This window comes from Triticum urartu, chromosome 2A (genome assembly GCF_056163025.1).
Source record: "Triticum urartu cultivar PI428250 chromosome 2A, HENAU_Tu73, whole genome shotgun sequence".
Lineage (NCBI taxonomy): Eukaryota > Viridiplantae > Streptophyta > Magnoliopsida > Poales > Poaceae > Triticum > Triticum urartu.
This window is the reverse complement of record NC_141874.1, coordinates 631,192,816-631,264,549: the sequence shown is the minus strand read 5'-3', so window position 1 is coordinate 631,264,549 and position 71,734 is coordinate 631,192,816. Positions and strand designations below refer to the sequence as shown.

Genomic DNA, 71,734 nt, shown 5'->3' with positions numbered 1-71,734 from the left:
GGCCTCTTTTTTTATTATTTATTTTATTTTTCGTCATCCCGACTTATGGGGGAATCATAGTCTCCATCATTCTTTCCTCACTGGGACAATGCTCTAATAATGATGATCATCACACTTTTATTTTTCTTACAACTCAACAATTACAACTCAATACTTAGAACAAAATATGACTCTATATGAATGCCTCCGACGGTGTACCGGGATATGCAATATGACAATGATGGAGTGTGTCGTAATAAACGGAACGGTGGAAAGTTGCATGGCAATATATCTTGGAATGGCTATGGAAATGCCATAATAGGTAGGTATGGTGGCTTTTTTTAGGAAGGTATATGGTGGGTGTATGATACCGGCGAAAAGTGCGTGGTATTAGAGAGGCTAGCAAAGGTGGAATGGTAAGAGTGCGTATAATCCATGGACTCAACATTAGTCATAAAGAACTCATATACTTATTGCAAAAATCTAGAAGTTATCAAAGCAAAGTATTACGCACATGCTCCTAGGGGGATAGATTGGTAGGAAAAGACCATCGCTCATCCCCGACCGCTACTCATAAGGAAGACAATCAAAAAATAAATCATGCTCTGACTTCATCACATAACGGTTCACCATACGTGCATGCTACGGGAATCACAAACTTTAACACAAGTATTCTTTAAATTCACAACTACTCAACTAGCATGACTTTAATATTATCACCTCCATATCTCAAAACAATTATCATGCTTCAATCTTTTCTTAGTATTCAACACACTCAAAAGAAAGTTTCACAAATCTTGAATACCAAGCATATTATTATTAAGAAAATTACCATGCTATTAAGAGACTCTCAAAATAATTTAAGTGAAGCATGAGAGATCAATAGTTTCTTTAAAACAAATCCACCACTGTGCTCTAAAAGATCTAAGTGAAGCACATAGAGTATTCTATCAAATTTTAATTCATGTATGGCTCTCTCAAAAGGTGTGTACAGCAAGGATGATTGTGGCATACTAAGACACAAAGACACAAATAATACAAGACGCTCCAAGCAAAACACATATCATGTTGGTGAATAAAAATATAGATCCAAGTAAATTACCGATGGAAGTGGACGAAAGAGGGGATGCCTTCCGGGGCATCCCCAAGCTTTGACTTTTTGGTGTCCTTGGATTATCTTGGGGGTGCCATGGGCATCCCCAAGCTTAGTCTCTTTCCACTCCTTGTTCCATAATCCATCAAAAGAATTCACCCAAAACTTGAAAACTTCACAACATAAAACTTAAAGTAGAAAATTCGCGAGCTCCGTTAGCGAAAGAAAACAAAAGACCACTTCAAGGTACTGTAATGAACTCATTCTTTATTTATATTGGTGTTAAACCTACTGTATTCCAACTTCTCTATGGATTATAAACTATTTTACTAACCATAGATTCATCAAAATAAGCAAACAATACATGAAAAACAGAATCTGTCAAAAACAGAACAGTCTGTAGTAATCTGTAGCTAGCGCAAGATCTGGAACCCCAAAAATTCTAAAATAAATTTCTGGACGTGAGGAATTTATCTATTAATCATATAAAAAAATAATTAACTAAATATCACTCTTCAAATAAAAATTACAGCAGTTCTCGTGAGCGCTAAAGTTTCTGTTTTTTACAGCAAGTTCAACAAGACTTTCCCCAAGTCATCCCGACGGTACTACTTGGCACAAACACTAATTAAACACAAAAAACACAACCAAAACAGAGGCTAAATAATTTATTTATTACTAAGCAGGAGCAAAAAGCAAGGAACAAAAATAAAATTGGGTTGCCTCCCAACAAGCGCTATCGTTTAACGCCCCTAGCTAGGCATAAAAGAGAGGATAGATCTAGGTATTGCCATTTTTGGTTTTAGAGAGAAAGAGAGCAAACTTGTTATCTATGGAATTAATCTTTCTATTTTGACAAAGTACATGTCCATTAATGGTAGAAGAAAGATTAAGAATGTTGCGGAAATTGGCATCTAGGCTAGCTTTTATCTCTTTAATAGATTCGTTTTGGTAAGAAAGCAAGAGAGATGTGATTTCAACTTTCTCATTAATGGGGTGCCCAAATATAGTTTTCATCCTCTCATATGTATCTATGGGGTCCCCTTCAAGGAAACCCCCTTCAAAAATAAAATCTAAAACTTGTTTGAACGAAGCGGGTAGCCCAACATAAAAGTTTTTTAAGTAAACCTCAATTTGATATTGGGGTACATGGCTAGCCCGGATCCTCAACAGCCTATCCCAAGCATCTTTCAAAGATTCATCAAGTAAATAACGAAAAATTCCAGAATCATCTTCATCAAAATTACTAAGGTTCTCATTGATAACTCCGGCAAGTTGTTCTATAGCATTCCGATTTATGAGTTTAGATAAGATAGCAGGATTGTCTAAAGCACTAGAACTTGGGAGAGAACCCCCAACTCTTTTTGGTTCTGACATGGCGAGGGAAAAGGGGCAAATAGAGAGGGAGAATATAGAGAGAGGGCGAATAAAACGGCAAGGGTGAAGTGGGGGAGAGGAAAACGAGAGGCAAATGGCAAATAATGTAATGCGAGAGATAGGGATTGTGATGGGTACTTGGTATGTTGACTTTTTGCGTAGACTCCCCGGCAACGGCGCCAGAAATCCTTCTTGCTACGTCTTGAGCTTGCCTTGGTTTTCCCCGAAGAGGAAGAGATGATGCAGTAAAGTAGCGTAAGTATTTCCCTCAGTTTTTGAGAACCAAGGTATCAATCCAGTAGGAGGCCACGCTCAAGTCCCTCGTACCTGCACAAAACGATAGCTACTCGCAACCAATGCGATTAGGGGTTGTCAATCCCTTCACGGTCACTTACGAGAGTGAGATCTGATAGATATAATATTTTTGGTATTTTTGGTATAAAGATGCAAAGTAAAAAAGTAAAGGCAAAGTAAAAAATCAAAGCAAGATTAAAGTGATGGAGATTGATATGATGAGAATAGACCCGGGGGCCATAGGTTTCACTAGTGGCTTCTCTCAAGAGCATAAGTATTCTACGGTGGGTGAACAAATTACTGTTGAGCAATTGACAGAATTGAGCATAGTTATGAGAATATCTAGGCATGATCATGTATATAGGCATCATGTCCGTGACAACTAGACCGAAACGATTCTGCATCTACTACTATTACTCCACTCATCGACCGCTATCCAGCATGCATCTAGAGTATTAAGTTAAAAACAGAGTAACACCTTAAGCAAGATGACATGATGTAGAGAGATAAATTCATGCAATATGAAATAAACCCCATATTGTTATCCTCGATGGCAACGATGCAATACGTGCCTTGCTGCCCCTTCTGTCACTGGGAAAGGACACCGCAAGATCGAACCCAAAGCTAAGCACTTCTCCCATGGCAAGAACTACCAATCTAGTTGGCCAAACCAAACGGATAATTCGAAGAGACTTGCAAAGATAACCAATCATACATAAAAGAATTCAGAGAATATTCAAATATTATTCATAGATAGACTTGATCATAAACCCACAATTCATCGGTCTCAACAAACACACCGCAAAAAGAAGATTACATCGAATAGATCTCCACAAGAGAGGGGGAGAACTTTGTATTGAGATCCAAAAAGAGAGCAGAAGCCATATAGCTACTAACTATGGACCCGAAGGTCTGAGGTAAACTACTCACACTTCATCGGAGAGGCTATGATGATGTAGAAGCCCTCCGTGATGACGACCCTTCTCCGGCGGAGCTCCGGAACATGCCCCAAGATGGGATCTCGTGGATACAGAAAGTTGCGGCGGTGGAATTAGGTTTTTGGCTCCTGTTTTGTTCGTTAGGGGGTACGTATGTATATTTAGGAGGAAGAAGTACGTCGGTGGAGCATCGAGGGGCCCACGAGGCAGGGGGCGCACCCTAGGGGGGGCCCACCCTCGTGACCACCTCTCTGATGCCTTGGCGTAGGGTCCAAGTCTCCTGGATCACGTTCGGTGAGAAAATCACGTTCTCGAAGGTTTCATTCCGTTTGGACTCCGTTTGATATTCTGTTTCTTCGAAACACTGAAATAGGCAAAAAACAGAAATTCTGGGCTGGGCCTCCGGTTAATAGGTTAGTCCCAAAAATAATATAAAAGTGGAAAATGAAGCCCAATATAGTCGAAAACAGTAGATAATATAGCATGGAGCAATCAAAAATTATAGATACGTTGGAGACGTATCAATATGCACATCCCCAATAATAAGAATATCATATTTCTTCTTCACAGTAGGAAGAGGAAATTCAAAACCTCCAAATATAATCGATGGAATTTTTCCAATAGAGTTGATACTATGAACTTGAGGTTATTTCCTCGGAAAGTGTACCGTATGCTCGTTACCATTAACATGAAAAGTGACATTGCCTTTAGTGCAATCAATAACATCCCCTACAATATTCAAAAAGGGTCTTCCAAGAATAATAGACATACTATCGTCCTCGGGAATATCAAGAATAACAAAGTCCGTTAAAATAGTAACGTTTGCAACTACAACAGGCACATCCTCACAAATATCGACATGGGTTTCTTGGATGGTTTGGGAGGAAAAGGCATCGGTTTCTGAACCCATGGTTCTCTTTCTTTACCATGTTTCCTAGCAACAAAGTCTTTCTTATCATAACGTTGATTCTTTGATTGTGGGTTATCAAGATCAACAGCAGGTTCAATTTGTATGTCATTATCATTACTAGGTTGAGCATCATCATGAACATTATCATTAACATTACCACTAGTTTCAGGTTCATTACCAGATTGTGTTACAGCATCAGAAATAGAAATATCATTTGGATTCTCAGGTGTTTCAACAATACGATCACTAAAAGCATGCAAAGTCCTATCATTTTTCTTTTTCTTCTTTTTAGACGAACTAGGTGCATCTATATTTTTTCTCTAAGAACCTTGCTCAATTCTCTTAGGATGGCCTTCAGGATACAAAGGTTCCTGAGTCATTTTACCAGTTCTAGTAGCCACTCTAACAGCATTATCATTATCTTTACTATTCAATTCATTGAGCAAATCATTTTGAGCTTTAAGTACTTGTTCTACTTGAGTGGTAACCATAGAAGCATGTTTACTAATAAGTTTAAGTTCACCTTTAACATTAGCCATATAATCACCCAAGTGTTCAAGCATATTTGAATTGTATTTCAATTGTCTACTAAAATAAACATTAAAATCTTCTTGCTTAGCCATAAATTTATCAAACTCATTTAAGCATGGGCTAGCAAATTTAGTAAATGGCATTTCAGCTTTATCATATCTGTAGAGAGAATTTACCTTTACTACCTGTGTCGGGTTATCAAGACCATGAGTTTCTTCAATAGGTAAATGATTAAGATTAAATGCTTCTTCAACAGGTGGTAAATTAAGACCATGTACTTCTTCAATAGGAGGTAAATTCTTAACATCTTCAACTTTAATACCTTTTTCTTTCATAGATTTCTTTGCCTCTTGCATATCTTCAGGACTGAGAAATAGAATAACCCGCTTCTTCGGAGTTGGTTTAGGAATAGGCTCAGGAATTGGCTCCGGAGGTGTCCAATTATTTTCATTTGTCAACATATTATTTAATAGAATTTCAGCTTCATCCGGTGTTCTTTCCCTGAAAACAGAGCCAGCACAACTATCCAGGTAATCTCTGGAAGCATCGGTTAGTCCATTATAAAAGATATCAAGTATTTCATTTTTCTTAAGAGGATGATCAGGAAAAGCATTAAGTAATTGGAGAAGCCTCCACCAAGCTTATGGGAGACTCTCTTCTTCAATTTGCACAAAATTATATATATCCCTTAAAGCAGCTTGTTTCTTATGAGCAGGGAAATATCTAGCAGAGAAGTAATAAATCATATCCTGGGGACTACGCACACAACCAGGATCAAGAGAATTAAACCATATCTTAGCATCACCCTTTAATGAGAACGGAAATATTTTAAGGATGTAAAAGTAACGAGTTCTCTCAACTTTAGTGAACAGGGTGCCTATATCATTCAATATAGTAAGATGTGCCACAATAGTTTCAGATTCATAACCATGAAAAGGATCAGATTCAAACAAACAGTAATTATATCAGGATCAACAGAGAATTCATAATCCTTATCAGAAACAAACATAGGTGAAGTAGCAAAAGCGGGGTCAGGTTTCATTCTAGCATTTAGAGATTGCTTAATACATTTAGCTAATAACCTTTTGAGTTCATTTCTATTTTTGCAAGCTAAAATAGCTAAAGAAGCTTCTTGATCAAAAACATAACCAATAGGAATAACAAGCGATTCTTCATCATCACTTTCATCAGTATCATCAGATTCAATATTTTCAGTTTCTCTAGCCCTAGCAAGTTGTTCATCAAGAAAATCACCAAGTGGCACAGTAGTATCAAGCATAGAAGTAGTTTCATCACAAGTATCATGCATAGCAGAAGCGGCATCATCAATAACATGCGAAATATCAGAACGAATAGCAGAAGCAGGTGTAGGTGTCACAAGCTTACTCAAAACAGAAGATGAATCAAGTGCAGAGCTAGATGGCAGTTCCTTACCTCCCCTCGTAGTTGAGGGATAAATCTTGGTTCTTGGATCTTTCAAGTTCTTCATAATGATAAGAAGATATATATATATATCCCAAGTGACTCAAAGAATAGAGCTATGCTCCCCAGCAACGGCGCCAGAAAATAGTCTTGATAACCCACAAGTATAGGGGATCACAACAGTTTTCGAGGGTAAAGTATTCAACCCAAATTTATTGATTCGACACAAGGGGAGCCAAAGAATACTCTCAAGTATTAGCAGCCGAGTTATCAATTCAACCACACCTGGAAACTTAGTATCTGCAGCAAAGTATTTAGTAGCAAAGTAATATGATAATAGTGGTAATGGTAACAAAAGGTAACGGTAGTAAAAGCAATGTTTTTGGTATTTTGTAGTGATGATAGCAATAACAACGGGAAAGTAAATAAGAGAAGAACAATATATGGAAAGCTCGTAGGCAATGGATCGGTGATGCAGAATTATGCCGGATGCGGTTCATCATGTAACAGTCATAACCTAGGGTGACACAGAACTAGCTCCAATTCGTCAATGTAATGTAGGCATGTATTCTGAATATAGTCATACGTGCTTACAGAAAAGAACTTGCATGACATCTTTTGTCCTACCCTCCCATGGCAGCATGGTCCTTACGGAAACTAAGGGATATTAAGGCCTTCTTTTAATAGAGTACCGGAACAAAGCATTAACACATAGTGAATACATGAACTCCTCAAACTACGGTCATCACCGGTAAGTATCCCGATTATTGTCACTTCGGGGTTAACGGATCATAACACATAATAGGTAACTATAGACTTGCAAGATAGGATCAAGAACACTCATATATTGATGAAAACATAATAGGTTCAGATATGAAATCATGGCACTCGGGCCCTAGTGACAAGCATTAAGCATAGCAAAGTCATAGCAACATCAATCTCAGAACATAGTGGACACTAGGGATCAAACCCTAACAAAACTAACTCGATTACATGATAGATCTCATCCAACCCATCACCGTCCAGCAAGCCTACGATTGAATTACTCACACACGGCGGTGAGCATCATGAAATTGGTGATGGAGGATGGTTGATGATGACGATGGCGACGGATTCCCCTCTCCGGAGCCCCGAACGGACTCCGGATCAGCCCTCCCGAAAGGTTTTAGGGCTTGGCGGTGGCTCCGTATCGTAAAACGTGATGATTTCTTCTCTCTGATTTTTTCTCCCCGAAACACAATATATGGAGTTGGAGTTGGAGTCGGAGAGGCAACATGGGGCCCATGAGGTAGGGGGCAGGCGCGTCCCCCACCCTCGTGGACAGGTGTTGGGCCCCCTGGCCTTCATCTTTTGCAGGTATTCTTCATATTTTCTGAAAAGTCACTCCGTGAAGTTTCAGGTCATTCCGAGAACGTTTGTTTCTGCACATAAATAACACCATGGTAATTCTGCAGAAAACAGCGTCAGTCCGGGTTAGTTCCATTCAAATCATGCAAGTTAGAGTCCAAAACAAGGGCAAAAGTGTTTGGAAAAGTAGATACGACGGAGACGTATCAGTATCTTCTTCGAATGGGTCTTTGGGCCAATCGGCGATGAACAACGATTCACTCCCGACAGCTACCTCCCCCCAGCCCACGGACGACATTGAGGTGTTGTCTTAGAGGGCACCAGACCAAGGGGAGATAATTCTGGAGGCTCCCCAAGGCGACATCCCAGATGTCGGGCGCATGGGGGGTAAGACTCCCATGGGTTCTAATGACGGGGGCCGCAGCAAGTTTGGCCCCCAGCCGGATATTGCGCCGGAGCCTCTAGTGGTTTCGGATTCTGTCAGGCGACCCCTCACTAAGGGGGGCGAGCCGTCTATGCCGATGGCTTTTGTCCATCCAGAGGCATCGGACAACTTGCTGGAAGCGCTTCGCGGCACTTCCATTAACGAAGAGCACCGCACCATCATGAGTGCGGTGGTCGAGAAGGTTCGGTCCGCCAAAAGTGGATTGACCAAAGCCTGTTCCAGGAGGCAAGTAATCAAATTATGAGAAAATATCACAGCATAAACAGTAGCCCCTGATGCTCTGTTTGGTGTTCACAAAGAAAGGCCGGACAGAGGATCAAATAACAATCACAGGAGTCTAATCAGAATATGTCTATGTGAATAAGCAGGCTTTGCTGCTGGCCGCTGCCGCTCATACTGCGGAGGTCTCCGGACTGAAGCGGGACCTTGAGCAGTCCGAGGAAGATCTCGGCCTTACCAAGAGGCAGCTCGAAGAGAACAAAGGTAAGTGATACCCCGTCTGTATATTGATAAAGAAGAAAGTGGTTATTGGATCATAGGATCATCCTGAATTTTGCTAGTGGCCACGACCGAAGTGGCGGCCCTGAAGAAGGTGTTGTCCAAGGCCGAAGACAGAGCGGCCAAGGAGCGCATCGAGCGCGAGAAGCAAGAGGTCCGAGTTGGTGAGGTTCAGCAAGAGCTCCCGGATTTTGTCAAGAAATACGAGTCCTTGGAGCGTGACTCTAAGACGCAGGGGTCCGAGCTTGCGAAGGCCCTTGAGAATGCACAAAATGCCAAGGACGAGGCCCAAAAGGCCCTCCAGGAGATTCAGGCGGTCAAGGAGATAGCGGCGAGTAAGGCATTCATTATGCAAAGCAAGCATGTGAAGGAGACTTTCCTTTTACTTACCCGAATTCGGAGCTCTCCAGGAGCGTTCGCAGATCTACCACGCAGCGTATGGGATGCCGTGGAGTTCTACCGGGCCAAGGAAGGGAGCTCGACGGAAAAGTTGTTCTGGTCTCAATATGCTGGGACCGAACATTCGATGCCCTTGAGCGACCAGCTGAAGCAACTGGTCGAGCTTCACAAGGCGGCCGAACTGGCCGTGAAGTGTCTCATAGTCTGGATGTGGCCTGGCGAGCCCCTGCCTAACAGCTACTTCGGCCTAGTAAAGCGGCTTGTGAATGTCTGCCCGCGGTTTAAAGTCATAAAGCGGTACGTCTACGTTGAAGGTGCACAGGGCCTTTGCCCGTGCGAAAGTGCACTCGGGGAAGATGGATGCCGAAAAGCTGGTGAAGGAGGGGCCACTGGAGGGCAAGGAGCATCACCACCCCGAAAAGTATTATGACAGTGTCCTGAAGGGTGTCCGCCTTGTGGCGGAGGAATGTGCTAAGGATGTAATATTTGAATGAATGTACTCATGTGATCCTGTAATATGAAAACGAGTTCATGTGCGCTATATACCGCTTGTCGATTTAAAATATTGCCTTCTACGCGGCCGTTTATAAAATCTGAGAGTTGGCCAGTCGTCGGCTTCTGCCCCCATGTAACTAGTACTGAGGTGTTCGGGATAAATCTTAAACACTCTTTATAAAAAAATTGGTCCTTTAAGGGGGTGTTTAGCGCAGCGAACAAGGCAATCGGACTATACATCTTTAACACTCACTTAGCCATAGAAGTCTACAATTTTAAATTTTGGCGAAGCCCCTAGTATTCGGAAGGCCAAACTTGGGGCGCTATATACGCCTAAATCGGACAAGGCCGATTCCTCGCCCAAAGCGGAAAACCCTTTAAGGATTTGAGACCTCTCGAACAGCGACCAGCTCTCGCCGCATCATGACAGTCAGTTTTCGGCTTTCTCTACTGAGGTGCTCCTCCGGAAGAACTGGGACACAATCGCAGTAGTTCTCCCAGTGCTACCTTAGCCGATATAGCGGAACGTAAGGTACCAAAACATGGGAGCCGGGCAAACCCAACTATTGACCCAAGACATGATTCGGAGCTGATGAATATAATGCTATAAGTTTGGGGTGCCGCACTGTCAAAAGTGTTCGGACTTTTCTTGTCGTGTTATGGGGTACACTGAAGCCCCTGGCGCACTGGACGTACCAGAATGTACGGGTGCAACTTGTCGTAAATAAGCAGACAGGGAAAAAAGATGAAGAAATTCAATAACAAGCTAACGCTGTACATTGTTATTTAAATGATACGTTAAAGCGTATGTATACAAGTAGTGCAATAAGAAAAAATAGGACTATTTGACATGTCCTATCCAAGGGCAAGCTGCATGTGGGTATGTAAAACAGGTATAGCGGTCGTTATCAGAGACCACCTGGGGATTCCTTTATACGTCGAAGCTTCTTGCTTCCTTGGTGTTTCCTTCCCGTGATGGGTCCGATAATTAGGCTATCGGAGAGGGCCTTCAGAGAATAGGGTCCTGAAAGGAAGAAAATAGTAAAGATATACGGGTCCTGAGGCAGTTGAGCCGCATTGTGGGTCGTGCCATAGCCATGCCTCTGCCTATGCCCATGGTATCTTGAGTGCGTAATTATGTATGCGCGGCACAAATTTCGCCACTTGACTGGGACTAGGACGGATATCGAATTAATAGGCGAGCTCTGAACGTGCCGGGCGATCCTGTTGTAGGGTACTCCGGACTCGTTTGAAGGTGTCTGTGGGCTTTATCGCCGAATTGGCGGTTTGCCTCAGAACGCTGCTTTGTACTTCTGCTGCAAGGGCCGCAGTGTGCTCCTCTGTACGGAGCGAGCGTTCTGTGTTTCCATTAACTGTTATAACCCCGCGAGGTCCTGGCATTTTGAGCTTGAGGTATGCATAATGCGGTACCGCATTGAATTTGGCGAATGCGGTTCGTTCGAACAGTGCGTGATAGCCACTGCGGAAGGGGACGATATCGAAGATCAACTCCTCGCTTCGGAAGTTGTCCGGAGATTCGAAGACCACTTCCAGTGTGATTGAGCCCGTGCAACAGGCCTCTACACCTGGTATGACACCTTTAAAGGTGGTTTTTGTGGGTTTGATCCTCGAGGGGTCGATACCCATTTTGCGCACTGTATCCTGATAGAGCAGGTTCAGGCTGCTGCCGCCATCCATAAGGACTCAAGTGAGGTGAAATCCGTCAATGATGGGGTCAAGGACCAATGCGGCAGAACCGCCAGGACGGATACTGGTAGGGTGGTCCCTGCGATCGAAAGTGATCGGACAAGAAGACCATGGGTTGAACTTCGGGGCGACTGGCTCCATCGCATAGACGTCCCTTAGTGCATGCTTCCATTCCCGCTTGGGAATATGGGTTGCGTATATCGTGTTCACCGTTTTCACTTGGGGAGGAAATTTCTTCTGTCCTCCTGTGTTCGGCATCCGGGGCTCCTCCTCTTCGTCGCTATGCAGCCCCTTTTCCTTGTTTTCGGCATTCAACTTGCCGGCCTGTTTGAACACCCAGCATTCTTTGTTGGTGTGGTTGGCTAGTTTATCGGGGGTGCCGTGAATTTGACACGAGCGATTGATACGTCTCCGTCGCATCTACTTTTCCAAACACTTTTTCCCTTGTTTTGGACTCTAACTTGTATGATTTGAATGGAACTAACCTGGACTGATGCTGTTTTCAGCAGAATTGCCATGGTGTTGTTTTATGTGCAGAATACAAATATTCTCGGAATGACCTGAAACTCCACGAAACATCTTAGAAAAAACAATAAAAAATCCTTGCCAAAGATGAAAACCAGGGGGCCCACACCCTTCTCACGAGGGTGGGGGGCGCCCCCCCCCTAGGGCGCCCCCCCTACCTCGTGGGCCCCCTGGAAACCCTCCGACGCCAACTCCAACTCTATATATTTGCTTTCGGAGAGAAAAAAATAGGAGAGAAGAAATCATCGCGTTTTATGATGCGGAGCCGCCGCCAAGCCCTAAAACCACTCGGGAGGGCTGATCTGGAGTTCGTTCGCGGCTCCGGAGAGGGGGATTCATCGCTGTTGTCATCATCAACCATCCTCCATCACCAATTTCATGATGCTCACCGCCGTGCGTGAGTAATTGCATCGTAGGCTTGCTGGACGGTGATGGGTTGGATGAGATTTATCATGTAATCGAGTTAGTTTTGTTAGGGTTTGATCCCTAGTATCCATTATGTTCTGAGATTGATGTTGCTATGACTTTGCTATGCTTAATGCTTGTCACTAGGGCCCGAGTGCCATGATTTCAGATCTGAACCTATTATGTTTTCATGAATATATGTGAGTTCTTTATCCTATCTTGCAAGTCTATAGTCACCTACTATGTGTTATGATCCGGCAACCCCGAAGTGACAATAATCGGGACCACTCCCGGTGATGACCATAGTTTGAGGAGTTCATGTATTCACTATGTGCTAATGCTTTGTTCCGGTTCTCTATTAAAAGGAGGCCTTAATATCCCTTAGTTTCCAATAGGACCCCGCTGCCACGGGAGGGTAGGACAAAAGATGTCATGCAAGTTCTTTTCCATAAGCACGTATGACTATATACGGAATACATGCCTACATTACATTGATGAATTGGAGCTAGTTCTGTGTCACCCTATGTTATGACTGTTACATGATGAACCGCATCCGGCATAATTATCCATCACTGATCCGGTGCCTACGAGTTTTCCATATACTGGTTCTCGCTTATTTACTTTCCCGCTGCTACTGTTACAATCACTACAAAATACCAAAAACACTACTTTTGTTGTCTTTACTTTTGTTGCCGCTACCACCACTATCATATTACTTTGCTACTAAACACTTTGTTGCAGATACTAAGTTTCCAGGTGTGGTTGAATTGACAACTCAGCTGCTAATACTTGAGAATATTCTTTGGCTCCCCTTGTGTCGAATCAATAAATTTGGGTTGAATACTCTACCCTAGAAAGCTGTTGCGATCCCCTATACTTATGGGTTATCAAGACTAATTTCTGGCGCCGTTGCCGGGGAGCATAGCTCTATTCTTTGAGTCACTTGGGATTTATATCTGCTGGACACTATGAAGAACTTGAGAGATCCAAAAACCAAGATCTATCCCTCAACTACGAGGGGAGGTAAGGAACTGCCATCTAGCTCTGCACTTGATTCACCTTCTGTTATGAGTAAGTTTGCGACACCTACACCTGCTTCTGCTATTCGTTCTGATATGTCGCATGTTATTGATGATGCCACTTCTGCTATGCATGATACTTATGATGAAACTGCTTCTATGCCTGATACTACTGTGCCCCTTAGTGAATTTCTTGATGAACAAATTGCTAGGGCTAGAGAAAAAGAAATTATTGAATCTGATTATGAAGATGAAAGTGATGATGAAGAATCACTTGTTATTCCTGAGGGTTATTTATTTGATCAAGATGCTTCTTTAGCTATTTTAGCTTGCAAATATAGATATGAGCTTAAGAGGTTATTGATTAAATGGAACAAAGAATCACTTAGAGATAAAATGAAACCCGACCCTGATTTTGCTACTTCACCTATATGTGTTCCTGATAAGGATTATGAATTCTCTGTTGATCCAGATATAACTAATTTGGTTGAATCTGATCCATTTTATGGCTATGAATCTGAAACTGTTGTGGCACGTCTTACTAAGTTAAATGATATAGCTGCCATGTTCACTAATGATGAGAGACCGCGTTACTTTTATATACTCAAAATATTTCCGTTCTCATTAAAGGGTGATGCTAAGATATGGTTTAATTCTCTTGATCCTGGTTGTGTGTGTAGTCCCCAGGATATGATTTATTACTTCTCTGCTAAATATTTCCCTGCTCATAAGAAACAAGCTGCTTTGAGGGAAATATACAACTTTGTGCAAATTAAAGAAGAGAGTCTCCCACAAGCTTGGGGGAGGCTTCTCAAGTTACTTAATGCTTTGCCTGATCATCCTCTTAAGAAACCTGAAATACTTGATATCTTTTATAATGGACTAACCGATGCTTCCAGAGATTACCTGGATAGTTGTGTTGGTTCTCTTTTCAGGGAAAGAACATCGGATGAAGTTGAAATTCTATTGAATAATATGTTGACAAATGAAAATAATTGGGCACCTCCTAAGCCAGCTCCTGAGCCATTTCTGCTCCAATTACTGAGCCCATTCTTAAACCAATTCCGAAGAAGAGAGGTGTTCTATTCCTCAGTCCCGAAGATATGCAAGAGGCAAAGAAATCTATGAAAGAAAAAGGTATTAAAGCTGAAGACGTTAAGAATTTGCCTCCTATTGAAGAAATACATGGTCTTAATATACCGCCTGTTGAAGAAACATATGATCTTAATTATTTATTTACTGAAGAACCTCCTGATCCCAATATCCCGACACAGGTAGTAAAGGTAAATTCTCTCTATAGATATGATAAAACTGAAGTTCCTCCTACTAAAATTGCTAGTCAGTGCTTGGATGAGTTTGATAACTTTATGTTTAAGCAAGACGACTTCAATGCTTATTTTGGTAGACAATTAAAATAAAATGCTTATATGATTAGACGCTTGGGTGATCATATGGCTAATATTAAAGGTGAACTTAAACTTGTTAGCAAACATGCTTCTATGGTTACCACTCAAGTAGAACAAGTACTTAAGGCTCAAAAAGAAGTGCTTGATGAAATGAATAGTAAGAAAAATGATTATGTTGTTAGAGTGGCTACTAGAACTGGTAGAATGACTCAGGAACCTTTGTATCCTGAAGGCCACCCTAAGAGAATCGAGCAAGATTCTCAAAGAAATAATATTGATGTTCCTAGTTCTTCTAAAAAGAAGAAGAAGAAAAATGATAGAACTGTGCAAACTTCTAGTGAACCTATTGTTGAACCACCTGATAATCCAAATGATATATCTATGCCTGATGTTGAAACACAATCTGGTAATGAACATGAACCTAATGAAAATATTAATGATGATGTTCATGATGATGCTCAACCTAGTAATAATAATGATGTAGAAATTGAACCTGTTGTTCATCTTGATAACCCACAATCAAAGAATCAACGTTATGATAAAAGAGACTTTATTGCTAGGAAACATGGTAAAGAAAGAGAACCTTGGGTTCAGAAACCCATGCCTTTTCCTCCAAAACCATCCAAGAAAAAGGATGACGAGGATTTTGAGCGCTTTGCTGAAATGATTAGGCCTATCTTTTTGCGTATGAGATTGACTGATGTGCTTAAAACAAATCCTTATGCTAAATATATGAAGGATATCATTACTAATAAAAGAAAGATACCGGAAGCTGAAATTTCCACCATGCTTGCTAATTATACTTTTAAGGGTGGAATACCAAAGAAACTTGGAGATCCTGGAGTACCTACTATACCTTGCTCCATTAAAAGAAATTATATTAAAACTGCTTTATGTGATCTTGGAGCCGGAGTTAGTGTTATGCCTCTCTCTTTATATCGTAGACTTGACTTGAATAAGCTGACACCTACTGAAATATCTTTGCAAATGGCTGATAGATCAACTGCTATACCTGTCGGTATCTGTGAGGATGTGCCTGTCGTGGTTGCAAATGTTACTATTTTAACGGACTTTGTTATACTTGATATTCCCGAGGATGATAGTATGTCTATTCGTAACACCCTCGATGCGACTATAGCTCCCACGTGTCGAGGCACGACTTGGAGACATAATCGCATTGAAGGCATATGTCGCAAGTAAGGTAATCTTTACACATCCCATGTAATATAATAATAAAGGGAAGGTAACATAGTTGGCTTACACTCGCCACGTCAATCAAGGTACATAAATAACATTACATCAACCAAACACTCATCGCCTGACTACGGCGCCAAAATAAAAGATAACCCAACATGCGACACGGTCCCGATCACCCCCAAATGGGCACCACTACTGATCATCAGGAAAGGAAACATAATAACGCTGAAAGTCCTCGTCGAACTCCCACTTGAGCTCGAGCGCGTCTCCTGGAGCGGAATCATCAGGCCCTGCATCTGGTGTAATAGTAATCTGTGAGCCACAGGGACTCAGCAATCTCGCACCCTCGCAATCAAGACTATTTAAGCTTATAGGTAAGGCAAGGTAAAATATAAGTGGAGTTGCAGCAAGCGACTAGCAAATATGGTGGCTAACCTATTCGCAAAAGAGAGCGAGAAGAGGAGGCAAAGCGCGAGCGAGTAAAACTAGAGGACAACCTGCGCAAGCATTACTCCAACACCGTGTCCACTTCCCGGACTCCGCTGAGAAGAGGCCATCACGGTAACACACTCAGTTGATTCATTTTAATTAAGTTAAGGTTCAAGTTATCTACAACCGGACATTAACAAATTCCCATCTGCCCATAACCACGGGCACGGCTTTCGAAAGTTCAAATCCCTGCAGGGGAGTCCCAACTTAGCCCATGACAAGCTCTCACGGTCAACGAAGGAATAGACCTCCTCCCGAGACGTTCCGATCAGACTCGGTATCTCGGTTCTTCAAGACACTTCGACAGGTTAAAACAAGACCAGCAACACCGCCCGAATGTGCCGACAAATCCCGATAGGAGCTGCACATATCTCTTTCTCAGGGCACACTCAGATGAACACTACGTACAACTAAAACCAACCATCGAGTTGCCCCGAGGTGGCGCTGCAAGTGGCTCTATTTGGACCAACACTCAGAGGAGCACTGGCCCGGGGGGGCTAAAATAAGATGACCCTCGGGTTTCGGAAACCCAAGGGAAAAGAGGCTAGGTGGCAAATGTTAAAACCAATGTTGGGCATGGCTGGAAAAGCTTTAATCAAGGCGAACTATCAAGGGGTTCCCATTATAACCCAACCGCGTAAGGAACGCAAAATTCGGGAACATAACACCGATATGACGGAAACTAGGGTGGCAAGAGTGGAACAAAACACTAGGCGAGAGGCCGAGCCTTCCACCCTTTACCAAGTATATAGATGCATTAAGATAACAAGTTAATATAATGATATCCCAACAAGTAAATAAATGTTCCAACAAGGAACGGCCTCTAATCTTCACCTGCAACTAGCAACGCTATAAGAGGGGCTGAGCAAAGCGGTAACATAGCCAATCAGCGGTTTGCTAGGACAAGGTGGGTTAGAGGTTTGACATGGCAATTTGCGAGGCTTGAAAGCAAGTGGTAGGCATCGTAGCATTGGCATAGCAAAAGAGCGAGAAATCTAGCATAGCAAAGATAGTAGTGATTTCGAGGGTATGATCATCTTGCCTGCACAGTTGTCAGAGTTGACTAGATCCTCGAAAGCAAACTCAACGGGCTCCTTGTTAGCGAACTCGTCTCCCGACTCTACCCAAACAAGACAAACAAGCAACAAGGACACAATCAACCACGTGCGATTCAAACAAGACACCGGTCTGCGATTTGGAAACGATATAAAGAACGTCGGAATCGGAGTTACGGTTTGGAAATGGAAAGCGATTCAAACATGACACCGGTCTGCGATTTACAGCAAGTATCCATCTAAATGCAATGAGATGAACATGCTACAGCACCCAAACATGACAACACAATACATGGCAGGGATGCACTCAAGATGATTAACAAAAGTCTAGCACTGACTACGGCCAATTCATCCATTAACAGATTCAAACAAGCATGGCAAAAATGCATATGGCAAACAGATCTCAGACTTAGTGAAATTAACACTTGTTTGGAATTTCAGATCAGGTAGCCCTCTTCGGAGCAACAAAACTACATGCTACATGACCTGAACATGGCAAAATAAAGCATGTCATGGAGCTACTCAAATAGCTTAACAAAAGTCCCTTAGTGACCTTGAGCCAAAAGGGATCATAAAATACAATTGCAAGCATGTGAACATGGCAAAAACATAATCAGATCAGACTTAGTGAAAACTAGAGCATGCTGAAAACAGATATCAAGTAGGCATGTTTACGAGCTCGATGCACTCACTACGGAGCAAGTCATGATAAACTAAGCATACGCCCATCAAAAATACACAAAATGCAAGTTAGACATGGCAAGAAAAATAGCATAGCATGCACGGATCAACTACAACATCATCGGCAAAATTGCAAACAAGTTGACAATCTGCCCAGATTCACAAAGTAGCAAAAGTAGAGCTCGATTGACTCAAGCTAGGGTGCTCCATAATTGCAAACAAGGACATGGATGGATAGAGCACTACAAGATTAACAAAACATCCTTACTGATCATCCTCAAAAGAGGCACGGAACACTCGGAAACAACAAGAACATATGACCATATGAGATAAACAGATCAAGGACTTGGTGAAATTACTAAGTCCCTGAAATCAGCACTACCAAGTGCCCCACTTCGTAAGCTTGTGCTAGTCACCACACACATCACAAAAATACATGGGTTGCACCTATGGAAAGATGGCAAAACCCTTAACAAAACATATGTAGAGCTCATGGGTATAACATGCACACAATAATCATGGCAAAAATGACAAATATGCAAATGGAGTAGCAGAACTGACAATTAACTCAAGTAGCCCTCTTCTAACAGCATTTCGGGCCTCAAGATGAACTCAAATGAAAATGATGCAATGGAATGAAATGATGTACTCTCTGAGATGAACATTTTGATATGCTATATGCATGAATCGGAGCTACGGATGCAAAGTTATAGCAAGATGAAGATGAGCACATGAGCTAGGGTTTGGGCAAAAAGTCAACCCTCAGATCCAGATCCAGATCGGGCGCGATTTACGATGTTCGCCGGAAGTTACTGTAGCAGGAGACACGTCTCCCGAGGATGACCGGCCGTAGCTCGCCGGAGTTGAGGGAGAGGCCGGAGGGGTCGCCAGGGTGGCCCACGGGGCTCGCCGGAGCGGGGAGGAGGCCGGACGGTGGGGGCGGCGGACCCTGGCGGCGGGGCGGCGCAGCCCAAGCGGCGGGAGGTCGCCGGCCGGCGGCGATGGCGGGCGGCGGTGCCGATGGCCTCGGGTGGCCAGAAGCGAGGAGGGTGGCGGCGGCTCCTCGGGCGCTCGGGCGGCAAGGCGATGGGCTCACGGGGGCCGGCTACGGGCCTCCCGGGCCGGAGCGGTGGGCGGCAGCGCGCGATTGGGCGGCGGTGGCAGCGCGGACGCGTCCGGTCCGGACAGACAAGGTCCGGCGCGGCGCGAGGGGTGGATCTAGGGTTTTCGGGAGGAAGGAGAAGGAGATTTTCGGGGGTTCTTTAAATTGGCATAGAGGGAGCTAGGAGAGTCCAAATGAGGTGCGGTTTTCGGCCACGCGATCGTGATCGAATGATCTAGATGATGGAGAAGGCTTAGGTGGGTTTTGGGCCAAATTGGAGGGGTGTTGGGCTGCAACACACACGAGGCCTTTTCGGTCCCTCGGTTAACCGTTGGAGTATCAAACGAAGTCCAAATGATACGAAACTTGACAGGCGGTCTACCGGTAGTAAACCAAGGCCGCTTGGCAAGTCTCGGTTCAATCTGGAAATGTTTAATCCCCACACACGAAAGAAAGGTAGAAATGCCCACCGGAGGAGAACGAAGCGCCGGAATGCAAAACGGACAACGGGGAAAATGCTCGAATGCATGAGATGAACACGTATGCAAATGCAATGCACATGATGACATGATATGAGATGCATGACAACGACAACAACACACGGAGACAAAAACGCGAACCCGAGAAAATAAAATAACTTAACGCCGGAAACGGCAAGAGTTGGAGTACAAATTGGGTAAGTTACATCCGGGGTGTTACAACACTCCACCACTACGAAATGATCTCGTCCCGAGATCTAGGACTGAAAGAACGCCGGGTACTCAGAACGGAGGTGATCCTCGTGTTCCCAGGTAGCTTCACGGTCGGAATGATGTGACCACTTGACTTTGAGGAATTTGATTGACTTATTGCGAGTCTTGCGTCCAGTCTCTTCAAGAATAGCAACGGGGTGCTCACGATAGGAAAGATCTTCTTGGAGCTCAATGTCCTCGAAGTTGATGGTGCGGTCAGGAGTCTTGAAGCACTTCCGGAGCTGAGAGACATGGAACACATCATGAACATTTGCAAAGTTTGAAGGAAGCTCGAGTTGATAGGCGAGATCGCCTCTCTTGCTGACAATCTTGAAAGGTCCCACGTATCTGGGGGCAAGCTTCCCTTTGATACCGAAGCGACGAGTACCTTTCATAGGAGAGACACGGAGGTAAACATGATCTCCGATCTCGAAAGCCAAATCACGGTGCTTACTATCATAGTAGCTCTTCTGACGGGATTGGGCTGCTTTAAGGTTATCACGAATGACTTTGCACATTCCTCTGCCTCTGTGATTAAGTCATTACCCAAAAGTTGACGTTCACCGGTTTCAGACCAGTTGAGAGGGGTACGGCACTTCCTGCCATACAGAATTTCAAATGGGGCCTTGCCCGAACTTGCTTGAAAACTGTTGTTGTAGGAGAATTCAGCATAAGGAAGACAATCCTCCCATTTCATGCCGAAGGAGATCACACAAGCCCTGAGCATATCTTCAAGAATCTGGTTGACACGCTCGACTTGACCGATAGTTTGAGGATGGAAAGCTGTGCTGAAACGGATGTTGGTGCCCATGGCCTTCTGAAAAGAATCCCAAAACTTGGAGGTAAAGATGCTGCCACGGTCTGAAGAGATCACTTGTGGAATACCGTGCAGAGAGACAATCCGAGAGGTATAGAGTTCTGCCAAATGAGCTGCAGTGATTGACTCTTTGATAGGCAGAAAGTGAGCCACTTTGGTGAGTTTGTCGATGACAACGAATATAGCATCATTGCCACGCTTGGGCTTTGGAAACCCAGTCACGAAGTCCATCTCAATGTGGTCAAACTTCCATTCTGGAATGGCAAGAGGTTGGAGGAGACCAGCTGGCCTTTGGTGTTCTGCCTTCACTCTTCTGCAGACATCACATTCATTCACGAATTGAGCAATCTCGCGCTTCATTCGAGTCCACCAATAAGCCTGCTTAAGGTCCTGATACATCTTTGTGCTCCCAGGGTGGATGGAGAGGAGAGAATTGTGAGCCTCGTTCATGATCACTTTACGGAGTTCACCTTTGGGCACAACAATACGGTCCTCGAAGAAGAGAGTGTCCTTGTCATCAAGACGGTAGCACTTGTACTTGGGTTGACTCTTGGCAATCCCAATCTTCACCTTTTTCACCATAGCATCAAGAAGCTGGGCTTGGCGAATCTGGTCTTCTAAGGTAGGAGAGACTTGAAGGTTGGCGAGGAAACCTTGAGGAACAACTTGCAGATTAAGTTTGCGGAAAGCTTCACAAAGCTCGGGTTGATAAGGCTTGAGAATCAGACTGTTGCAGTAAGCCTTTCTGCTCAATGCGTCAGCAATCACATTGGCCTTGCCTGGAGTATACTCGATACTCGGATTATACTCTTGAATCATTTCGACCCATCGAGTTTGCCTGAGGTTGAGATTAGGCTGAGTGAAGATGTACTTGAGACTCTTGTGGTCAGTGAAGATGTCCACTTTTCTTCCCAATAGAAGATGTCTCCAAGTCAAAAGAGCATGCACAACTGCCGCCAACTCGAGATCATGAGTGGGGTAGTTCTTCTCATTGGGCTTCAACTGGCGAGAGGTATAAGCAACAACTTTCTTCTCTTGCATCAACACTGCGCCAAGACCTTGGAGAGAGGCATCACAAAAGACCTCGTACGGCTTGGATTCATCAGGCGGAGTCAGAACTGGAGCAGTGATCAATTTCTCTTTCAAAGTGTTGAAAGCAATGTCACACTCCGGAGACCAAACGTACTTGACGTGCTTCTGGAGAATATTAGAGAGAGGCTTCGCGATCTTAGAAAAGTTTTCAACGAATCTTCGGCAATAGCTTGCGAGACCGAGGAAGCTACGGAGTTGCTTCACGTTCTGAGGAGGTTCCCAATTCACAATTGCAGACACCTTCTCAGGATTCACGGCAATGCCCTTGGCAGAGATGATATGACCAAGATAAAGAACCTCATCGAGCCAAAATTCGCACTTGGAGAACTTGGCGTAGAACTGATGTTCTCTGAGCTTATCGAGTACCAAACGCAAGTGCTTGGCATGATCTTCCTTGTTCTTCGAGAAAACCAGAATGTCGTCGAGGTAGACCAAAACGAAGTCATTGGTGTAGGCGTTGAAGATGAAGTTCATCATGTGAGAGAAATTCGGAGGAGCGTTGACGAGGCCAAAAGACATGACAGTGTATTCATATGAACCATAGCTTGTCCTGAAAGCCGTCTTGGGAATATTTTGCTCACGGATTCGAATCTGATGATAACCCATACAGAGATCAAGCTTGGAGAATACTTGGGCACCTTTGAGTTGTTCGAACAGCTCGTTGATGTTGGGAAGTGGGTATTTGTTCTTAATGGTCTTCTTGTTCAATGGACGGTAATCAACACAAAGTCGGTCCGTTCCATCCTTCTTCTTCACGAAAAGAACACCACAACCCCACGGAGAAGAACTAGGCCGGATGAGACCCATTTTCTCTTGAATATCGAGTTGCTTCTTCAGCTCCTTCAACTCTTCAAGTCCGAGCTTGTAAGGACGCTTGCACACAGGTTCCGTACCGGGCTCAAGATCAATGACGAATTCAACTGGCCGGTGCGGAGGCATTTCTGGAAGCTCTTCTGGAAAGACATCTTGATATTCGCAAACGACTGGAATTTGCGAGATAGCATCCAGTTAACCCTTCTCATTGAGAGAAAACAAACGGATGGTATCATCACGAGCGGCAAAGACAATTACATCCTCAAACGAATGAGTCAATTGAATCTGCCTTACAGCACAATCAAGATGTGCCTTGTGCTTAGAAAGCCAATCCATTCCCACAATAAGATCAATATCCGAGTTGCCAAGAACCACCGGAGAAGAGAGAAACTTGTAATCGCCCAACGTGACAGAGACATCCGGAACGCAATTGTTAGAAGTCATTTGCTTGCCTGGAGACACAATCTTCAACGGAACAGGAATCCTTTCGGTCACAAAATCATGCTTGGCCACAAATGGAGTTGAAATAAAAGAAAGCGATGCACCAGTGTCAAAAAGAACTTTTGCAGGAACATCGTTAACAGGAAGGTTACCCATATTCACATCTGGCGGGTCCTCTGCCTGAGCTGCGTTCAGCAAATTGACCTTGGCGTGCTTGGGGTTATGCTTGACCACAGCTGTACTTGCCGATCTGACAGGAGGACGAGGAGGGAGACTTCTCTGGTTGAAACACTTGTTGGCATAGTGACCCTTCTATTGGCACTTGTTGCACGTGACCTCTGAAAGCGGGCGATGGTACGGAGCACTTGATCTTGGAGGTTGGGACGAACTCTTGTTCTGAAAGCCAGGGTTGGGTGGGTGGGAAGATCCACTGCCACCTTTGCTCTTCTGCTGATACGGCTGACGGAACGGAGGAGGAGAAAACCAATACTTCTTCTGCTTGGCCACTTGAGTAGAGGAAGAAGGAGTAGCATCTCTGACTCACTTCTTGGAAGCATCACACCTCAACTGAGCAGCCTCTTGCTTCAGTGCCATGTTGTAGAACTCATCGTACCTCAAGGGCTCAAAGAGAACAAGAGCGAGCTGGATTTCTTCTCTGAGACCACCTCTGAACTGGTATATCATGCTTTTCTCATCAGGGACGTCCTGCTTGGCAAAGCGGGTGAGCTTCTGGAACAACTTGTTGTAGTCATAGACAGACAAAGAGCCTTGCTTCAGATTGCGGTATTCCTCACGCTTGCTTTCAACCACGCTCTGAGGGATATGGTGAGCTCTGAAATCTCGACGAAATTCATCCCAAGTGATAACACGTCCACCTCTGGAGTCCTTGTACTGCTGGAACCATTCTGCAGCTTGATCTTTGAGTTGGAAGGAAGCGAACTTGACAAAGTCCTCAGGCCTGACGTTACTGCACTCGAAATGCTTGCACAGATCCACAAGCCAATCGTCAGCATCGGTTGCCTCAACACAATTGCTGAAAGTCTTTGGCACGTTAGCAAGGAACTGGTTGAGTGTAGCAGAGTGATTCTGATAGTTGCCTTGGTTCCCTTGGTTGCCTTGATTGCGCTCTTGGAGAATTTGCATGATCAACCGTGTGTTTGCATTGGTTGCGTCCATCACAGCTTGCCATGCCTCCGGAGGAGGTGGAGGTGGTGGCGGATCAGGATTCGGAGTCGTGCGCGTTGGAGGAGCCATCCTGAAGAGGTTGACATCCATTAGCACATTGATAGACAAACATTGAAGCTGAATCCAACGGAATGAAAATTGCAACATATAGTCTTCACATCCGAACAAAATGAACGAATGCATTCCTCTTGAAATGGTCACATATCCATAAATTGAGAAGCCACTTAGAATTTAGTTAGAGAAATAAATCAACAAGGTACGGATCAAGAACGAATAATCGGTTAGAAATCCCAATCTCAAACCAATATCCGTGGAAGAAGAACTAGAGCTACGAGAATTCCCACCTATGAAACTCCCGAACCTTTCCGGTTATGCAATCAGGTGTTGGGGATACAGGGGAAGCATAATATCTCACCCAATTGTAGCAAATCCTACATCCAGCTGTATCCATCCTTCAACACATAACCAAGAAAAACTTCGGAAACCATCTACCTCAACCTTTGAAAAGCATCCGTTATACAAGTTATGGCGATACTCCCGAACTCCCGCCCCAGTACTGGGTGGCGTCGAGGTTATCTCACCAACGAACTGCATAAAAGAGATTTTCAATGTCGGCGTACTAAACTCAGGTATTCCAGAACTGCAACGATAAAATTATGACGACAACACCTCAGAGCTCAACTCCCCGGGACACTTCCACAAAACCCCTGACAGGAGGCACCAAGACAATGCTCTCATCATAAAACCATCGGAACGATTCCAACATACCCGCGTGATCCTAAAAAAAATTAGTGAAATTTGAGAAGAGAAGAGTCAAAACTGTACGTCAGGATGCCTTAGCAGAGCGATGAGGAGACTGGGAAGTAAAAAAGAATTCCTAAACTCTCCGATATATAATTCCTAAATGACTCAAAACATTTTTCTAGACACAACTCGGCCGCTAAAAACGATCAAGCAATGGGGCTCCTAAGGTCGGGGAAGGCTCTGATTACCAACTTGTAACACCCTCGATGCGACTATAGCTCCCACGTGTCGAGGCACGACATAGAGACATAATCGCATTGAAGGCATATGTCGCAAGTAAGGTAACCTTTACACATCCCATGTAATATAATAATAAAGGGAAGATAACATAGTTGGCTTACACTCGCCACGTCAATCAAGGTACATAAATAACATTACATCAACCAAACACTCATCGCCCGACTACGGCGCCAAAATAAAAGATAACCCAACATGCGACACGGTCCCGATCACCCCCAACTGGGCGCCACTACTGATCATCAGGAAAGGAAACATAATAACGCTGAGAGTCCTCGTCGAACTCCCACTTGAGCTCGAGCACGTCTCCTGGAGCGGAATCATCAGGCCCTGCATCTGGTGTAATAGTAATCTGTGAGCCACAGGGACTCAACAATCTCGCACCCTCGCGATCAAGACTATTTAAGCTTATAGGTAAGGCAAGGTAAAATATAAGTGGAGCTGCAGCAAGCGACTAGCAACTATGGTGGCTAACCTGTTCGCAAAAGAGAGCGAGAAGAGGAGGCAAAGCGCGAGCAAGTAAAACTAGAGTACAACCTGCGCAAGCATTACTCCAACACCGTGTCCACTTCCCGGACTCTGCCGAGAAGAGGCCATCACGGTAACACACGCAGTTGATTCATTTTAATTAAGTTAAGGTCCAAGTTATCTACAACCGGACATTAACAAATTCCCATCTGCCCATAACCGCGGGCACGGCTTTCGAAAGTTCAAATCCCTGCAGGGGAGTCCCAACTTAGCCCATGACAAGCTCTCACGGTCAACGAAGGAATAGACCTCCTCCCAAGACGTTCCGATCAGACTCGGTATCTCGGTTCTTCAAGACACTTCGACAGGTTAAAACAAGACCAGCAACACCGCCCGAATGTGCCGACAAATCCCGATAGGAGCTGCACATATCTCTTTCTCAGGGCACACTCAGATGAACACTATGTACAACTAAAACCAACCCTCGAGTTGCCCCGAGGTGGCGCTGCAAGTGGCTCTATTTGGACCAACACTCAGAGGAGCACTGGCCCGGGGGGGCTAAAATAAGATGACCCTCGGGCTCCGGAAACCCAAGGGAAAAGAGGCTAGGTGGCAAATGGTAAAAGCAATGTTGGGCATTGCTGGAAAAGCTTTAATCAAGGCGAACTATCAAGGGGTTCCCATTATAACCCAACCGCGTAAGAAATGCAAAATCCGGGAACATCACACCGATATGACGGAAACTAGGGCGGCAAGAGTGGAACAAAACACTAGGCAAGAGGCCGAGCCTTCCACCCTTTACCAAGTATATAGATGCATTAAGATAACAAGTTAATATAATGATATCCCAACAAGTAAATAAATGTTCCAACAAGGAACGGCCTCCAATCTTCACCTACAACTAGCAACGCTATAAGAGGGGCTGAACAAAGCGGTAACATAGCCAATCAACGGTTTGCTAGGACAAGGTGGGTTAGAGGTTTGACATGGCAATTTGGGAGGCTTGAAAGCAAGTGGTAGGCATCGTAGCATTGGCATAGCAAAAGAGCGAGCAATCTAGCATAGCAAAGATAGTAGTGATTTCGAGGATATGATCATCTTGCCTGCACAATTGTCAGAGTTGACTAGATCCTCGAAAGCAAACTCAACGGGCTCCTCATTAGCGAACTCTTCTCCCGGCTCTACCCAAACAAGACAAACAAGCAACAAGGACACAATCAACCACGTGCAAGGATCAAACAATATGATGAAAGGATGGTATGCTATGCGGGATGCGATGCGGGATGCATATGCAAGAAGTGACAAGGAATGCATGAACCTGGCCTCAACTTAGAAATCCAAGTGTGCCACTGGAAAGATGAGATGAAATCACTTGCAAACGATATAAAGAACGTCAGAATCGGAGTTACGGTTTGGAAATGGCAAGCGATTCAAATATGACACCGGTCTGCGATTTACAGCAAGTAGCCATCTAAATGCAATAAGATGAACATGCTACAGCACACAAACATGACAATAAAATACATGGCAGGGATGCACTCAAGATGCTTAACAAAAGTCTAGCACTGAGCTATGGCCAATTCATCCATTAACAGGTTCAAACAAGCATGGCAAAAATGCATATGGCAAACAGATCTCAGACTTAGTGAAATTAACACTTGTCTGATTAACACTTGTCTGGAATTTCAGATCAGGTAGCCCTCTTCGGAGCAACAAAACTACATGCTACAGGACCTGAACATGGCAAAATAAAGCATGGCATGGAGCTACTCAAAGAGCTTAACAAAAGTCCCTTAGTGACCTTGAGCCAAAAGGGATCAGAAAATACAATTGCAAGCATGTGAACATGGCAAAAACATAATCAGATCACAGACTTAGTGAAAACTGGAGCATGCTGAAAACAGATATCAAGTAGGCATGTTTACGAGCTCGATGCACTCACTACGGAGCAAGTCATGATAAACTAAGCATACGCCCATCAAGAATACACAAAATGCAAGCTAGACATGGCAAGAACAATAGCATAGCATGCACGGATCAACTACAACATCATCAGCAAAATTGCAAACAAGTTGACAATCTGCCCAGATTCACAAAGTAGCAAAAGTAGAGCTCGATTGACTCAAGCTAGGGTGCTCCATAATTGCAAACAAGGAAATGGATGGATAGAGCACTACAATATTAACAAAACATCCTTACTGATCATCCTCAAAAGAGGCACGGAACACTCGGAAACAACAAGAACATATGGCCATATGAGATAAACAGATCAAGGACTTAGTGAAATTACTAAGTCCCTGAAATCAGCACTACCAAATGCCCCACTTCGCAAGCTTGTGCTAGTCACCACATACATCCCAAAAATACATGGGTTGCACCTCTGGAAAGATGGCAAAACCCTTAACAAAACATATGTAGAGCTCATGGGTATAACATGCACACAATTATCATGGCAAAAATGACAAATATGCAAATGGAGTAGCAGAACTGACAATTAACTCAAGTAGCCCTCTTCTAACAGCATTTCGGGCCTCAAGATGAACTCAAATGAAAATGATGCAATGGAATGAAATGATGTACTCTCTGAGATGAACATTTTGATATGCTATATGCATGAATCGGAGCTACGGATGCAAAGTTATAGCAAGATGAAGATGAGCACATGAGCTAGGGTTTGGGCAAAAAGTCAACCCTCAGATCCAGATCCAGATCGGGCGCGATTTACGATGTTCGTCGGAAGTTACTGTAGCAGGAGGCACGTCTCCCGAGGATGACCGGCCGTAGCTCGCCGGAGTTGAGGGAGAGGCCGGAGGGGTCGCCAGGGTGGCCCACGGGGCTCGCCGGAGCGGGGAGGAGACCGGACGGTGGGGGCGGCGGACCTGGGCGGCGGGGCGGCGCAGCCCAAGCGGCGGGAGGTCGCCGGCCGGCGGCGATGGCGGGCGGCGGTGCCGATGGCCTCGGGTGGCCAGAAGCGAGGAGGGTGGCGGCGGCTCCTCGGGCGCTCGGGCGGCAAGGCGATGGGCTCGCAGGGGCCGGCTACGGGCCTCCCGGGCTGGAGCGGTGGGCGGCAGCGCGCGGTTGGGCGGCGGTGGCAGCGCGGATGCGTCCGGTCCGGACGGACAAGGTCTGGCGCGGCGCGAGGGGTGGATCTAGGGTTTTCGGGAGGAAGGAGAAGGAGATTTTCGGGGGTTCTTTAAATAGGCATAGAGGGAGCTAGGAGAGTCCAAATGAGGTGCGGTTTTCGGCCACGCGATCGTGATCGAATGATCTAGATGATGGAGAAGGCTTAGGTGGGTTTTGGGCCAAATTGGAGGGGTGTTGGGCTGCAACACACACGAGGCCTTTTCGGTCCCTCGGTTAACCGTTGGAGTATCAAACGAAGTCCAAATGATACGAAACTTGACAGGCGGTCTACCGGTAGTAAACCAAGGCCGCTTGGCAAGTCTCGGTTCAATCTGGAAATGTTTAATCCCCACACACGAAAGAAAGGTAGAAATGCCCACCGGAGGAGAACGAAGCGCCGGAATGCAAAACGGACAACGGGGAAAATGCTCGAATGCATGAGATGAACATGTATGCAAATGCAATGCACATGATGACATGATATGAGATGCATGACAACGACAACAACACGCGGAGACAAAAACGCGAACCCGAGGAAATAAAATAACTTAACGCCGGAAACGGCAAGAGTTGGAGTACAAATTGGGTAAGTTACATCCGGGGTGTTACAACACTCCACCACTACGAAATGATCTCGTCCCGAGATCTAGGACTGAAAGAACACTGGGTACTCAGAACGGAGGTGATCCTCGTGTTCCCAGGTAGCTTCACGGTTGGAATGATGTGACCACTTGACTTTGAGGAATTTGATTGACTTATTGCGAGTCTTGCGTCCAGTCTCTTCAAGAATAGCAACGGGGTGCTCACGATAGGAAAGATCTTCTTGGAGCTCAATGTCCTCAAAGTTGACGGTGTGGTCAGGAGTCTTGAAGCACTTCCGGAGCTGAGAGACATGGAACACATCATGAACATTTGCAAAGTTTGAAGGAAGCTCGAGTTGATAGGCGAGATCGCCTCTCTTGCTGACAATCTTGAAAGGTCCCACGTATCTGGGGGCAAGCTTCCCTTTGATACCGAAGCGACGAGTACCTTTCATAGGAGAGACACGGAGGTAAACATGATCTCCGATCTCGAAAGCCAAATCACGGTGCTTACTATCATAGTAGCTCTTCTGACGGGATTGTCCTGCTTTAAGGTTATCACGAATGACTTTGCACATTCCTCTGCCTCTGTGATTAAGTCATTACCCAAAAGTTGACGTTCACCGGTTTCAGACCAGTTGAGAGGGGTACGGCACTTCCTGCCATACAGAATTTCAAATGGGGCCTTGCCGAACTTGCTTGAAAACTGTTGTTGTAGGAGAATTCAGCATAAGGAAGACAATCCTCCCATTTCATGCCGAAGGAGATCACACAAGCCCTGAGCATATCTTCAAGAATCTGGTTGACACGCTCGACTTGACCGCTAGTTTGAGGATGGAAAGCTGTGCTGAAACGGATGTTGGTGCCCATGGCCTTCTGAAAAGAATCCCAAAACTTGGAGGTAAAGATGCTGCCACGGTCTGAAGAGATCACTTGTGGAATACCGTGCAGAGAGACAATCTGAGAGGTATAGAGTTCCGCCAAATGAGCTGCAGTGATTGACTCTTTGATAGGCAGAAAGTGAGCCACTTTGGTGAGTTTGTCGATGACAACGAATATAGCATCATTGCCACGCTTGGGCTTTGGAAACCCAGTCACGAAGTCCATCTCAATGTGGTCAAACTTCCATTCTGGAATGGGAAGAGGTTGGAGGAGACCAGCTGGCCTTTGGTGTTCTGCCTTCACTCTTCTGCAGACATCACATTCTTTCACGAATTGAGCAATCTCGCGCTTCATTCGAGTCCACCAATAAGCCTGCTTAAGGTCCTGATACATCTTTGTGCTCCCAGGGTGGATGGAGAGGAGAGAATTGTGAGCCTCGTTCATGATCACTTTACAGAGTTCACCTTTGGGCACAACAATACGGTCCTCGAAGAAGAGAGTGTCCTTGTCATCAAGACGGTAGCACTTGTACTTGGGTTGACTCTTGGCAATCCCAATCTTCACCTTTTTCACCATAGCATCAAGAAGCTGGGCTTGGCGAATCTGGTCTTCTAAGGTAGGAGAGACTTGAAGGTTGGCGAGGAAACCTTGAGGAACAACTTGCAGATTAAGTTTGCGGAAAGCTTCACAAAGCTCGGGTTGATAAGGCTTGAGAATCAGACTGTTGCAGTAAGCCTTTCTGCTCAATGCGTCAGCAATCACATTGGCCTTGCCTGGAGTATACTCGATACTCGGATTATACTCTTGAATCATTTCGACCCATCGAGTTTGCCTGAGGTTGAGATTAGGCTGAGTGAAGATGTACTTGAGACTCTTGTGGTCAGTGAAGATGTCCACTTTTCTTCCCAATAGAAGATGTCTCCAAGTCAAAAGAGCATGCACAACTGCCGCCAACTCGAGATCATGAGTGGGGTAGTTCTTCTCATTGGGCTTCAACTGGCGAGAGGTATAAGCAACAACTTTCTTCTCTTGCATCAACACTGCGCCAAGACCTTGGAGAGAGGCATCACAAAAGACCTCGTACGGCTTGGATTCATCAGGCGGAGTCAGAACTGGAGCAGTGATCAATTTCTCTTTCAAAGTGTTGAAAGCAATGTCACACTCCGGAGACCAAACGTACTTGACGTGCTTCTGGAGAAGATTAGAGAGAGGCTTCGCGATCTTAGAAAAGTTTTCAACGAATCTTCGGCAATAGCTTGCGAGACCGAGGAAGCTACGGAGTTGCTTCACGTTCTGAGGAGGTTCCCAATTCACAATTGCAGACACCTCAGGATTCACGGCAATGCCCTTGGCAGAGATGATATGACCAAGATAAAGAACCTCATCGAGCCAAAATTCGCACTTGGAGAACTTGGCGTAGAACTGATGTTCTCTGAGCTTATCGAGTACCAAACGCAAGTGCTTGGCATGATCTTCCTTGTTCTTCGAGAAAACCAGAATGTCGTCGAGGTAGACCAAAACGAAGTCATTGGTGTAGGCATTGAAGATGAAGTTCATCATGCAAGAGAAAGTCGGAGGAGCGTTGACGAGGCCAAAAGACATGACAGTGTATTCATATGAACCATAGCTTGTCCTGAAAGCCGTCTTGGGAATATTTTGCTCACGGATTCGAATCTGATGATAACCCATACGGAGATCAAGCTTGGAGAATACTTGGGCACCTTTGAGTTGTTCGAACAGCTCGTTGATGTTGGGAAGTGGGTATTTGTTCTTGATGGTCTTCTTGTTCAATGGACGGTAATCAACACAAAGTCGGTCCGTTCCATCCTTCTTCTTCACGAAAAGAACACCACAACCCCACGGAGAAGAACTAGGCCGGATGAGACCCATTTTCTCTTGAATATCGAGTTGCTTCTTCAGCTCCTTCAACTCTTCAAGTCCGAGATTGTAAGGACGCTTGCACACAGGTTCCGTACCGGGCTCAAGATCAATGACGAATTCAACTGGCCGGTGCGGAGGCATTTCTGGAAGCTCTTCTGGAAAGACGTCTTGATATTCGCAAACGACTGGAATTTGCGAGATAGCATCCAGTTCACCCTTCTCATTGAGAGAAAACAAACGGATGGTATCATCACGAGCGGCAAAGACAATTACATCCTCAAACGAATGAGTCAATTGAATCTGCCTTACAACACAATCAAGATGTGCCTTGTGCTTAGAAAGCCAATCCATTCCGACAATAAGATCAATATCCGAGTTGCCAAGAACCACCGGAGAAGAGAGAAACTTGTAATCGCCCAACGTGATAGAGACATCCGGAACGCAATTGTTAGAAGTCATTTGCTTGCCTGGAGACACAATCTTCAATGGAACAGGAATCCTTTCGGTCACAAAATCATGCTTGGCCACAAATGGAGTTGAAATAAAAGAAAGCGATGCACCAGTGTCAAAAAGAACTTTTGCAGGAACATCGTTAACAGGAAGGTTACCCATAATCACATCTGGCGATTCCTCTGCCTGAGCTGCGTTCAGCAAATTGACCTTGGCGTGCTTGGGGTTATGCTTGACCACAGCTGTACTTGCCAATCTGATAGGAGGAGGAGGAGGGAGCCGTCTCTGTTTGAAACACTTGTTGGCATAGTGACCCTTCTGTTGGCACTTGTTGCACGTGACCTCTGAAAGCGGACGGTGGTACGGAGCACTTGATCTTGGAGGTTGAGACGAAGTCTTGTTCTGAAAGCCAGGGTTGGGTGGGTGGGAAGATCCACTGCCACCTTTGCTCTTCTGCTGATACGGCTGACGGAACGGAGGAGGAGGAAGCCAATACTTCTTCTGCTTGGCCACTTGAGTAGAGGAAGAAGGAGTAGCATCTCTGACTCGCTTCTTGGAAGCATCACACCTCAACTGAGCAGCCTCTTGCTTCAGTGCCATGTTGTAGAACTCATCGTACCTCAAGGGCTCAAAGAGAACAAGAGCGAGCTGGATTTCTTCTCTGAGACCACCTCTGAACCGGTATATCATGCTCTTCTCATCAGGGACGTCCTGCTTGGCAAAGCGGGCGAGCTTCTGGAACAACTTGTTGTAGTCATAGACAGACAAAGAGCCTTGCTTCAGATTGCGGAATTCCTCACGCTTGCTTTCAACCACGCTCTGAGGGATATGGTGAGCTCTGAAATCTCGACGAAATTCATCCCAAGTGATAACACGTCCACCTCTGGAGTCCTTGTACTGCTGGAACCATTCTGCAGCTTGATCTTTGAGTTGGAAGGAAGCGAACTTGACAAAGTCCTCAGGCCTGACGTTACTGCACTCGAAATGCTTGCACAGATCCACAAGCCAATCGTCAGCATCGGTTGCCTCAACACAATTGCTGAAAGTCTTTGGCACGTTAGCAAGGAACTGGTTGAGTGTAGCAGAGTGATTCTGATAGTTGCCTTGGTTCCCTTGGTTGCCTTGATTGCGCTCTTGGAGAATTTGCATGATCAACTGTGTGTTTGCATTGGTTGCGGCCATCACAGCTTGCCATGCCTCCGGAGGAGGTGGAGGTGGTGGCGGATCAGGATTCGGAGTCGTGCGCGTTGGAGGAGCCATCCTGAAGAGGTTGACATCCATTAGCACATTGATAGACAAACATTGAAGCTGAATCCAACGGAATGAAAATTGCAACATATAGTCTTCACATCCGAACAAAATGAACGAATGCATTCCTCTTGAAATGGTCACATATCCATAAATTGAGAAGCCACTTAGAATTTAGTTAGAGAAATAAATCAACAAGGTACGGGTCAAGAACGAATAATCGGTTAGAAATCCCATTCTCAAACCAATATCCGTGGAAGAAGAACTAGAGCTACGAGAATTCCCACCTATGAAACTCCCGAACCTTTCCGGTTATGCAATCAGGTGTTGGGGATACAGGGGAAGCATAATATCTCACCCAATTGTAGCAAATCCTACATCCAGCTGTATCCATCCTTCAACACATAACCAAGAAAAACTTCAGAAACCATCTACCTCAACCTTTGAAAAGCATCCGTTATACAAGTTATGGCGATTATCCGCAGCGTTATTGTCTCTTGTGCCGGTATCACTACTTTTGCTATGGCGGGTCTTAGAGCGGCGTCGATGACGCCGGTGCTTAGATTGCTTCTCGAGGGGATTATCCTCCGTTGCCTTATTGCCATCGCTTTCTTTGTGGGTGTCCACCATATATATATCATATGATGAGGTGGCTGTCCAGTGCCCTGTGGGCGGTGGTTCCTGTTCTTCTCCTGCATCGTCGTCCATACCATTGATGTCTTCGAAGCCAAAATCAAGCATGTCGGTTAAGTCGTCGAAAGTGGCTATTAAGTGGGTGGTGGGTGGGAAATGAATTTCTTCGTCGTCCGCTTCCCACTCAAGCCGGACATAGTTCGGCCAAGGGTCTCCTGACAAGGAGAGAGACCTCAATGAATTTAGCACGTCGCCCAAGGGCGAGTGCTGAAAGATATCCGCAGAGGTAAACTCCATGATCGGTGCCCAATCAGATTCGATAGGCACGAACGCAAGCGGTTCGGAGCCTGTGGCCGGGGACGAATCCAAGGGTCCGATGACACAGGTCTCATAGGAGGTGAAGTCAGTATTCGGCTCTATCGCCGCTGAGTGTGCTGCCTCCGTGGCGGGGTCCATCCACCCGTCCTCGGACGGCACGATCTGCTCCGGATTGAGGGCCGGAGTAGCCGCAGGTGTGATCTCCCGAACACCGTCCGACGGCAGGGCTAAGTCATGCTCGTCGTGACTGTGCGGTGCACCTGACATGGGCTCGAATCCGTCGAAGACCAAGTCTCCGCGGATGTCGGCAGTATAGTTCAAGCTTCCAAACCTGAGTTGATGGCCCGGGGCGTAGCTCTCGATCTGCTCCAGATGGCCAAGCGAGTTTGCCCGTTGTACGAAGCCGCCGAATACGAAGATCTGTCCGGGGAGAAAAACCTCACCCTGGATCGCGTCGTTGCCGATGATCGAAGGATCCATCAAGCCTTTATCGTGATGGCATAGTGGAACTCTCAATGAAAGCACCAATGTCGGTGTCAAAACCGGCGGATCTCGGGTAGGGGGTCCCGAACTATGCGTCTAAGGCTGATGGTAACAGGAGGCGGGGGACACAATGTTTACCCAGGTTCGGGCCCTCTCGATGGAGGTAATACCCTACTTCCTGCTTGATTGATCTTGATGATATGAGTATTACAAGAGTTGATCTACCACGAGATCGTAGAGGCTAAACCCTAGAAGCTAGCCTATGATTATGATTGTTCTCCTCCTACGGACTAAACCCTCCGGTTTATATAGACACCGGAGGGGGCTAGGGTTACACAGAGTCGGTTACAATCGCCATGCTTGCCTTCCACGCAAAGGAGAGTCCCACCCGGACACGGGATGAAGCCTTCAATCTTGTACCTTCATAGTCCAACAGTCCGGCCAAAGTACATAGTCCGGCTGTCCGAGGACCCCCTAATCCAGGACTCCCTCACCTATGCCAGCCATGAAGATAGCAGCCATGTATGGAATCTCATAGGGGTCCGGAATACCGTGGCCCTCGGAATAGCCCCAAGCCCGCCGTCTTGAAACTGATAGATTGACTCCTCACTCCAGTTGAGGACTCATCACCTGAGTAGATGAGAGTCTCTCCCCCAGAGGCAGAATTTTTTAAAAGTTCCATCCCTTGCGTGAAGCCCACGAAAGCATGCCTCCACCCGGCTTGGACCCGGGTGGGTTGCGCGCGTCGAGCTGGCTCAATGTTGTCGGAGCTGAGGTCCGGCTCAGACTCTGACCCATCGATCTTGCTGATGAAGACGTGGATTTCGGCGAAGGGACCCGGTACCCATACTCGATTGAGTCGGCCTCGGGGCCCCAGCTAGCGTCGTTGATGTAGAGCTTGCCACGACGACTCTTGCTCATCCTGCCAATGGCGTACCCCTCGATCCCTGGGAAAGTGCCCTTCAAGAACTCAAAACCACCGTGCGCTGGCCCCATGGTGGGCGTCAATTATCGTGGTTTTGTCACGACAGATTTCCTTGTGAAAGGACTTAAGCGTGGAGCCATCGCAACAGTGATTAGCTTGTCGGGGTTGAGCGGGACGAGAGACACGGGTTTACCCAGGTTCATCCCCTCAAGGTGGAGGTAAAAGCATACTCCTGCTCTTGTTGCTTATTGCTTGAGTATCGATTACAAGGGAGCGGATTCGCTTGACCTAGCTATCGATTGATTGTAACCTGTCTATTCTACACCGGGAACTCGCCTTTATATACAGGTCGAGGTCTCCGGCTTACAAGAGTCCGGGTCGGGTTATGCTTCATGACTGATCCTGGCTCTAAGTCGCCTTGCCTTCTACGGCAAGTCGCCATTGGGCGGCTTACACTTCTGAGCCATGCGCCGTCTTCTAACCTTGTGTTCAATCAGGCCCATCTTGCAAGTCACCTCTTTTACCTTGTGTCTTGATCACCTGGGCATGTCTAAAGCCCGTCGTCTTAAGTTGCCAGCAACCTAACTCGGCCCTCTCAGGGCGGATTATATCACAGGGTTATATCCCCAACACGGACCGAGTTCAAGACAGAAATAAGAATCTATCAAACTCAGCTCACTTTGCAATTGGATCTCGGAAGGATTTGCAATGAAGTCGGATAAGATTTGCAAGGAATTAACATAAGACAGAAACTATCTAAGACAAGAAAAGAACAACTAGATGAAATTTGTTTTAAAAAAACAAATCAACTAAGACACAAGGGAATTTACAAGACAAGAAAACACTAGAGAACTTAATTTAGGAAAGGGTCGGCGACTAGGTCACCTATGTTAGAGTATATTGACTTAGGAGTCAACTAAGAATACTTAATCATAGTTTATACTCGTTAAGCTCAAAATGGGGTTACCATTTTTCATTTAAGCATTTCAATGTGTTCACATCTTGTAAAGTTTCTTTAGCTCATGACTCTGAGTAAATCGTCTCTAATATGTGATCACTTACATTGGGTTTTGGTGTTGACATCATCATGTAGTTGAACTTGTTGTAGATGCTCATGTGGTTGAGTTGGAAGCTATCTATTTTCCTTTGAAGTTCGTCTTTCTGCATGCGTTAGTCACGCAAGGAACAACATAGAGGTTGTACTTGCAATTGGGAGATTAATGGGCTGGGCCCGGTTGCGCATAAAGGTTGTACTTGCAACTAGGATAAAAAAATTACATGTCAAGGTGAAGTTGCAACCGAGGACAAAAAAAAGATCGCCCCCCTAGTTGTGTGTCGAGGTTGTACTTGTAAGTGAGAAAAAAATGGTTGCCTCCAGTTGCATATCGAACCAATACATAGCCTAGCCTCTTCGACAACTTACTTTAAATAAAATAGAAATAGACAACAACAAGTGATAGAACATGTCTCTTCCATTTGTACAACGCATGCCAGATGAAATAGGCCACAAGAGCACAAGCAAAAAAAGGCCGGAAAAAATACTATCACCTACATGAGATTTAGCAAATCCAATAAAAATCGTAAATCTAAGACAAATAAATGAAAAGAAGGAAAAAATACACCCTTTCATTATCAATTACACACGGTCCATATAAAAGCTCATGCAAGAGAAACACAAACATGAAACGCCACCCTTCAAGGGAACACGAAACAAAACAATCACGTCGGAAAATAGAGAAGCGCAACCCAACGCGTCCAGAGAAAAAGTTTGCACAAATTTAAAGCGATTAATAGTGTAATGATAAACTTAGACGTGAAATAATTAAATCTTATCTATATATGTGATTTAACACAACCGCTTCGCGTATTGTTTTGTGTGATAAAACATATATTTAACAAAAGAACAACTGAAGCGCGCAAGAAGCTAATTATTTTGAAGAGGAACGGGAAATGAGGAAAACCATATGGCAGTAGTTGCTCTCCTTTGAGTCCACGTTACTTTCCATCTGATATGTCTCCACAAGAGCTCCTAATTAGCGCTTCACGCGCCCCCGAGCACACTGGCTCCCGCGCGACGCCACGTAGGCCCTGGTCCAATACCGCACAGCTCACACATGTACTCCCTCCGTTTCATATTACTTGTTGTTGATTTAGTATAACTGCCACAGAAGCTCGCTCGCTTGCCAATTTTATTTTTTTGCATTCGCTTTTTTCCCTCTTGGTTTTCTGATATGTTGTTGTATTATTGTTCACACAAAACACCGGTTGCCGGTTTTTCCAATTAAATATGTTAAGAGATTTTTAAAAAGTTTAAGGAACTGAAAAAAGTTCATAGATTTAAAAATTCACAATTTGAAAAGGTACATGAATATGAAAAATATTCATGTTTTTTTAGAAAGTTCACTTATTTAAGAAAAGTTCAAAAATATGAAAAAAAAATATCATAAATTTGAAAAACATCCAAAATTTAAAAGAAGTTCATAAATTTTAGGAAAAGTTCATGATTTTGAATAAGTTCATAGTTTGAGAAAATCATACATTTAAAAAAGTCATGAATTTGAAAAAAGTTTACAAGTTTGATAAAAAAATCCATGTATTTGAGGAAAAAATCAAAAAATTGAAAACAAAATCACATATTTGAGACAAAAAAGTTGATTATATTGAAAAAATTCACATATTCAAGGGAAAGAGTTCACAAATTTATCAGGAATTTGAGACAAAATGTTCACTAATTTGAAACAAAAAAGAATTTGAAAAAGTTTATGACTTTAATTGAAAAGGTTCATGAATTTGGGAAAAAAAATTATTAATTTGAAAAAGATAAAATGCATGAAATTTAAAATGAAAAAATGAATTATAAAATAAAAAAACAACAACCACCAAAACCGGACAGAAACAAAAGAAAAAAACAAAATGGCCAGAAAAAAACACAAGAAGACCACCGCGACTGTGGTAAATGGCTAGGCCCATTTCGCGGCGGGGGGGGGGGGTACATACCGAATACATCCTATTTGGCGCTATCGGGACTCCAAGACACTTCCCTTTCGTTTTTTTAGCTAATTTGTACTCTTTATTAAACGTTCAAAATCAACGGAATACAAATAATTTCAGGCAAAATAGCAAGCCACACATGGCGCCCGGCGGGGGGAGGGATGCAGCAGCCTTGGCTAAGGCATGTGCCTCTCCATTATGTCTCCTACTCTCGTAAATGAAATCAACATCACTAAAAGACCTCCTTTGATGCTTGATATCTTGTAGAATTGGGAAGAACCTGCACGGGGAGTCATCTGCAATCCTAGCCACAACTTCTTGACAGTCTGACGCTACACATACGGATCGGACGTGTAAATCCAAAGCGAGTGCTAGCGCCTCGCTGCATGCATGTGCCTCAAGAATTGCCGGATCCAAAAGACCCTCAAAAATGATGGCAGAAGTGCCAAGATATTTACCATGCTTGTCTCGGCACACCACGGCTGATGCGCCCCTGTCCCCAATCTTGGAGAAGCCTCCGTCCACGTTTATCTTGACGTCATGGACTACCGGTGGCAGCCATGCCGGTTGTACTGGCAGTCCCACAGGTACTCGGGGCCTTACATGCAGGTCCCTGGGAATTGCATGCATGCCCTTGGATGTTACATGCAGGTCCTTGGACAAGGCATGCAGTTCTTTGGTGCGTGCCCCCTTCTCTGGAATTTGGTCGAGCTCCGTCATGAACTTTTGAACAAACACATGGGTACTGAGGGGGCTTTGAAACTGGTTATCATGGATAGCTCGACGCCTAGCCCACCCAATTGCCCACATCGTTACGAGCACATGCGCAAGGGCCGTCGTGGGTAGGGCATCTACCAGCCAAAACATCCAAAGCTTTGCATCTTCAGTTCGGTTGGAGATGATCGTTTCAGTGATATTAAGGATGGCAATTTTATCCATGGATATCTGACCCGAATGGATAGGGTTTGGATATGCTTTTGTGTCCATGGGCGGCGCCCAAACCCGACCCGATTGTTCATGGATAGGGCATGGATATAATCTTGTACGCATGGATATACCTAAACCCGACCCGATAGTATGACTTAATGGGGGAAAATTTGCTATCCCTGTCCCACGGTCGTATGTCCCACAGCAATTTTACATTTTTTATATCTAAAACATGCATAAGAAATTACACAATCCCCATCGTAACTTTTTTTAGTTGACATTCAATCCCCTCTGTAACATACTCCAACACCCCTTCCCTTATTTTTACCTCCTTCTTAAATGACTCGTCATTCTCATCTATTAGAAAAATACTAAATGATCTTAGGTTGTTAGTGGATGTTGATTTACCATAAGTGAAGTCTAGCCTACCACGAGGTGAAGAATGGAAGAGTTTATGTTAATATTATGTTATGTCTTATTATATGTCTTAAGAGGACCCAATGGATATCCAATGGGTATGGATATCCATCGGATTCGGACATGGACACAATTTTTCACCCATGGATTTTTTCATGAGCGGGCGAAGACTATCTTCATGGACATGGATATGGATTTGAGATTGTTCAACCCGATCTAAACCCGACCCATTGCCATCCTTAAGTGATATCCTCATCGGCAAGCGCACAAACTCATAGGGAAGGAAAATGAAATAAACAACCCACAGCCCAGAAATAGTTGCAAGGACAGAACTCATACGCGGGCTGAGAAAGGAACAACAGCCTGGGCCCACGACAAGAAACTTATGAGACATGTACATGAAAAAATACGAGCGGGGAGCGGCAGAAAATGAATCGACGAACACAAATCTAGACGCATGGATCACACGGTTAGTAAGTTTGATGAGACATAACTAAATGAGAATTAGCAACCAGACAATAGCTTCCTTTCTTAAGAAAAGGACCCCAATCTGGCGCACGTCACTTTTTTGAAGAAACATCTGTAACTTTATTCTCCATTACCTAAAACAAACGTAAGGTTCCGTCTCTTGTCTTACGTTTGGTCCGACCTCTCATTCTTACCTCTCAATCCCGATTTTCCTCTCCCACCTGATTTTTCTCACATTGGTGGATTCTTTTCCATGCTTTAATTGCTTTATTTATTGGCCTCCCAAATAAATGATGATACAAGGCAATCATATATTAGCAATAACTGGCAATCGACAATCAACGGCTAAATCTTGTGGCAAGTGGCAATCATATGATAAGTGACAATCACGGGCTAAATCTTATGGCAAGTAGCAATCATATAAACAATATATGGTAATTAGTGATAGGCAGCTAAAATCTTTAACATGGTACTATCTCTCCATCTCTCTCGCGACTTGTTGTAGCGGTGTCTTCCTCGGACGCATGAGCGATCTTCTCCATCTCCTCGCCAAGACCCTCTCACCTCATCAGGTTGCCAGCGGATAGGAAGGCCTAGGCGCGACAACTGCCACCACCTGCAACGCCCCAATCCTCGTCGACACAACATGCTAAACAGTGCGTGATCTTACCGATGATCGACGCCGCCACATCGTGGAATTTCCGGAGATTGTTTTGGTGATGTCTGATGCAACCACCAAATTGCTTGCTCGTGCACATATCTCTATGTGTGTTAATCAAACGACATTCCTCTCAATCTTATCTTCCTAATTTTTTTTTGTGCGTGTGTTAGGCTTAATGAAATTTCTATTAGAGGCACGCCTTCATGGATGGGATCAGGCAAAGAGAAAGTAGCACGCCACGAGGTGCACCGCCGAAACCCTGCTCCTTTCCTTTTCTGATTCTATATTATTAATCCGGTCCTACATGGTGTGTGTTATATTCTCTAATATTGTGAGATCTTAAAGATATGTCAATCACAACCCTGATGGTAATGCTTATTCTGTTTATTTTGGATGTTGCTTTGCAGCATAGTGTGGACCAATCCAAACTCCTTCACGAAGTGTAAAGTGTGCCTAATTTTTTTTACCAGTACAGGGATAATAAAAATATGGCAATGTACAACACTCCTACATGAAACATTCTGAACCAAGTCATGTCGAGGTACCTCCAGAAATTTATGCAACTTCTGTGAACTATTGTGTTACTAGAAATCATATCAACATTGGTGGGTAAGAAGCTTCAATTTACTTTTCCAATTTTATTGATGGCTGATTAGTTATTAATAGTCATGATTCCAAAGTGAACCCTTTCATGAAGCATGAATTACTGCTAGCTCCGTAATGTATGCAAGAAATTTTTATATCAAAGTGTGTGTATTTACAGTTGCATAAGATTCATGTAGTCAAGATATAATTTGTTATTTTGGTCTGTATGGTGCATCCACAAATTATGTAGTTATTACCTCATGATCTTCATCCTTTTTTTTATCACTATAGGGTTTTGACCTCATTGAAGTAAATACGATCTCCAGTCAAAACTTCAAAAGCGGCTCAATGCACATATTGAGGTACATACCAAATACTAGCACTTTCATGATTTATGTATCTTTTGCCGAGGTTGGGTTTATAAGATCTCATTCTCATTGCATGTGGATTTCTTGGACTTTGAGTTCGACCTGCTAACAATTACTCCCACTTTGGAATGAAATAAGGAAGGAAAAAATTCATTTCAACTTTACATGCAAAGAAGAAGGAATGAGTCAATGCTAGAGCTTTTGACATTGTATGCTATGCAAAGTTGATACTTCTGTATGTTAATATGGCTCAACATGTTTATAAGATCGGGCAAATTGTCTGGTGATCTCAGAACACCGTGTATTTTTCATTTTGCTCTTGCTGCATTGAAAATTGTTTGGCTCCCGTAGCAACACAGGAGCATTTACCCAGTCATACTTATAACAATTACAGGTAGGCTTTCTTTGACCTAAGATCAAAGAAAATACAAAGTAACTCTTATGACTAAGAATTACAGTGAAATCTCTTGCAAACACTTTGTTCGCGGTATCAATCTATGCTCAAAGAAATACTTCAAAGACTTTGGCAGAGGCTGCAATTAGACTGGAGTAATGATGTTGTCACTCTTTCACCTACACGAACATTACCAAAAATGATTTTTGAAAGCGCCTTGAGTCGCCCATCCAAAAAGATAGGAAACCTTGATCGATGAACGTATTTGGGATGGGGATGATCCCCTAGAAGTGCATGCTGTTGAATCACTATATCTTCACCCATGGTGTCGATGAAAATTTTCACCTCCACAAAGAATCAAACCAACAAAAAAGCTTGAGACGACAATATAAACTCATCAGATCCAAAAAATCAGATCTACGAGGACAAAATACTCTCTAATCTCTTGGCACTGACAAACGAAGAGGTAAATTCTCACAAAACTATGATGATCACTAGACGTTGACGAAGAACATACAGGTCTAAAGATCCGATGTCCCCCACCTCTCAACGCAGGGATGATAGCTGAAGGTGAGGGGACCTATATTTCTCAGATGGTGACGGCGGCACCGGGAACCCTCAGTAGACACCCTCTAGTGATTGTTTCACGTGGTTCGCTCGTACTTCCTCCAGCGCGACCCCCGGTTTAGCCTAGAGGCCCATTCTACTTTTTTTTGAACTACTTAAAGAAAATCATCCTCAACATAAAAATGTCATGAACAAAAAAAGCTCAAAATTATTAACTGCCATTCTCGGGATAAAAATGTCACGAAGAGAAAAACACAAAATTATAAAAGCGAGAAATGCCATGCTTTGAAAAAAATGTCGTGCTACTTTATAAATCTGCCACCCTCTGATGCCACTAAAAGAATAAAAACCCATCATCTCAAGCATAAAAAATGGGATCCTATTTATAATATATTTTTATCCTATGCCATACTATTATTTAGAAAATGCCATCATATTGTTAATAAAAATGGCATCCGGTTAGTAATAAAACTATCATGCCACTAAAACTAAAAATTTCATCTCTCAATAATAAAAATGCCATTCGATTATTGATAAGAATGACATCATATTGTTATTAAAAAAATGCCATGCGCTTAGTAATAAAACTTCCATGCCATTTAAAATAAAAAATGTCATCTCTCAATAATAAAAATGCTATCCTCTTAAAAAATGCCATGCTATAAAAAGGAAAATTGCCAAGTGAGAAAATGAGAAAAGGGGGATTTTCGGGATTGAAAAATATATGTGCATTTTAAACACAAAATATTCATAAAGGCCCTCTCAGCCCAGTAACGTGGGCGCCCGTTTCATGCGACGTAAGTCGTGATGGCAATGCGATCCTGAAACCCGCGTCCTCGCGGGTGTTTTATCCTATTAAGGACAGGGATGGACGTCGTTCTAACTCCGCGGGGCTGCTGCTGGGCTCATTATAAAACCCAACATGTTTCACGGGTTCAAACCAGTTTTCAGTAGTACATGAACCTGAACCCCGCCATATACCTGTCAAAATACGTTGCATATCCACTCATACACCAAATTCTACCCGTTCGCTGATCCATACATGACCGGCCTAGCCCCAGCGCCCCAGCCCCAAATCACACGACCTCCAGTCCTCCACACCCCTCGCTCGGTAAACCCTTATGTCAGTCGCTACTTGCTCCTCAACTCGCTCCCGCACACGGCAGCACACCACCTAAACCTAAACCTAGAGCTTTTCCTCCCGCCACCGCCGCTCGATGCCATCTCGCAGCCACCGCTCGATGCCAACCCAACATGTTTTCACTGACTGCTCGCGATGACGGGTTCCTCGCGGGTTCAGAAAACCTGACGGGTTTAGGGTCCGGGCAAAAAACTGACCCATGTACGTTGACGGGGGCAGGGACAAGCTTGCGATTTTCTTGTGCGGACAGGTTTGAGCAAGCAAAACCGGCGGGTTTTGTCCCGGTTGCCATCTTGAGACGGAAGGGAGAACATTCACTGGGGTTAGCCCCCTTGCGAACGGTTCCCCAGATAACAATTCCCTAACAAAAAGTGTCGAGCACAGATGCCCTTGGCCGGAGTCTACCTGAAGTCTCAAGTGTCGAGCACATATCCTTCCGTGGCAATGCTGAACAACCTTAACCGAAAGCAGGGCAAGTCCTCTGCCACTACTCCCAATCTGCACCACTTCCCCAGCACAGCACAGCGCGATCTCCGGCCATCTCCATCCGTCCGCATCTCCCAATCCCCGCTCCTCTCCCCGTACTGCGCCCCCACGTTCTCCCCTCGCGCTGGTGCTGGTGGCCCTCCCCCAGCTCGCCTCAAATCATCCCCACGCCGACGCCGCGATCCACAGCAAGCTCAGAGCTCCTCCACCCCACCCAGCCACCCACCATGGCCGGGATGTACCGTCCCGAGCCGCCGAACCCCACCGCGCGCCGCCAGCGCCTCGTATCAATCCTCCTCGGCGCCTTCTTCGCCTTCCAGCTCCTCCTCTTCGTCGCCTTCCGCTCCGCGCCGCCGTCCAAGCTTGCCTCCACCGCTGCCGCAACCTCCTCTTCCGTACCGGAGCCGCCCAGCCGCGGCACCGAGGACTCCGGGTGCCGGGGTGGGCTCGTGTACGTCTACGACCTCCCGGCCGTCTTCAACGAGGATCTGCTCGCCATGTGTGATACGCTGATGCCGATGTACTCGGTTTGCCCCTACCTCACCAACGACGGGCTCGGGTTTCCGGCGGAAGGGACCAGCTTGTCGACGATCCTGCCGGCCGAGCTTCTTGGGTCGTGGCACTCCTCCGACCAGTTCGCGCTCGAGCACATCGTCCACCGTCGCCTGCTCTCGCACCGGTGCCGCACCACCGACCCGGCGCGCGCCGCGGCGTTCTTCGTGCCGTTCTACGCGGGGCTGGCCGTCGGGCGCCACCTGTGGTCGGCGAACGCCACGGACGCCGACCGGGACAGGGACTGCGTCGCGCTGCTTTCGTGGCTTCACGCGCAGCCGTACTACAAGCGGTCCAATGGCTGGGACCACTTCCTCGCGCTGGGCCGCATTACCTGGGACTTCCGCCGCAGTCCGAGCGGCGGGTGGGGCGGCAGCTTCCTCGCCATGCCCGGGGTCGCCAACGTCACCCGCCTCGTCATCGAGCGCGAGCCATGGGACGCCATGGACGTCGGCATACCATACCCGACCGGATTCCACCCGCGCACCGCGGCCGACGCGCGCGCGTGGCAGCAGCACGTCACGTCAGTCCCGCGCCCCAGGCTGTTCGCCTTCGCCGGCGCGCCGCGGTCGGCCATCAAGGGCGACTTCCGCGCGTTGCTGCTCAGCGATTGCCAGGCCGCGGGGGCGGCGTGCGGCGCGCTGGACTGCGCCGAGGGCAAGTGCATCAAGGACAACGCGCTCGTCCTGGAGCTGTTCATGGGCGCGCGGTTCTGCGTGCAGCCGCGCGGGGACAGCTTCACGCGCCGCTCGCTGTTCGACTGCATGGTGGCCGGGGCCGTGCCGGTGCTGTTCTGGCGGCGGACCGCGTACCTTCAGTACCACTGGTACCTGCCGACCGAAGACGGCCAAGAAGGGGAGTGGTCCGTCTTCATCGATCGCGACGAGCTGCGCGCCGGCAACGTGACCGTGCGCGGCGTGCTGGCGGCCATCCCAGAGGCGCGGGTGCGGCAGATGAGGGAGCGCGTGGTGGAGATGATACCGCGGTTGGTCTACTCCGCCGCGGACAAGGATGGGCTCGGCGGCGGCATGAAGGACGCCATGGACGTCATGATCGACGGCATGCTGCGGCGGGTCGCGGAGCAGCGGCGGAATTGGAGGAGGACGTGATTTTGCCACTGGAGAGGATCAAACTGTCAAAATGATCATTCTTTTGCTTTCTTGTTCAGATTCCTTGTGTGAAGAGTTAAATATTGAACAATCTCAACTTGTAGCCTTACTTTTGACTGTGGTTGTATATGCGAATTACCGCGATACTGTTACATAGTAAATTAACAGAATCTAAGCAAGTGTATGAAATTGTGGAGTCTATTTATGGGGCACGGTGTACATTGGAGTTTGCAACACGGTTTGACAGGCTGCATCAAATGTGATACTCCTCGGTCAATTGTGTATTGCATCAAATGGAGTATGAAATGGCTGGCACCTCGATCCGATCTATTCCCTCTGTTCTTAAATATTAAATATTTGTACATTTCAAATAACTACTACATACGAATGTATATAAGCATATTTTAAAGTGTAGATTCACTCATTTTGCTCTGTATATAGTCATTTGTTAAAATGCCTAGAAAGACAAGTATTTAAAACGGAGGAAGTAGCAAGCATGTTACCATGAAGCACAGCAGTTTCTGGTCCTTCGGAGTACTCCTACGGCTGTTCGTAGCCAGAGCATCATTGATTTGGTTTGAGTTTTTTCTTTTTTCCAAGAGCTACTTAAATGTCGAAACACGACCAAATTTGGCACGGAGATAACACATTTGAGCATCTTGCATGCATATATTTTCTATTTTCTTATATTTTACTGTTCATCCGCGGAGCAGATGAGTCCGGGAGCCAAATCGCAGCGTCCAAATAGTGTATAGTATCCTAGTCTAGTATCTTAGATAATCTTGTTTATTGTATTACACTCTTTTCTCATTAAATGTTATGACTACTCGGTAGTAAGCCTGCATTAAAAGGTAGAGTTTTTTTTTTGTAGCTGGAACAAGTGCTCCCTCTATACTCCCTCCATCCATTAGAATTTCTCCTAACATTTATAGCTACGCGTTTGTGTCATGTATATTATAATTGTGAGGCATGTTTAGCCAGCACAATAACTTAATTTATATGCCCATGGCATAGTAGAAATATTTAGTTTGTTCAAAAGCAACATAGTATAAAATTCAGCACTAAAGAAGTGTCATAAGATAACAAAACCCAACCAGGTTATATTATATTCAGTACTAAGAGCAGTCACATAATACAACAAAAGCAACCACAGTAGTAGTGAGATTAATATTTAAGCAAGCAACACAATTAGCAAACCATGGGTAAATCATGAGCCACCTTGCACATTACAGAAACCGAAAAATGGTGAAGACATACCTCGCTTGCCAACCTAGCTCCATACATACGTGCACTATCAACATATTCTCTGTTATAAGTGATAATATATAAATATCAAATTGATACCAAGTACACTTGATCTATGCAACAACATAATCTTAAAAGTTAGTAAAGGTTGCACACGCTAAATAAATTTAAAACAAACAAAGCAAGCATGTCCTACAAAAGTCACGCCAAAACAACCAACAACACATAGAAACAATCATCAACATTGACCACCACCGACTACAATGCACGGATCATGACAATGGTTCTCTCGCAATGGCGACTCGCCATTGTCGGATTTATCCATATAAGGCTACACAATGAATTTCAATTTTAAAAGTCAAAGGCCGGAAAAGGGTGTCATGTGTTTTTTCCATACTTCTAAATATAATTGTCCGATTTTAAATAGGATTAGTAAAAATCATTGGTGTTCAATATCGGAAAAATAAAAAACATTGGTGTCTTCTATGCTATGCTAGCTTTGTCTAGTTGGACTGGTACCAATCTCTCTAAACATAGCACCCAACTTTGGTAAGCGACTCTTGCCAATAAAATTGTTTGTTTTTAACATCAGAGCGTTAATATTCTTGAGAAAAACAAAAAACACCACAAAATTTCGGTATAGAGATAACACCACATGATAGCAATCACGTTCATCGTCCGAAGCATGGCCGATGTGCAAAACGCCAATGACCATTGCCCGTTTTAGCAACCAACATTCAACATTCAAAAGCAATTGTCGCTTATCTCCGAACATTCTCAATGATAAAAACCCTGCCACCAGAGTCCAGCGTTTTATAGAAAGCTCCGTTGGGACATATCTAGAAGAAATTGGTGGCGGAGATAAGAACATCTAAAATAACTGGGCAAATTTGACTCTATAAACGTCTGTCGACGGCGCTGGCTCCCCCCTCGTTTGTCGGTCCGAACAATCACATCCCTCATATTCAAATTCTCATTTTCATGCAAACACATGCCCGTAGATAGTATAGCACATTGCTAGTTCATCACCAATTCAACACAACCAAAATAAACCATAATTCGATAATTCAACACATGCCAAAATAGCATCCAACAATTCATTAATAGGCGATACACAAATGAATCAATTGCCTCCGTTGTTGCACTCATTGATCTTCTTCTTCATGTTCTTCAACACTTTTTGCCTTTCCTCGTCCAAGAGACTAGTGTCCTACATATGATCCTCAACTCCTTCATGTCCCTCGCAAGCCTTAACTTATCTTTCTTGAGCTCAATTGATTCCAACGTCTTGGCCTTTTCAAGTTTTCATTTTGCCCATTTCTCTTGCTTTTACATGTCGATTTTCTACGTCTCAATGCTCAACCTCACCTGCACCCTCTCCCGGTCAAACAACATCCTCTCCCTTTGCACATCCAAGAAGAGTTTGTACCTCTCCTCCTTGGTGTAAAAAATGTCCATCCATGTGGCAGACATTTTGCTTCTCGTGCCGTCACGCGCGACCCTATCCTTCTCCCATTTTTTCCATGATCTGTCGGTTCCTCTTTAGCACGGTCGCTTGTGTATCCACCCCTCCACTTGGATCGTCGGCGTCATCATCCAATCCAATAGATTGTTGGGAGACTGGGCCATCGTTTTCTTCATCATCTTGATAGGGTTTTTGAGCTCATCTCGGCCGGGCCGCCGTTCATGGTGGTGGGGGCGGGGTAGTGGGTGTCGACACCTAGGATGGCGGCGCGAACACAAAGGAATGGTGGACGAGGGCGATGGCTTAGAGGCAGGAAATGAAGGACGGGCGCGGGAGCAGGGCGGTCGATTTGATGGACTTGGTCAAAATTGGAGCGATTTGGAGTAGGGCCGACACGTCAGGTCCAACATGACAGACGTGTCTCGACGGCCCTAGTTCGCCGCACATATGGGCTTGGTTTGAGAGGTCGTAGATACCTTGCTTTGAAGAGTCCGATTGAATGACGTTTTTGTGTCGGCGCCCGGGCTGTCCGCCTTGAACGCTTGGAGAGAAAGTGAAGGGTCCAATTGTAGATGCTTTAACCACCGCTGCATTGCACCATCTCTCTCCTAACTGAGACGCTGGTCCTTGACCCCAAAACTTAGACGCATACATGCCTTCATTGATGAGGCTTCACGGTCAGTAGCTTGTGTTGTGTGCATGTCATCAGTATTAAGAATTGAAAGGAGTCAGATGTCGTCGGGCGCTAACTCAATTTCTAAACCGAGGCAGATTCGCCGTGCAAGTTCAGCATCTTCGCTTTGGGATGTGCACTGCCCTGCCCGAGTAGTAGTACAATCCAGTGATGGGCTTCTTCTGCTCGAGTTTTTGCACATGGACCTCAACCTGGAGGCCTTCATTGCTGAGGCTTATTATATAGTATGTGCTTAAAGTCTGCTTCCGGCTCTGTTTCACCATCACGCAGACGAAGAACACGGACTGAAGCTATCATCGCCCAACGATTTGATTCGAAAGACGAGGCGCCAGCGTCAGGTGTGTGCAGTAGCACATGTCGTGCATCGGAGCCAGCCAGGTCGCCAACATTACACCCTTTTTACATGTACAGTACTCATCATGTTTGTGCCGCCTCTGAGATTCTTTGGCGTGAGTAAGCTCAAAGGGGCGAACCGCTCGTCTATTAAACGTTATCATCGCCAGTATCGCCCGGGGGTAGGGGCCGCACGCCTCCTCTCCGAAACGGCAATGATTTTCCCACCGCCGCGCACGCTCTACCCCGTACCAAGCTCGCCGGAGCCAGCTCGTCGTCAATCCTCCCGTACTGCTGAATACTGTACAACCGATAGTTGATGAGTGCACAGTCTACCAGTTTTCCCTCTACTGCAACTTCCGCTCCGCTGCCCTCTCTACACTTCACGTCCTTGCGCTACGCGTCAAAAATTCGTCACGGGGGTAAATACGAACGGTAAATATGGTAGACGTTTTTCACTTTGTCAATATGGATAGATAGTATAGGTAAGGGTCCATAACTAATATGGTGGTAAATACGAACGGCAATCGGATCCAAGTGATTGGAAGGCCTGCAACGCAACTCCCTCCCAGATGCAACATGCCAATGTTTTTCCAAACATAACATAGGTCACGTTGCAACCGATGAGCACAACATGACTCATGTTGCAAACTGAGGTCAAACAACCGTGGTGGAGGGCCTTTCCCCTAGCACAACATGGGTCATGTTGCAATCGATATGTGCAACATGGCCAATGTTTGCAAACAGGCTGAAGGTGGTGGACAACATTTTTCAAGCGCAACATGAGTTATGTTGCAACCGGCGAGTACAACATGGCTCATGTTGTAAACGGGCAGGTCGCAGAATGTCATAGTGGACGGCTAACGCGACCAGATCAGATGACTCTTGCACGCGGGATCCAACGGCTCTGGAGGCAGCCGATCTCATATGCGTGTTAGCCAGCCGACGCGTAGTATGTGCCAAAACTATTGACTCTTTCTTTCCCGTCCCGTAGATGATTAGGACCAAGTCTTCCTTCCCTCGATCATCACCAGTGATCCCGTGGATTCGCTTCCCCTCTGCCTATCCCTCCCGCGGCCAGTGGTGGCGATAGGGAATCCTGATGCCTCGGCTTCGGCTAGTGGATAAGTTACGATCATAGACCTCACAAGAGCGGTGCTCGGGCGGATGGTGACTCATTTGGGCGGATTACACGGAGCTCCGATGTATATTCTTGTCGTCTCCTCGAGGTGGCGAGGTCAGGGTTTATTGTCGTGCATATGCAACTGCGGGATTTGGTGTTAGGTTCTTCGAATCGATTCAAGGGTTTAACGACGATGATTGTGACTCTGGGATGCTAAACCTTATGGGAACATGCACGAAGACTTTCCGTCTGTCATCAATAAAGGTCAGGACGGCTTGTATATATAGGAAGGACGACAGTGGTGCGTCGACAACTTGTTATGACGGCAGTCGTGGTTATTCGATGGTCCAAATACCTTGATGTAATTTTTATTATGTTAAGGTACACTTTTTTTACAAAGATGTTTTGGTACTTTGTATTTCCGCGAAAACACAGGTTTGAATTCTCGAGTGGAATTTTGCAGAAATTGTTTTTTTAGGAGAGAGAGATAAAGACACTTGCTGCATTGGACTTATCAAAGAACGTGGAAACATGAGGTTTGAAAGGAAGCATTCTGATTCTGGACCCAAATACCCCCCCCCCCCCACACACACACACACCCATGCGGGATTCCTAGAAATTTTCAAACCAAATCTACAATTTAATGGCTGCATAGAAACTTTTTTATAGGATTTCATTCATGTGAAATTTCTTCTATTTAAAAAGAACGTAAGGTTATGTAGTCTACTTCTCGGTCAAACTTTACATATGTTCCTCTCTCCTCTCGCTCTCCAGCTTGTTGATTTTTCTCGGGGTTTTTCACCTTTTGTTTAAAACCGCCTCGACTAGCCCACCTCTTATTTATTTGTCACATAATCTTTTTATTTTCTTCAGTAATTAAATAAGTACTTAGCAACAAGTGTTTACCTCCCTCAAAAAACACTATAAATTACGTTTTGACACAATCAAATTTTGTCCAAAATAGGGCCTTAAAGTTTGTAATGATGAACCAAGTAAAGTGGGCCTTAAAGTTTGTAATGATGAACCAAGTAAAGTGGGTGAGCATAGTTAATCTCTAAATTTCCAAGGGGCATTCGAAGCAATATGTATTGTTCAATGGGCGTGCAAAAGAAAAGAAAAAAACAGGCATGTTTTTTTTAGCAACAGGCATGCTATTTCAGATAACAAGAAAAGCTTGGTCCTTAGAAACTGTTTGACGGGAAATCAGCCTCGCAGGTTAAACTAGACACTGAACACAATCAGTCAATTATGCAGGGCTCATGCAACCAGTTCTTCACGACGCATGCCAATGCGACCCTGAACTTCTCATGTAGAAATTGGCTGTACTAGGAAGTTTGGGCGTGTCTTCCCTTCTGGATGTCTTGGGTTTGGTCCTGCACCTGGGCCTGAATGCCTTGGCCTCTTTCTTGAACCGGGGACCTCTTTACAACTGAGATTCTTTTCGCCCATCATTTGGGGCTCCAGAACGCCGAAGCCATCATTGCTAGGCCGAGGCTGTCCATGTTCAAAGCGTTATCCCGACTCAACGCCTCGTCTCCGTAGGGACGAGGAAGAACAGCGAGGTCATCATCGTCCAACGATTTGGTGCGCGCACGTCGAGCAGACGAGCACCGGACCAGGCCTCCTGCCAATAGCGCAGCCTCCCCCGTGCAAGCGTCACCGCGAATCATCTAGCTCGAGTGAACTCCAAGGAAATGAATGAATGGATCGTCTGCTAAAAGGCCAAGGCGTATCGCCGGCGGGAGACGCACGCCGCCTTTCCCAGCCGGCGATGATTCTCCCCGCTGTGCCGCACGTCCTAAAGTAAAAGCTGGCGCCCCGTACAAGTACCATCAGTGCGTACAAACATAAGTAGTTGTAGATCATGGCAGAGTGTAACTACAGAGCGAAAGGTTTGCACAAGTTGACGCGCCTCCGGTTTTGGCTGTGCTGCATCATACGTTCGGCCCATTTGTATGCCCCACGTCGCTGCGCCATGCGTCCAAAATTCGTCAGCAGGACACTGGGATCAACTATCCTTTTTTTTTGCGGGTTGGGATCAACTATCCCTTGGAAAAATTTGTGTTATTTCTGTCAGTCAAGCAGGTCTTATCTCCTTCATTTTTTTTTATAGACATGATTTTTCTTTTAACATAATACAGACGTAAGCACACATACATACACGCATACACTCACGTCTATAAATGCATACACGCATATCCTACTCCTATGAGTAGTGGCGGATCTAGGACCCAGGCCGGGGGTCCTGGGCCCGGGGCGTGCTCAATACACTCGGTGTTGACTATACTATCTCAAACAATGTAGCAACACTGTTGAGGCACTATAGCAGGCATGGGCCCATGGCTTGGCCCAATTCTAGCTCTGCCCCTGCCTATGAGCCTTGAACCCTGGTGGGCAAAAGCACAAGACCTCTAACTATTCAATCACAAGTTGGTTGGCAAAAGCACCCGTCGTCGACGATAATGTTTCCTTTCACTGAAAGTGCATCGCCGGAAATTCAGAAATAAAACCTGAGAATAATACGAGCACCAGGACTTGAGCTGAGGATATCGCTGTCCAACCACAAATTGGTTCACTTTTGATAGATACAGTTGGTATGGATGTAAATACCGCCCAAGAAAAGTATACAAGATGAGCAAAAGTAACGTGGCAATCCACTAATTTCTCAAGGGGTATTCCAAAAGCTACACATTGCTCAATGGACGTGTTGTTCAAACAGAAGAGCAACTAAGGACGGGGTGTCAGACCTGTTGGTTGGGCAGCTGAGGTTACTGCCAGCCCACCCAAGTTCAAGTCCCGCCTTGTACGCATGGTGCTCACGGAGTTTCTTCTATAAAAAAAATACCAACAAGGGTTAGCCCTTGGTTTGGTCTCATTTTTTTTCTTAAACAGAAGAGCAACCTGTCCTAAAAAAGGGTTCTATATGAAATCAGCCACCAAGATAAATTAGATGCAGGGCATCTGTTGTTTCTTAGACTGTTTGAACTTTCAGCCAGCCTTTATCAGAGTCCTTCAGAGGCTCAGGCACATACCCAGAGCAATCAGCCATTTTTGTAGGATGGGATGCCGCCAGAGGGCACATAAAGTATGATTATTGTCCCTACCGAAACCTTGAATATTACTCCCTCCGTTCCAAATTATTTATGGTGGGTATGGATGTACCTAGATGTATTTTAGTTCTAGATACATCTATTTTTACGACGAGTAATTTGGAACGGAGGAAGTATATATTTCCTTCGGTGTTCTACGTTTGAAATAAGTTGTACTATGAACTCCCAGTGTTTGCAAGTTTGGGACCTCCTATATGGTGCGTGGGGCGCCCCCAGTCACGGGAGCACGAAGCCCGCGCACCCTGTTGGGCCGGCCAATGCGTGGGGCGGGCGCCCTTATTTATTTTCGTTTCCGTTTTTTACTTTTCTATTTTTTTCTATATTAAAATAATTTGGCCTTGGTTCTAAAATTTGAAAACATTGTGAATTGTGAATTTTCGGAAAAAACATATCTGGAGCTCAAAAAATGTTTGCGATTCAAAAGAATGAACATTTTCTTATTTGGATGAGCATTTTTTATGAGCATTTTTTAATAATGATGAACATTTGTTTATATTTCATGAACAAAAGTTGTATTCAATAACTTTTTTGACAAATGGATGAAGAAATTTTGAATTTTGATGAACATTTTTAGGTTAGTGAACAAAATTTGAATTTTGATGAACATTTTTAACACCGATGAACAAAAAATTGAATTCGATGAACAAAAAAAATCATGAATTTGAAAAGAAAATTCGCAAAAAGGAATGAAAAAGTAAAGAGAAAAAATAGGAAAGAAAAAGGAAAACAGAAATGAAAAGTAAAGGGAAAATGAAAAAATGAAAGAAAAAAATGACAAATGGGCCAGCCCATGAGAACGCCGAGTGCGCGAGGGGGGTGTGCGCTACCCCGCTGGGGCGCCATGTTTGGGCGTGTCTTGTGGATGTCAGTTAAAGGATATACATAAGGGAAGAATAAATCACTGAAACAATGAGGATTGTTCAGTGGCAGCACTGGCCGTTTATCCATATGTGTACATGTTTTGCTGATAGTATTTTCAGTGAGCTATTTTTTAGGGGTGTATTTTGAATGGGCTTGTGAAGCACCTTGGCGACGAACACGGCCCAGTACAGAATGGCATCCATCATCCGTCCGAGTCGTTGTTGCGGAACATTTCCGGCCCAGCTTACAAGCAGCCCGCGCAGCACTCCATTCCCCTTCCCACATGGCCGACAGCAGTTGTTCTCTCTCCACTAATAATGCACCCGACAAATAAGAACAAACCCAGATGCAAGTAAGTATCCCTTGGAGGATCTCAAGTCCTCTCATGGGGTCCTCCAGGCCTCATTCTCCGAATTTTCCACCGACGAAACCGAGATCGTACTGCATTATTATAAAAACTGCCGTTCTAATTCTGTCCACACGAAGCAGCCACGGTACTCGCGCATGGAACAACACCGTACTTTTTGCGGGGCGCATGCATCCAACAACACCATTGACCTCCAGAAGCCTAATTATTAGCCGCGCGTAGATAGTTGCAGATGGTACGTACGTACGTGCGTGCGTCGGATTGTTTTTGCACCGAAGGCTTCAAGCTCTCCAATCAATGCCCACTAGAGACGAGAAAGAAACAGAAGCCACCGCCCACCTGAACGGAAAGAGAGGTTCGGTGAGCCGTGCGTGGGCCGAGCCCACCCCACCGACACACCACACGCAACAGTCACCTCGACCTCTGTTCGTCTAACGCAAGACCGGCCGTGGACGGTGGACGGGTGGGTGCGGCACGTAGTAGGACCTACTACTACACGGCTTCCACCACTTGACATGAGTGGCGAGCTATCTCAAAAACAATGAACAGTACTACACGGCTTCCCGCAAAAAAAAAAAAAAACTACTACACGGCTGCACCAACCTCGTTCCATGACCGTTGGTCTCGTCTCCCTCCTTCGGAGGTCCAACCCCACCGAACGAACACGAGAATCCAATGCCGCGCGTCAGCCTCTGGCGCGCGCGTGACGCCGAGAGGAGAGCAGAGCAGCAGCGAGAGCCCAACTGTTTCTCCGGCCGCTCGGTGCTGGCGTTACGGTCCTGAGATTGAGCAGATTTGAGGCCGGGAACTTGGCAAAAGCAAGAGGTAATAGCACCACAGGTACCCTAATTTACACGAAGTGTGATGATTCAGTCCTAAACTTGCAAAATGTAATCCTACCATACCCCAACTTATACTGCATGTGACGTTTTAGTCCCAGACCAATCACAACTCCACAATTGGCAGCGAGGTGGCTGGCCCGGTCAGCGCATGCACTTTTGCAGAACCCCCTGCCATTTTCTTTAATCAACCTCAGCTACAGCCATTTCGGGCTCCTTTGATTTAAAGGAATTTTATAGGATTTCTGAAGGATTGAAATACTTAGGATTTTTTTCTATCTTGCTTCTTTGATCCATAGGATTGAATCCCATAAGAATTTTTCCTATGTAATTTTTTGTACTACATTTTATAGGAAATCTAACATCCACTCCAACCTCTTTTTACAATTCTTTTGTTTTTCGTGTGCAGTCAAACACTTATTGCTAATCCTATAGGATTCAAGTGGGCATGCCACTCCAATCTTATACTTTTCCAATTCCTACGTGGTCAAAATCCTTAGTATCAAAGAGGCCTCGTCTGCGGGATCCCGCCGGAGTTCTGCGGCATTCCCGTGGCTGTCAGCCTTGACCTCCGGGGGAACGACCTCGCCGGCGTGATCCCGCAGGTGGGCTCGCTCGTCAACCAGGGCCCCACCGACTTCGACGACAACCCGAGGCTATGCAGGTTTCCGCTCAAGATCGAGTGCGCCGGAGAGAGGGAAGAATCCCGCAGACGAACCCTGGAATGAACCCTGGTGCAGCGGCGCAGGTTGGAAGGCCGCCGAAGCGTCGGTCGTTGCCTACGGTGTCGATTCTGGCCGTCATTGTGGTGGCGGCCATCGTTGCCGGGCTAGTGCTGCAGTGGCAGTGCCGGAGGACTGCTCGTCAGCCGCTTCCGAGGACTGGTTCCGGCAGGCGCGCCTCGCCGCCGTCAAATGGATCCTTGAAGTGAGCACTCACTCAGCTCCTCGCTCTCACGATTATTGGTGCGAGCATCGATCGATCGGTCACTGACGCCTTTGGAACCGGCATCTGATTTGCATTTGCAGACTCGGGGCTGCTTCGGGTTCGGCCACCGCACGGCGTACCTGGCCATCGCCTACTTCGACCGCTTCTTCCTCCGGCAACGTGTCGATGTAATCAATCACCGCACCGCCGCCGTAAAACAAATTTAGCCTCTCTGCTTCTTAGGAACGGGATGATGATGTGGTTGTGTGCGTGCAGAGGGCGGCCATGCCGTGGGCGGCGCGCCTCCTGTCCGTGGCCTGGGTCTCCGTGGCGGCCAAGATGGAGGAGTACTGCGCGCCGGCGCTGTTGGAGCTCAACGCCGGCGGCGGCTACGAGTTCTGCTCCGCCTCCGTCCGCCGGATGGAGCTGCTCGTGCTGTCCACGCTCGGTTGGCGCATGGCCGCCGTTACGCCGTTCGACTACCTCCCTTGCTTCTCCTCCCGGCTCGACCGGCACGACGGCCGTGGCGGCGGCGGGCATGACCCCGCCCGCGTCGCCCTCAAGTCCATCGGCTCCATCTTTGCCACAGCCGAAGGTTCATCTTCGTCCTGCACACCTTCTGAAAAGAAATCTTGCGATCTTTCTTGCATTTTGTCTGATTGATTTGCGCTGTGTTCATGCAGCCGGCAGTGTGCTGGATTACAGGCCATCTACTGTGGCTGCAGCTGCAATCTTGGCTGCATCCTATGAAGCTCTACTGACCAAAGAAGCACTGGAGTCCAAGATGGACAATCTATCTCCATCATGCCCCATTGAGAAGGTTTCTTGCACAAACTAAATAAATAACCCTTTTGCGTCACTTTGATCATAGTAATGTTTCATTTGGATGATGAAATGAGCATTGGGTTTGAACAACCTTTGTCTGTTACATTGATCAGGAGCATGTACATGCCTGCTACAGCATGATGGTTGACGACTTGAAAAGCAGAATGAGCCATGGCAAGAAATCATTGCCATGTTCAGACTCCAATGAAGTTGCCATCAGTACATATGATTCTGTTCTTGTTGATGATGTTGCCGACATCGCCGCCTTCATCGCAGCTGTGTCGGAGATGAACAAGCAGATCAGACTGGCAGCTGGATGGCGGCATCGTGTACAGGGTCGTCCCCGGCCGCGGCACCGACGTAGCCGCCGCCGTCTCAGTGAGCCCAACGACGGCGATGGCACTGAGTCCGGGTGGCGCCGGCGCCGTGCCTTTGAGGCCGAGGCTGCACCCATTGCCTATGTTGCCACTGCCGAGCACGGAGACGCGGCCACAGCCTTGCATCCGCAGAAGAGATGGTTGCGTCCAGCAGGATTCCTCGTCGTTTGGTGGAGGCTCAGGACAGAGTAGCGCCGCCCGCTGCAGCTCGACGGGTGGCACAACAATGAACGAGAGACCATGAGAACACTGATGAGGCCATGGAGTGGAGGCGCTCGAATGGGCAGCTGGGCGACATCGTCGGTGCGTAGAAAACCAGTCTCAGCGACGCGACATCGTCGCCGGTGGAACTGAGAAAATACTGATAGCGGCCATGCGGCTTCTACTTGACGACTCGGTGCGATGGCCGCGGCCGTGTGGCTTCCCTCGGCGACTCCACAACTCGGCGCGAAGACGGCGACGACGGCTTCCAGTCGACAACTCGGCGTGTGCGCTCGGCGACGGCCACTTCCCTCGGCGACTTGGCACGCATGGACGGCGGCGGCCGCTTCCCTCGGCGACTTGGCACACATGGACGGTGGCGGTTTCAACTTGCCGACTCAGCTCGCTTCCGCTGCAGCTTTCGTTCATCGAGTCGGCGAATATCAGTTGCGATGAGTATCCGTATATAATCGTGTTTTCGTAAAAACATGTATTAGTAGTTTTTCATAAAACGCATATTTCTGGCTTTGTGGAAACTGAATCTTGCTAATCCACGTTTTTACTGCGGGGCCCAAACATGGTTTAAGTCTGTTACACGGTTATATGGGTTCACGGAAAACTAGTTCTGCGAAAACTACTTATCCAAACAAGGCCCTACTTATCCAAACTAGTTCTGCGAAAACTAATTCACGGATACAACACTAGCCTAGTTTATGACTCAGACTTTGACACGACTTGGACTACAACACTAGCGTAATTTATGACTCAGACTTTGACACGACTTAGACTACAACACTAGCCTAATTTATGACTCAGACTTTGACTAGTACTCGTACATCTACTAGCTAGTAGCTACTAGGTAACGGCTAGCAGCCGGACTCATGCACGTAGCAGTAATTGCATGTGGACTAGCTTTGCATCTAACTCAAACTCAAGATTATACTAACAGGCCTGACGGCTTCGCCAACTCCATTACCGTTGTCGGTGAGGCTGTCCATCGTTCAGGGCGCGGCGAGGGAACTGGCATACCTGCACGAGTGCAACTCTCGCCGGTACGTGCATGGCTGCATCAAGTCAAAATCTGAGTCCACACGTCTCCGGCTTCGGCCTGACCCGCCTCATCGCCGGCGTGCACAAGACGGCGCAGTCGAGGAAGCTCGGCAGCAGCGTGGCGTGCGCGCTCCGCAGTGGCGCCCTGTCAGCGCTGTCGTACGTGGCGCCGGAGCTGCGCGCGCCGGGGGGCACGGCCGCGGCGGTGACGCAGAAAACGGGGAAAAAGCCTTGGCTGGTGGCTTTTTTGGGGTAACTTGCACTGACTGCACAAAAGTGCGGGTTAATTAGGGAAAAAAGCAGGGTTTTTTTTGTAAAAGTGTGTGTGCTGACCCGGCCAGCCACCTAGCTACCAATTGTCGTCCTTTGATTGGTCTGGGACTAAAACATCACCTGAGGTGCAAGTTGGGGTATGACGGGGTTGAGTTTTACAAGTTTAGGACTAAAATGTCACATCTTATATAAGTTAGGGTATGTGGGGGTGCTATTACCTCCAAAAGCAAGAAACGGCCCAGAAGCTTCCAGGAAACGAGACGAAACGCATTGCTGAAGATATTGGCATCCAACGGACGACCATGGGCAAGAGCCATGCGAGCTCTCGCTTTGCATGGACCACGGCTCCAGCGGCTCTGCGGCGCGAACGGGTAAAAGGAAGGCATGGGCCAGTGGTGTCGGGCTCGGCGCAGACGGGCAGAGTCACATGATAGGCGAGGCGGCCCCTGAACCAAGGCTGTTGCTGCAGTAGGTAAAAAGTAGCGAGAGGCAGTAAATTTTGTCCAGCAAAAGATATGTTTTGAAATTTCGACCCATTTCGAAATTAACCCCATTGCGCCACCGAAATTCAAAACACGTCGAGCTGCGATTTTGTGGTTGATACTAGACGCGTCCGGTCTGCATTTATGCGGAGATGCCATGGATGGACTCCCGGCAGAAGATGACAAATTCGAAGCGTTGTGGGCTTAATGGGCCACGATTTAGAAGGCGTGTCACGCTTGCAGCAGTGCTTTCATGGATGGGTACGCATCCAGTAGGCCAGCGGCACCCCATTTTTGGCCATGTGGCAACACCTATCAATCGATGGTTTGTCTCAAAAAAAAAAACCTATCAATCGATGGTGCAATGTGCAGTACTACTCCATCAATTAATGTGCAAAAACGGTGATAATATACAACGAACCAATGCATCAATTAACTCGTAGTAAGATCAAGTCTCTCTTCACAAGTTACTTCATCGAGAATGCTAGATAACTGCGTCAGGATATGGAATTGGAGTTCTTGGCAGATGGAATGCAATGCATCAACAACTGCAACGAGCATCATAGCAAAATCAAACTCAATAGTCTTGTAACTACGCAGCTAGTGAAACTACCAGTACCAGGGAAGGTATCACAATCGCCCAAATGATCCAACCAGCAAGAAGTAACAGCTTCGGGTGTGAGCATTTCAATGGCCGACGAACTCGCAACCACGACCGGAGTGCATCACATCATGAGGAAAACAGAACGAGTGCTCGATGTCGAACACTTGGGGCAGATCAGAGGAGTGTCGCGCCGACCAGAGCGACCGAGGCCACCATGGCCGCGATGCCCATGCTCACCGCGGTCGCGCCGTTCTTGTCGTCGGCCTTGTCCGCCTCCTCGTCTCCCTCCGGCGACTCGGCGGGGGCCGTGTCAGGCGTATCAGCCGGCGGCGCGGGCGGGGAATGCGCTGGCGACTTGTGTTTCGGTTTCGTCTTGTCGTGGTTAGGCGAGGGCGCCGGCGCGGAGGAGGCTTCTGGTGCAGGGGCCGACGCTGGCGCATCGGCCGACGCTCCGGGTGCCGGCGACGGCGCGCCGCCGAAGAGCTCCGGCGGCAGCAGCACGCTGTCCACCGTGTGCACGGTCACCGGGGTGTCGTCGAGCACCGTGGACGCGACGCGGGACTTGTCCATGCCGGTGTCCATGGACACGTCGTCGCCCTTGGCGACCACGGAGAGGTCGTACTTGCCCTTGCCGGTGGAGGCCAGGGTCGGGATGCCGCCCTTCATGGTCTTGAGCGACGCCTTGGGCGCGTACTGCGGCAGCGCGTGGTACTCCAGCAGCGCCACGAGGTCGGCGCCGGTGAGCTTGCCCAGATCCGGCAGGCCCTTGGCCTGGAAGGCGTCGTCGGTGGGCGCGAAGAGGGTGAGTCCCTTGTCCATGGCCGCCTGGTACGTCTTGACGACCCCGGACGAGACGATGAGGCGCGCGAAGCGCTTGCAGCCAGCCTTGTCGAGGAGCGCGGTGAGGTTGGTGGAGGCGGCGGAGGGGGAGGTGAAGAGGCCGGGGAAGGTGATGGGGTCGGAGACCTCGAGGACGGAGAGGTTGTAGGGCTCCTCCTTGACGGACTTGGTGTAGGTGGCCTGGAACTTGGAGCCGGGCTCGGCGGAGGCGAAGCCGACCTTGCCGCCGCGGAGGTTGGTGATGTTGACGTGGCCCATGTCCCCGGAGGCGTCGCCGGTGGTCTGGTAGAGCGTGGTGGTGAGCTCGGAGCCGCCGTGGAGCGAGTGCAGCTTCTTGGGGTCGTAGTAGTCGAGGAGGGTGAGGAGGCGGAGCGCGTTCTTGACGTCGGCGAGGGAGAGGTTGGCGGCGAGGGAGGACATGGCGCCGTTGGTGAGGACGAGGCAGGTGACGGTGCTACGGCCGTTGATCTCGTCGCAGACCTTGGTCTGGGAGAGGTAGTTGTTGTAGAGCGAGTACTCGGAGTAGCCGTCGAGGATGTCCGTGATGTTGTGGGCGCGGGCGGCGGCGGCGAGGGTCACGGCCAGGAGGAGGAGGAGGCGGCGGGCGGCGGCCATCGCGGCGGTGGCGGTGGTGTGGGGGAAACGGGACCGGAGTGGTGTGGTGTGACGCGTGGGTGGGGGTTTTAGCTTTCGTGCGCGTGGGTTTTTGGCCTGTGGGTTGGGTTGAGGCCAGGCTGGGTTGGGTTGGGTTACACTGACCATGGTTAGGTGTGGTGTGGTGTGGGGCACTGATGTCTGAGCATGTGGCAGCGCCTTGAGAGCTGTGATGATCTTCTGCGGTGGGGGTGGCCGAAGAGACCTTTGCTTCTGCCTCAAGATTGGCCTCGTCAAAATTCAAAAAAAATATATTCAAAAAGATTTGGTCTCGTCTTTTAAAATTCATTCACCACTGTCAAAATAGAAACCAAACCATGTGCATATTTATCATTCATTTTAGCACGTGGATATGATTTCTGAAAGCGATGATTTTCGACCTTTCTCAATAAACTATGGACTTTCGGAACGGTGAACAGACAATACACCAAAATCAAAGAAATAGGCCACCACTTTTGTGGATTCCCCTAGACATCAGAAATGTAAAAGTTATACTAGTACAGTATAACATAGGCATTTGCTGTTTTTTTTTGTGGGATAAGCATTTGCTGGTTCTATTTAAATACTTGCAAAGTATGCATTGGTTTACTAGGAGAAATGAGGGACAAAAAATGTCCGATAAACTTTTAATATGAAAAATATTTCACTTCAAATCTTAAAATTCCCTATCCTGGCGTTGAGTTTTATTTCTGTATTAGTTTTTGTTTGGACGCGCCTCCCTTGTGTAAGCTGATATTTCCTCGGCCTTCCGCAGACGATCATGGTTTTGGCATGCATCGATGGCTCCTGTGAGGCTACAGCGCTGCCAAAAAGTGCTTCGCGCGACGCGCTCTCGTCCGGCCGAAAAGGACATTTCCTGCAAAAAGTAAAAAAGAACACGGAAAAGAAAAAGAAACGGAGCGTGTGTATACGCATTATTCTGTTTTTATACATTGATGATTGATGGCTAGTGCCTCAGTGATACAATGTATCCATTTACATGCGAGTTAGTAGTGGGCAAGAGACATGTAAACGGAAAGACAACCACTACACACTATCATCAGAAACCAAAAATGCATACTACTAGTACTACTACCACTTGTTTCTGTGTGCTATAGTCCCAGCCATCCGACTCATCGTTCGTGGGTTAAAAGGCAGACTCGAATTGTCACGTAGTACAGCTTGCAGATGAGACCTTGCAAGCTCACGCATGATGAGCGGCGGAGCAAAAGCCAGGAACCCTCCGAATGCGCCCATGATTGATACGCAGGCGTGCTCCAAGCTCGATCATCTGCCGGCCGCGAAACCCAGCTGGAGTGGGCGAGTTCTGGATGCCCTAGTTCTTCCTTTTTCTTCCGCGACAGCAAGTGCGATTTGGCAATATCATTTCCCTGTTGTTAACCTCTTTTTTTTTTTGAAGACTGCCTGTTGTTAACCTCTTGTGTGATAAGGAGATTTCTTTTTTAGGGAAACTGTGACCAGGAGAATTGTGTTTTTAGACAACTGTGACCAGGAGATGACTTCATGGGTGGGGTGGACCGTCAAACGCATGGGCTGCGGTCCAGTCACGTCGAGCTAACTTTTTTCCTTTTGTATATATTTCTTCTGTCTGTCAGAAATATGTAGTAACAGAAAACTATGAGGTACAGAATAATTTTTTAGGACAACGCTACGTGTGGTGGGAGTCAAATCTATAATACACAGACTGCGCCATGTCACCGCATGCATGCATGCATGTAAGAATATTTTTAGATTTTCAGTTTTTAAAATATTTTATCTCTCAAATAAAAAATCCGATTGAAAATCCGTTTTCACCATTAAACCCCTCGCGACGAGATCTTCGAAGGTAGATCTCATATCAATATATTTGGACGAATTTTTTTGGGTTAAAAGTTGACATGTCTATTGCATATGAATTGTCATGATGTTTACACTGAAGTTGCCATGATATATTTCAACTATTTTTCTTCTACATTTAGAAGTAAATTTTGACACATTATAAAATAGGGAATTAAGAAACTAGACTTGCCATGAAACATAAACTAAAATTGCCATGCATGCACTTAAAATTGTCATGATTCATACAAAAAATATTTTTCATGGTCAAAGTACTGGAATTGCCATCATAAAAAAACTAAAATTGCCATGCTCTACAAACTAAAATTGCCACATGGCAACTACATTGTAAACATCATGGCAACTTTCGGGTAAAAAAAAATTCGTCGAAACATATCAACATGGGGTCTAATTTTGAAGATCGCCTTGAGACGGATTTAATGGTGAAAACAGATTTTTAATTTGATTTTTAATTAGGAGATAAAATATTTTTAAGCCGAAAACCAAAAAAATCCTGCTAATGTCATTTGCTCATACGTGGCAAAATGAGTGGTGACGGAGGCGTGTGGGCGATGTGTAAGATGCCACACATGTGGGCGTTAGTTTTTTTGATTTTTTAAAACGCTGGATATTTTTTAAAAACATGGAAATCTCGTTAAGACATATGAATATTTCTTATCACGTATAACAGTATCTTTTATGCACATGAATATTTTATTTTTACATGCAAAACCTTAAAAAATGCGTGAACATTCTCTTTAAACACATGATATTTGAAATACATGTGAACTTATTTTGAAATAAACCATACTCACTTTGCTTCTTATGAACATTTTAAGTATTATTGTTCACTTCATGGGCCATACCAAACATCTCAGGCCCTTCAAGCACACGTGAGCTTTTAGCGAATAATGGTGGGATTGTGACATGATCTCGGTGAGCAATGTTTATCGCGGGTGCAACTATACCTCGCTTAGAGACAAACTATACCTCGATTAATGCGAGATGGAGCCAGCACTCGCCAACAGTGCTGTAGATAGTGGGCCGGCACATAAAATCGTGATACTTTCTTTTCAGTTTTCCTTTTTTTCTATCTTCTTCTCTTTTGTTTTCCTTTTCACCTTCCTTTTTGTTTTTCATCTTTTAAGTGTTCATAACACATTTAAAAAAATATTAATCATGTATTAGAAAAAATGTGAACACATGTATATAAAAGATGCTTAACACATGTTCAAAAGAGTTTTTAATACATTTAAAAAAACTATTTAGACACATATATTTGAAAATTATTATTCATGTATTTCAAAAATTGTAAATGAGCATAAAGGATGTTGCAGATGTATGCGAAAAATTTACAATGTGTATGAAAAAAGTAGACATCAAAAACACATATTTTAATAAAAATGTAATCATGATTTAATAAAATATATGTATGAAAGAAATATATATATGAAACAAATGTATTAAAATATTGTTGTATGAAAGAAATGTACAACATATATGGAAACAAGTAGACATAAAAATGTTAATCACTTATTTAAAAAAATGCTAAAGTCATATAAAAATGTTCCTAAACGTGTATAAAACGTGTTTATTTTAATACATTTTCTTAAACGTATTAAACGTGTACAACATATACACAAAACACGTATCAGATGTATATAAAAAATATTAAACGTGTATAAAAAAATTTAAACATCAAATGTTCCTAATGTATACATCATATGTAAATTGTGTGTGAAAACATGTTTATTTCTATTTAAAAAATATTCACCGTGTATTCAAAAAGTGTTTGAAACATGCATTTAAGAAAAAAAATGTACACCATGTAGTTAAAAATTCCAACATGTACGAACATAATGTTCCACATGTGCACTAAAAATGTATATTCTGTACTTGAAATAGTAGACATGTGTTGAATAAAAAAGTAATGGATGAAAACCGACAAAAGAAACAAATAAAAATGGAAAAAATACAAAAAGGAAGAAAGCGAAGAAAGAAATATAGGAAATCAAAGCATAACAAGTGGGGGGGGGGGGAGAAGAAAAAGGGAAAACCGATGAAAACAAAGAAAACGGAAGCATGGCGAAGGAAAAAGGATGGACACTGTGAAAACAATGCAAAACAGTGAAAATAGTCAAGCCCAAAAAAGAAGACAAACCGGTGAAAGAACAAAGGAAAGCAGAAAAAACAAAAAAAACGGAGAGAAACAAAGAAAACCAAAGGTAGGGGGTGCACATTTCTATCCATGATCGGTCAACACGGAGCCCACACACAGATGGCCTCACCACGACGGTTACCTTTTTTTTAGACGAACCACAATGGTTACCTGGTGGATTGACTTGTGGGATGATGCACTTGGATTGTCAAACGATCTTCTGCATGGGCTGCGGTCCAGTCAGTCCGGGTTAACTTTTTTCCTTTTTTGTATACATTTCTCTTGTCTATCAGAAAAATGAAATAGCAGGAAACTATGAGATACAGGAATTTTTTTGATCTCGTGGATATTTAAAAAAAACATGGAAATCTTGTTAAAACATATGAATACTTCTTTTCACGAATAAAATAATGTTTTATGCACATGAATATTTTATTTTTACATCCAAAAATAAAATAAAATGCATGAACTTTCTCTTTAAATAGATGAAAATGAAACTTGAAATACATATGATTTTTTTTGAAATAAGCTATATTTGCTTTGCATTTAATAAACATTTTAAGTATTATTATCCATTTCACAGGCCAGACTAAAAATTTCAGTCCACGACAACACATGTAAGCTTTTAGCGAATTATATGGTGACATTCTGACATGATCTGGGTGAGCGATGTTTCTCGCGGCAGGAACTATACCTTGCTTAGGGCGAGATAGAGCCAGCGCTCACCTACAATGCCATAGCAAGTGGTCCAGCACAGAAAAACCATGATTTTTCATTTTCTGTTTTCTTTTTTTCTATCTTGTTCACTTTTATTATTATTATCATTTTCCTTTTTTTCATTTTAACTGTTCATCAAACATTTAAAAATGATAGTCATGTACTCCCTACGTTCCTAAATATAAGCCCTTTTAGAGATTTCAATTTGGGCAACATATGGAGCAAAATGAAGGAATGCATACTCTAAAATATGTTTATATACATCCGTATGTAGTCCCTAGGGAAATCACTAAAAAGGCTTATATTTAGAAACGGAGAGAGTATTTGAGAAAATGTTAACATGTGTATAAAAAGATGCTTAACACATATTCAAAAGAATTTTAAATGCATATTAAAAAATATGTTTAGACACATATATTTGAAACCTATTAATCTTGTATTTGGAAATTTATAAATGGGTATAAATAATGTTCTGATCTATACAAAAAATGTACAATGTGTGTCAAAATGTAGATATAAAAAAATTAATAAAAAATTTAGAAAAATATTAAAACATGTATGAAAAATTGTTGTATGCAAAAATATACGAGGTCTATGGAAACAACTAGACATTAGAAAATATTAATCATACATTTGAAAAAGTATAAAGAGATATAACTTTTTACGTAAACCAAAATGTATAATGTGTATGAAAAAGCAAATACATTAAAAAAATTGTTAATCACGTATTTTAAAAATTTATCATATACACAAGAAATATTTCAGATGTGTGAAAAATGTTAAACATGTATAAGAAAATGTTAAACATCTATATAAAAATGTTCCTGATGTATACAAAATATGTGAATTGTGTGTGGAAACATGCTTATTTCCATTAAAAATTGTTCACCGTGTATTTAAAAAATGTTGACCGTGTCTTCAAAAAGTGTTTGAACCAGGTATTTAAGAAAAACAATGTACATTGTGTGATTAAAAAAATCAACATGTATCGATACAATGTGTCACATGTGTACTAAAAATGTACACTCTTTACTGGAAAACGTAGACATGTGTTGAACAAAAAAGTAATAGATGAAACTAACAAAAGAAACAATGAAAAACCGAAGAAAACCAAACAAAAGGAAGAAAGCCAAGAAAGAAACATAGAAACCGAAATATAACAATAAAAACAAGGAAAACCCACGAAAACAAAGAAAATGGAAGCATGTCAAAGAAGAAAAATATGAACACAGTGAAAATAGTCAAAAATCAAGAAAAAAGACAAACCCGTGAAAAAACAAAGGAAAGCACACCGAGGAGAAACAAAGAAAAGCAAAGTCCAAAGGATGAGACAAAAGTGAAAAATGGGGAAAAGGTGAAAGAACAGTGAGCGATCGGAAGGAAATATGCCCTAGGGGCAATAATAAAGTTGATATTTATATTTCATTATATCGTGATAAATGTTTATTATTCACGCTAGAATTGTATTAATTGGAAACTTAGTACATGTGTGAATACATAGACGAACAGAGTGTCACTATTATGCCTCTACTCGACTAACTCGTTGAATCAAAGATGGTTAAGTTTCCTAGCCATAGACATGAGTTGTCATTTGATTAACGGGATCACATCATTAGAGAATGATGTGATTGACTTGACCCATCTGTTAGCTTAGCACGATGATCGTTTAGTTTGTTGCTATTGCTTTCTTCATGACTTATACATGTTCCTATGACTATGAGATTATGCAACTCCTGAATACCGGAGGAACACTTAGTGTGCTATCAAATGTCACAATGTAACTGGGTCACTATAAAGATGCTCTACAGGTGTCTCCAATGGTGTTTGTTGAGTTGGCATAGATCGAGATTAGGATTTGCCACTCCGAGTATCAGAGAGGTATCTCTGGGCCCTCTCGGTAATGCACATCACTATAAGCCTTGCAAGTAATGTGACTAATGAGTTAGTTGCGGGATGATGCATTACGGAACGAGTAAAGAGTCTTGTTGGTAACGAGATTGAACTAGGTATTGAGATACCGACGATCGAAATTCGGGCAAGTAACATACCGATGACAAAGGGGACAACATATGGTGTTATGCGGTTTGACCAATAAAGATCTTCGTAGAATATGTAGGAACTGTAAGTGCATCTAGTGCCACCCCTAGTTGGTTTTGGAGTATTGACGACAAACCTAGTTGAGGGACTAATGTGTTTGTGAGAATTGCAGGATAACACAGGTAGAAGTCCCTCATTGATTCGGTTTTCCTACCAGAGATGACCCCTAAAAATGTATGAAGACATTGAAGTCAGAGGTGGTATGTGAAGACATTCACATTGAAGACTACGATAAGAGAAGACATCGCGTGAAGACTATGGAGCGCGAAGACTTAGCAGTTTTGTCGTTCTGTGTTTTTCTTTGTTGAGTCATAGGAACCACCGTACTGTTAAGTGGGGTCCAAGAGAACCAGCCAGAATGACTGAAGTGATGCTTAACCAAAATCATATGTTTTCGAGTGAAGACTATGAGAGCAAATCTTGTCTAGAGTTGGAAAAGTCAGCTTTGCTTGTAGTCCAAGTAAAGTTGCCGTGTTTGTTTGAAATCTGACCTTGGAACATGTGTCAGTTCCTTAGTGACCAAGGGTCATTTCGGACAAATCAGGTCGGGTTGCCAAGGGGCTATAAATAGCCCACCCTCTACAACCATAAACGGTTGGCTGCTCAGAGTTAGAGTACGGCTTTTGTCGTTTGAGAGCAACCCACCTCGAAGCCTTTGAGAGAGAATTCCTTGCGAGGATAAAGCCCTAAACACCCAGAGCCAAAGAGTGTTAGGCATCACTTAAGTCTTCTTGTCTGTGTGATCTGAAGACTTATTACACTTGAGGACTGTGAATCCTCCAACCGGTTAGGCGTCGCGTTTTGAGCATCCAAGAGTCATTATGGATCGCCGGTGAACGAAGTCTGTGAAGGTTTGGAAGTCTACCTTGAAGACTTACCAGAGTGATTGGGCGAGGACTGGGTGTCCTTAGCTCAAGGGGAATAAGGTGAAGACGAGGTCTTCTGAGTTGAATCTCAGCCTCCCTAACCAGACGTACAGTTGTCACAACAACTGGAACTGGTCCAACAAATCATTGTCTTCAACGAGTCACTGGTTTCATCCTTCCCTTCCCTTTACTTACTGTTGGTCCTTGTGAAGTCATTGTATGATTGCATTATCTTTTGTCTTCACTGAGTGACTGCTTGTTCTGATTGGCTTCACAATATCTTCCTACCTGATCTTTACTACCTAGCTGCTATTAGTCATTGTGCTTTCACTTCATTGAATACTTGACTATGGTTTGCCTAGTGTAGTCTACCTTCCGCTGCATGGTAATAGGTTTATTTCTATCGTTTGTCTTCGAAACTTCCATGTTTTGAAGACTTTCATAAAAATCGCCTATTCACCCCCCTCTAGTCGATCACTAGCACTTTCAATTGGTATCAGAGCAAGGTACTCCCTTATTCTGTGTGATTCGGTTTAACCACCTGGAGTTTTAGCTATGTCGACTGCATGGATAATTAAAGTCTTCGCTGCATGCCCCGTCTTCGATGGAACTGAATATCCCTACTGGAAGAATAAGATGCGCATGCATCTTGAAGCCATTGATGTCGACCTATGGTATGTCGTCAAGAATGGCGTTCCCAAGGCTAGTGAAGGTGTCAC

At 45.2% G+C, this 71,734-nt stretch overlaps 3 protein-coding genes across 3 annotated transcripts; 2 read left to right on the top strand and 1 right to left on the bottom strand.

The window, feature by feature from the left end:
• Nucleotides 1–45,363: 45,363 nt before the first annotated feature.
• Nucleotides 45,364–47,357, top strand: LOC125533824 (xyloglucan galactosyltransferase XLT2-like). The gene has a single exon (XM_048697162.2). The coding sequence runs from the start codon at nt 45,659–45,661 to the stop codon at nt 47,090–47,092; it is 1,434 nt and encodes a 477-aa protein (XP_048553119.1). The 5' UTR covers nt 45,364–45,658; the 3' UTR covers nt 47,093–47,357.
• A 10,653-nt stretch (nt 47,358–58,010) lies between these two features.
• LOC125539303 (cyclin-D5-2-like) lies at nt 58,011–60,034 on the top strand. The gene is made up of 5 exons (XM_087540021.1): nt 58,011–58,056; nt 58,158–58,244; nt 58,333–58,651; nt 58,740–58,876; nt 58,995–60,034. The coding sequence occupies exons 3-5, from the start codon at nt 58,342–58,344 to the stop codon at nt 59,448–59,450; spliced, it is 903 nt and encodes a 300-aa protein (XP_087396147.1). The 5' UTR covers nt 58,011–58,056; nt 58,158–58,244; nt 58,333–58,341; the 3' UTR covers nt 59,451–60,034.
• Nucleotides 60,035–61,675: 1,641 nt separating this feature from the next.
• LOC125539302 (fasciclin-like arabinogalactan protein 10) lies at nt 61,676–63,405 on the bottom strand. The gene has a single exon (XM_048702727.2). The coding sequence runs from the start codon at nt 63,321–63,323 to the stop codon at nt 62,043–62,045; it is 1,281 nt and encodes a 426-aa protein (XP_048558684.1). The 5' UTR covers nt 63,324–63,405; the 3' UTR covers nt 61,676–62,042.
• Between the last annotated feature and the right edge of the window lie 8,329 nt (nt 63,406–71,734).

Excerpts from the sequence above, each read along its gene's own strand:
- LOC125533824 (XM_048697162.2), top strand. The coding sequence starts at position 45,659 with ATGGCCGGGATGTACCGTCCCGAGCCGCCGAACCCCACCGCGCGCCGC.
- LOC125539303 (XM_087540021.1), top strand. The coding sequence starts at position 58,342 with ATGCCGTGGGCGGCGCGCCTCCTGTCCGTGGCCTGGGTCTCCGTGGCG. Across the intron at positions 58,652-58,739 it reads CATCTTTGCCACAGCCGAAG|CCGGCAGTGTGCTGGATTAC; the intron begins GTTCATCTTCGT and ends GTGTTCATGCAG. Across the intron at positions 58,877-58,994 it reads CATCATGCCCCATTGAGAAG|GAGCATGTACATGCCTGCTA; the intron begins GTTTCTTGCACA and ends TACATTGATCAG.
- LOC125539302 (XM_048702727.2), bottom strand. The coding sequence starts at position 63,323 with ATGGCCGCCGCCCGCCGCCTCCTCCTCCTCCTGGCCGTGACCCTCGCC.